The 69,718-nt window shown below is 50.9% G+C and overlaps 1 protein-coding gene and 1 long non-coding RNA gene across 2 annotated transcripts in view; one reads left to right on the top strand and one right to left on the bottom strand.

Annotated features, from left to right (window-relative positions):
* Window positions 1-32,859: 32,859 nt before the first annotated feature.
* SOX9 (SRY-box transcription factor 9) lies at window positions 32,860-38,304 on the bottom strand. The gene is made up of 3 exons (XM_076353618.1): window positions 37,533-38,304; window positions 36,185-36,438; window positions 32,860-35,568 (listed from the first exon to the last, which is right to left on the bottom strand). Exons 1-3 carry the CDS (start codon window positions 37,961-37,963, stop codon window positions 34,781-34,783), a joined length of 1,473 nt encoding a protein of 490 aa, XP_076209733.1. The 5' UTR covers window positions 37,964-38,304; the 3' UTR covers window positions 32,860-34,780.
* A 29,249-nt stretch (window positions 38,305-67,553) lies between these two features.
* Window positions 67,554-69,718, top strand: part of LOC143167768 (uncharacterized) — a 7,211-nt gene continuing 5,046 nt past the window's right edge. Inside the window, exons 1-2 of the long non-coding RNA XR_012996594.1 lie at window positions 67,554-67,699; window positions 69,116-69,162. This is a non-coding gene — a long non-coding RNA (uncharacterized LOC143167768). The remainder of the gene's footprint in view (window positions 67,700-69,115; window positions 69,163-69,718) is intronic.

Below are 69,718 nucleotides of genomic sequence, written 5' to 3'. Positions count from 1 at the left end.
ACCCCTCGTTAGAGGTTTAGAAAGCTCTAATTGGGGTTTTCAGTTCGCCTCTCCCAGTGCTCAGTCCAGGGCTTTGGCTCAGAGCCTCCCGTCAGCTCATGTTTTGAGCATGAAGCCATGTTTTCAGGTGAAACCCTACCCCTGAGGAGGCTCTCCTGCTCCCCTCCCTCCTTGGCCGGCCGAAGGTTTGCGCTTTCGGAGCGGATGTAGGAGTTTCCTCCTCATGGCCTTCAGGTAACTTGCCCACCTGCGGCGTCTGAATCAAACTCAAACCTGTTTTTGCAACAGCAGTTGTGGAGCTAGGCTGGGTTTGCAGGAACACTGCTTTCCAGCAAATCCGCCCTGTTCAAGGAAACCTCCCGGCACCCCCCCTCCCTGTGAAGCCCCAGGGGCTGTGCTGCGATGGGGATGACTGAGCATGGATTAACCCTTCCAGCTTTGCCTGTCCAGCAAGTTTAGGCATCCATCTGGGTCTGCGTCCAAGACGTCTGGTGCAAGGGTGCTGTGACTGTGCCCGTTACCAGCTCTGCACCCCGTGGTCTTTGGGGTGCAAACTGGGAGGGGCATGTGACACCAGGGTTAACGTATTTTTGGAGAGGGAAGTTCTCTGCTTTGTTGTTGGATACAGGCTCTCAGCTCCACTGAAGGGAGCTTTTAGCATGCAAATGCACTTTGCCTCATGCTTTTTAATGTTTTACTTCTCGTAATTGCCGAGACCGGTTGTAATTTTTGGACGTGGCCAGGTTTCCGAAAGCAGCTTCCCCTTGAAAGTGGTTCCCGTTGCTGGTGAGATTTGATTTCTGCCCCCTCCCTTTTTTTGGTCTATCAGGTTGAAGGAAGCAAATGAGTCGCCCTGGCTAATGTTAGTGCCGGAAAGTCCTGAGGCGCAACAGTGAAAAATAACACGTGTTAACCTTTGAGTGTTGTTGTATTATATTTTGTTGTTGTGCTTCTAGTACAACTTTGCTGGGAAACAATAAACATTTTGGGCCAGAACAGATCATCAGCTGCGTAAGCCGCTGGAGCGGGTCCAGTGGAGCTGCACGGCTTTGCTCTCGGCGGAGGCTCCTGCCCCTCCAGCCGCCTGGGCGCCCGTAGGACGTGACTCCTCTCCATGACACTCCTCGTAGAGATGAGCTTTCCAGAACTCCAGCTCTTAACCCTGAGCCTGGATTGCAACACCACAGCTCTCCCCAAAACCAGAAAAATATCGGTGCAAACTGTCAAGATGTTATCGTGGTTGCAAAATACGCTATTCCATAGAGGGCTTTCCTGGGGAGGCAGGGTTTGAAACGTGCTGTCCATCCATCTGTGTGTCTGTCTCACTGTCAAGAACCTTTAAGTCTTTCTGGGCAGTGTCAACAAAATTTGCCAGTATGTCAGAGGTATAAAATACATCCAATTCCAGCAAGTTGTGTGTCGATAGATGAAGGTAGAAGAGACGGTCCTATTTGAACTCTTGCTGAAGGGAAGGGTGCAACCTTATTTCAGCTCAAGCCTACTGGACATCAGAGAATCGAAGTGTGATGTGCCATACTGCAGAAAGCCAATCTTCATGGGTTCCCCTGCTCTCGCTTTCTGCTTTCTCCCTGAAAGCTTTGGCTCCAGAGCATCGAGAATCTCAGCTTTCATAAAAACTCAAGCTCTGACTCTCAAGGTTACAGAGAGAAGCATGAAAATGTGACTCTCCAAGGACTTGAAGCTTGCAAAACTCAGCAACGCTTGCAGGAAATTTGGCTCAAATTCGGTCTCTGGCAGTCAGGCGAGATAGACGTGGTGTTGGAGTTTGTTAGGAAATTTGCACTTGAGTATTATGCAGATGGATAATTTGTCTGTCCTTGGTCTATACGAGCTTGTGACAGGACAGGCGCTGTGCAAAGTGAGTCACATCAGGCAAGTGGCTTCTGACGGCGCTGTACAGGGCGGGTGAAAGTATTCTCTGTTAATTGAAATGTGCCCTTTCTTGGTCGTTCCTCTGAGTGGGGTTTCAAGCTCCTGGCAGAGAGGCTGAGGGTCCTCCAGCCCCTTCCCCAAGATGCATTTTGCACATAGAGAGAAGGCAATGTTGCCTGCCCCAGGAGCACACGGTCCGTGCAGATGGGGAGGGGAAAGAGACACAGGGAGGCGAAGGGACATGCTCGTGGTCACGGTGCTGCTCTGTGGGAGAACCGGGATGAGAAGTCAGATCTTCAGGGCTCCAACCGCTGAGCTCCCCAGGATGCTGTGCTGGCTGGCAAGGGGCCGGGGCTGTAGGTGCCTGTGCTCTCGGCTGTATTACCAATTTCCTCCTCTTTACAGTTATTGGCTGCGCCATCTCGATGCTGACCTTGTTCTTGTTTAACTTGGCTTTCGCTGTGGCTGCTGCGTGTTCCCGAGTGATGGATTTTTACCTTCGTGCCAGTTGGTTTGGGGGAAAGGACATAGCTTCACTGACTTGTATTGGTTGTGGGTCTCTCTTCTAAGGCCCTGAAAAAAAAAATCCCAGAGTGCTCTTACCCTATAAAATATACCCCGGCAGATATTTTCTGTCCATATGGTGTTAGTGAGCCAGCACTAAATAAGCTGGGATTCTGTACAAGGGCAGGATGGGTCCTGACTTCTCTTTCTTAGCGTGGACATTTAGCTGAGGCACCCAAATGAGTGGTTTTCTTCTGTTTTTGGTGGGCACTTCCAAGGCAGCGCAGTCCTGAGTGGTCTGGGATCCATTTGGAGCTGCTGGTCTCTAGGGGTGACACTTCTTCATCTGAGACACCATCGTTAAGGGCCTGAAGCTACGAGGGATGGTAGGGGTTGGTCTTCTAGCATGGCAAAGGTTTGGAAGACTGTGACCCTATGGGTGCTGGCGCTTGCATGGGTCTCCCAAAGGGATGATACCGGTTGCATCGCCTACAGTGCCTGACCTTTGTTGGGAAAGCTACTTGCTCTGGAAACACCCCCAGCATGCGTGTGCACCGGAGCCGAGCATCCTGCCTGCACAAGTGCCCATCTGAGCCCGGTCCTTTGATGCAACCTGTGACAGGAGGGGGACGAAGGGAGAATAATAGCTTTAGCTGCTGGGCAAGCCGCTAGGGATGGTGCTGGAGAGGATGAAAGGGGAGAGCTGCCATCGCGGTGGTGATCACAGGCAGCCCAAGTGGCTGCGTGGGCAGCCGGGTCATGCGGGCAGCGACTCGGACCCGCAGGGCGCTTCCCCCGGCCCCGGTCCCTTTTGAATCTGCAGTTTCCAGCTCAGTGGAAGTGGGGGCAGAGAAAGCCCCGGCGAGGCTGAGCTGGCGGCTGCAAACAAAGCGCTTAAAAAGATAAAGGATGAAAATGGCTTTCTGGTCTCCCGTCACCTTGTCTAAATTCACCACAAGTGCATGGTGGATGGGTGGTGCAGCTCGCCACGGCCCCACAGCGAGGACCTGCCCCGTGCACCCCGAGTCCCAAATGAAGGGGGGGACGGGGCATCCTCCCAGCGCTTGGGCAGCGGGCACCACGCTGGCTGGTTGAGCCACTGGCATTCCAGATCTAATGGCTTACGGCCCCTGAGTTCATTGCGCAGCGAATGACCACCTAAAACCAGCAGCCCCTTGCCCCTGGCATCGCTCTGTGCCGAGTGGTCGTGCTTTGCAGGAGGGTCCCTGCAGAGCCCAGGTGCCTCCCCGCCACCTCTGCCCCTCCCCGGGCTTTTTAACTTGTTTCCTTTTGGCAGAGGAAACATGACTTTTCCCATTGATGGAATTCAGCCCTGACAATGCCGAGTGACACAATTTCCCACTCCGAGCATGCCATCGTGCTGCAGCCGATGCTGCGATGCTGGGTAGCCCTTTTCGGAGCCATCTGCATGACAATGCGGCGGTCTGTGCTACCATTAGCTGCCCTTTTGCTATTAGTACCTAATGAAAATGTAACCATATTTAACCCCCCACAGTCCAAGATTAGCGAGAAAGGGGCCTAAGTGGATTTAATTCTTTTGTATGGTGAGCATCAAACTCTCCATTTTGATTGCTCTGTCCCCTCTTCCCCTCTCCAGCGGAGAGGGAGGCAGGAAAGCTGTGTAAGGCTAACTCTATCCTCTCAGCTGTCCCCGGCACAATGGGCAAAGTATCTTTTGTGGCATTAACGGCTTTGGCTGGGGGCTGGGGGGAGCCGGGGTGGAGAACAATGTGTGAGAAGCTGAGACTGTGGGTTTCCCACACGGCCCAATATGTCTCCCCGCACCCCCCTCTGGGACAAGCAGACCTGCAGCAGCCCAGCCCACAGCTGATCCCAGCTTGATTGGCTTTTTTTTTTTTTTTTTCCTCCTCCTCCTTCCTTCCCCCCTCATTGTGCTCTCGAGAGATGAAAATCCTTTCCTAGCGTGAAAGGAGAGGCGTGCCTTAAATCCCCTCCCTCGGACGGACCGGGCATGTCATATGATGGCCAAATCCACCGGATTAGTGTGTGTGTGTCTGCGTGCGTGTCCTGCCGGGGGCTGGAGGCGGGGGGCGGGATGCCCGATATCTATATTCCTTCCCTTCCCCCTCTCTCCATATTGATTTCTGCCAGGATATTTATTCATTGCACCTGCTGGCTGCTGGCCTCCCGCTGCCCGCCGGCCTTTCGCTGCGATTTTGAAGATCCAACCTTGGGGCAGGGGAGCAAAGTAAATTCTCGACCCTTTTCCCATCTCCCATCCCCCCGTGTTTTCCCAAATCTGAAGCGGGGGGGATAAAGGAGCCGTCACTTTGTCTCTGTGCAATGGAAGGATCTTTGCGTGAAGGAGATGGGACCTCTCCAAGGAAGGGTGGCGTGGCTGGGGTTGGGGGAAATGGGCTTGGGTCTGGGTTGATGGCACAGCCTACGGACAGGCGTAGGCTTTGGGCTGGCCGGCCTGCCCTGCTCTGCCTGGAGGCTCTGCGGGACCAGGAACACATCCTGGCCCCCAACCCCAGCTCAGTGGAGACCCCCGGGTTCCCCAGCCGGTCACAGGTCCGGACAAGCCAGGTGCAGTGGGAGGACAGTCCCATCATGTTTGTTGTTACTTGTGGGAACCCCGATGTTAAGGATTTGTGCTTGTGGGAAGCAACCACTTACAGGGTCACCTCCTCCTTCTGCATGGGAAGAACTGAGGCAGAGAGCTCTTAATCAACAAAGCCAATGTCATGAGCAAAGTCAGATTCAGAGCCAAGAATAGCATTTACTACCACTTAATTCCTGCCTCTGTGGTTTTAATGTCACAAATTCACAACTGTCTTGGTTTCCCTTCAGGTTTTTTGACTCGCGCTGTGTCATTTTGTGCTGGAATTCCTGCTTTTTCCAAGAAAACAGTTTTTACAGACCCCACCAGCCAAACCAACATCTCCCTCCCGCCCGTGGCGTGAGAACTTGCGTGCTCGTGGAGGAAGTCTGCCTCGGTTGAGATGAGTTTAGCAACCGGGTCTGCAGCCTCCAATCTGTTTCTGTGTGCACAAAGTCTTAGTTAGTAGGAAAGAAAAAGCTCTGTGGGGCAAGCACAGGGATGAGGGTGTGGGTGATGCTCCGTGTCAGTGCGGGGGGGTCCGGCAAGTGTCAGCACCCCCGTAAGGAAGGGGCAGTGGTGCAGCAGCCCAGGACTGAATGAGGTGACCCGTCCTTGCAGGTAGTTACGTCTTGCTGCAGGTGAGGTTTGCTATACGTGTGGATAAGTTTGCTATACATGTGGAAAGCACCTTATTTCTAAAGAAAAATCGTTCTGTTTGCAGCAGCCAGCCTGCTGGTCTGTGCTGAACCTGGCTGGCAGCGCTGGGGCACGGTGTGGCCAGCTGTCCCTGGGGACAGCAAGCTGGTGGGGACGGGCTTAGGGCACGGGTGCGGAGGCAGATGGCTGCGGTGGCCACCGCTACCATGGTCAGCGGCCGAGGGGAGGCCGGTGGGGATGGTGCTCCGGCCATCGGCCGGGGTGGCTGCTCCGGAGGGATGCCAGAAAGCAGCACTGTCTGGGATTGCCTCCTCCAGCTGCCTCGCTGCGTTGCCCCAAGGTGGGTGCCTTGGAGCACAGGGCTGATAGCTCCTGGGGCAAGAGGTCGCCACTGAGGAGGTCCTCCATCCTGGCGACTTAAAAGATGTCCCAACTGGAGGGTGAGCAGGGATGGAGAGCCAGGCCCTGGAGCAGCAGGAGATGTGCCCACTACCTCTGGACTGGGGAGGCCATGGTCCTCAGCGGGACGTAGAGGTGAAGTGCTGCAAGCTTGGGCGGGAGGAGAAGCGTGCGAGGGGGTGGGGAGGGCGGCGGGGGACGGAGGGGGCTGCTGCTTGTGTGAATGTGCCCCCGCTCATTGTTCTGCTGCTTTATTCTCCGGGCCTCGATGGGACTGATTTAGAAATCCTAATCAGGGAGCAGTCTCCGCGCCTCCGAGTGTGACACAACTCGAGCTGCTCCGGGGCGCCTTTGTTCCCTAATGACAGCTGACTTCATGCAGCAGTGGGAACAGTTTGAGCATAACTCCGCACCACCGGGGCTGGCAGCTGCAGCCTTAACTCTTTCTTGCCCACCTGCACGGCACAGCAGGACAGGGAGGGGTGGGGGTCCTGGGAGGAAGCGTAGCCAAAATGCACGTAGCTCATGCAAGGATGCTCGGCTTCACCTCTGGCACCTCTCCTGAGAGCGACTGCAGCGAAGGGGGACTGGAGAGAATAAAGCTGCAGACGTACAATTCTGTTGGAGGCAGTGGGGGGAAGGAGCAAAGTCATTTTCCAGGGGCTATCACTGCTGCGTGGCTATTTTGGGTGTCTGCTGCAGGTATTCATCAGGAAACAAATCAAACAAGCCCAACCCAGGGCAATGTTTGCTGCTGCCTTGGAGGAGGGAGGCTGAATTTCAGAAACTACATGTCCAGTTTTGTTGATTCTTCGAGTGTTGGAGAATGTCTGCAGCCCTGGATAAGCGTGAAGTGTTTCCATGCTGATTGCAGGGCATTTACATCACTTGCATTGAAAGTAAAAGACATTGAGTCACTCCAAGATGTTCCCGGAAGAGATTTCTGGCTCTGCCAGCAAAGAACTTGAGAGCAAGCGTCATTCTCCCTCTCTTGGCCTCGGTTTCTTCCCTGGCAGAGCGGGGCTCGTGATACAATGTCCGGCACAGAGCTGTGTTATTTAGCATTGGAAATGTGCTTGGTGATGCTTGTTGGGCCAGTGCTAGCAACAGTTAAACCTTTTTCCCCCTCTCTGTTTGTTGTCAAACCACTACTCTGACCTGGGAAAATACTTCTGGAAAATTACCCTTATTAAAGGGGGACGACCCGGGAGAGGCAGAGCTGGCTTGGCCTGATGGGTTGCAGTCCTCTCTCCTGCGCCAGGGCTTGGTGCTCACACAGGCTGGGTGAGCCCACGGCGGCTCTGCCCCCGTCAGCTCCGGCGGGTTCAATTAGCAGATGGGTCCATACCGGTTTCCCAGCACCTGTGTCCCCTCTGCCATCCCCGAATCGTGGCCGCCCATGCTTGGCCAGGGTCTCCCTGGCAACGGGGCCACGGGATGCTGTGCAGTCCATTTGTCACCAATTGTCACTGTTTTGTTCTGCCTTGTATGCACACTCGATTGTGTCACGGGGGAGGTGAGGAGGAGCAATCAGGCCTTGTCTAATGGGCTGCAGTCTCCCGCTGTGGGGAAAAACCGAGGGTCTGCCTGCAGAGGGAAGGGGAAGGGGAAAGGCAGGCGCTGTGCCTGCTGGGAGCATCCCAGGTACTGCCGAGATGGGGCGGCTCCTGGCACGGCTGCAGGGCAGGCCCTGGGCAGGCAAAGAGCCTTGCATCGATTAGGCGAGAATTTAAGTCAAGGATGTATTTGGCTCTTTGCAGTGTGGCTGTATCCCTGCAAAGCAGGGGGGTGGAGGGGGTGTCAGCCCTCCTTGTAGTGCTGGCAGGGCAGTCCAATGCCCCCCATCATCTTCCATGGTGACATTCACCCCCTGCAAGGTTTGTGGATGGGGTTTGTTCTTGCTGGGTCTCTCCTTATCCAAAGGGAGGTGGGTTTCCTGCAGGACAAGCCCACCCCAGGGTACCCCTAACCAGTAAGGCTTGGGAGCTGCAATGCCCCCAGGGGGGGTCTGGCTTCCCAGGTGAGACTGCGGTAGGCTTCATACTGAAGATGGATTAACACCTCATTCAGACCCCAGCTTCTGAGCAATTCTTAGCTCCCCCAAGTGTGTTGCTGAAAGGGATTTGATGTATTATGAATTTTGGTATGCCTCTGTTAGCATGTGTCAGTTTTTGGCTGAAGATGTGACTTTGTACTAAACTATATACTATTTTTTTTCTCTGCCCCATCATCCTGAACTTAATCAAAGTGGCATGATTCATCCCTCCCTGCTTGGCTCCATCAGCCCCCTTTTTTTCTTCTTAGTCTTCCAACTTCAAGAGCCACCAGGACTAGCTCAAAGTAGAGCCGTGGCCAACTCCAAGCCTCAGCACCCACACTCAGGTTTTTCTGTAAACCCTTAATTCAGACAAGGCTGGCCAAAACATTTACGGGAATTCAGGGAAGCTGTTCAGCATAGCTGCGAGGAGGTTGGGAAAACTTGAGTAGTCAACCCCAAACCAGGCAAGCTGAGGCGGTTCCAGTTTGGCTTCCAGACCTGGAGCTTGGCGTGAAATACCGCAGAGGGAAGGGAAAAGAGGGTGTCCTTGGCAAAATGTCAGTCGAGGCAACTGAAACGGCCGAGCTTTTCCAGCATGTGGTATTTGGCAGGTTTCTTGCCTTACTCCCTGGTGTCCATCGGTCCATGTCTCCAAACCACTGTGTGGTTCAGCTCATTTGGCTGCACGGGTCGGGGGAGACTTGGAGGATGGCTGTACGATGGTATCATGGATCCCTGGGTTGCTTTTCGGTGGTTTTTTTGGGTGTTGTGCCAGTCGCCCACCCAGACTTTGCCATCTCTGAGCCTGGCAGGAAGCTGCTGCTTGAATGGGCCCTTTGTGGTGGTTGGATCCAGCTGAAACATGGCCAGGAGAGCAGGTTCTGGCCTGGAAAATCGATGCTAGTGCTGTTGACGGAGGAGAAGATATGCAGGGAAGAGTGGGAGGCTAAGGTGAGGTCGGCTGAAGGACTGGGGGGAGGCTTGTGAGATTTTCAGTGATTCCTCTAACCTCACCATCCACCAACACCACTCTACCTCCTGGTGAAGACCAGGCAGTGTTTTGAGAGAGCACCACGGGGCAGCCCCTCATCCGCAGAGCTGGTGGGGTCCCCGTGCCACGGAAGGGCGCAAAGGTCCAGGAGCTTCTGCAGAAAATGAGTATTTTCTCTTTCATGTTGTAGCTGCACAATGCAGCAGAGCAAGTAAGAGAAGGACTTCCGAACAGGGAGCATTAAAGACGTTCCCAAGCAACTGTATTTCTTCAGTCTTGAGCTTTTCCCTAAAGGAACGGGGATGAAATTGCTCCCGAGCCATGTTGCAGAGCAGCATCTGCTCAGCATTTATTTCTCGCAGGGGAGGGCACGGGGAGCTGCTCCCTTCAACCTCATAGCTGCTCGCCGTGGTGGACGGAGAAAGAGCACGTAACCGCTCTGCCCTGGGGGGAGTTTTATCTCTCTTTCGGTCTGGGGTGAGCAAGGTGTGGGGCAGGAGAAAACCAGGCTCCATCACTCCTCGGTATCTAAGTCATCACTGAATGGGAGCAGCTCTGAAAGTAGAAAGTTGAGCTGAAAGGTGTGACTTGTCATTAAGTGCATCGGTGTCTCCAGGGTATCCGAAAGGTAACCAGATCACCGAGTTACACCACGTGTGTTGTATTAATCGCATGCTTTAGGGTGTCCTCTGGTTGCTCAGGGTGGAAGGACCCTCTCCTCCCCAATGCTTTGTCCTGTGGCATATTGCAAATGTGACTTGGGGCCTGTTTCCTTAATGTTTTGGACAGTTTGGGGACCCTGTGGATTGGAGACACATCCACTGCGTGTATTTGGCCTTCAGTGGCTCGCTCTGCACCCTGGGGCTGGTTCAGGGGATCTCAGTGCGGAGGGTGGTTGGGGGGGTGTGTGTGCTACAGGAGTGTGGGTGTGCAGTGGGAGAAGGGAAAATGGAGTTTGGCTATGATTAAGTTCAAAAGGGAGGAAATAGGATTTATATGGGTTGGGTGTTTTTTTTTTTTTTTTTTTAAATTTTAATAAAGGAAACAATGCTGATGGTAGCAGTGCCAGCCTGGCAACCCAGGCTGAAATTTATAGCAGGCAGCTCTTCTTTCTCAGCCCTGTTTTCCGCCAGGTGCAGTACTGGGAAACTTGCTTTCTACCCGAGCCAAGCTACTCCCATCCCACTGCTGCCAGCCCTGGTTCGGGCTGCCTGGGCTCATCGCTGCTTTTCAGGATCTTGAAAAGCCCTGGGTGATACCTGCCCCGTTGCCGTGATGGCTCTCCATCCCTTTGGGCTTTCTGTTTCTGCCAAAGACGGCTGTTTCTCAAATTCCCCCTCAATCCATGGGCGGATCCGTTCTCGCAATACCTCGTCTGCGAGAGGAAGTGTCAGAGATGATGCAAATGGTTTTTGTCAAAATATTTTTGGAGGGAATAAAAATAGCTCTTGGACCAAAATCTATTTCTGTTCCTGGGAAGGAGTGCTTGCTAAGACTGTTTTCTACAGGTGCCGTCAGAGCAGGGCTGGAAACTGGGAATGCTTGGTTACGCCTTGCTTTTCAGATGAAAATCAGTTGGTTTCCCACAATGGTGGAAAAAGCGTTTTGAAGAAAGGGCTGGTTTCTCTCTGCAAATGTGGCTCCCTCGGATGCAGCTGACTCTCTGCCTCAGCTTCTGGCCAACCTCCTCCCTCCATCCCAGGGTGGAAAACATAAACTGGTTTGTTTTCAAAATTGCTTTTGCAAAGGTAATGGAAAAACATCCATCTGTAATTGTCCTAATTGTGCAGATAGAGGAGAATTATGCGCAGTAGGATGTCTGTGCAGGCCAAGCAGTGGTTGCCCAGCCCCAGGGCAGAGGATGCCCTTCCTGTGCTGCAGGGGTGGTACTGCCAACCTGGAGACTGAAAGTGCCTCCTTGTGCGAAGCCCTGGAGCTGTTGATAAAAATGCATTTTGGTGGGGTCTTTTTAGCCATTTTTCATTTGTTTTTCCCAATATTTTGTCTTTTTCTTTCGAGGGATGGGTTATTTTTTATTCTGGCTCGGCAGTGTGCTCCCGCAGGCAGGTGCCGGGTGCCTCCCCCAGCTCCCTTGTTGCGGGCAGAGGGGCAGCGGCTCCCAGCCCGGCTTGCTGGGACTGTGTGTACAGGGCGGTTGTGTCCTCCTGGGAGAGGCAGCAGGATATTGTCCCCTGGAGGACCTCCGGAGCCTTTCCAGCAGTCACCTGCATGTCCGTCTGTGACCACCCTTCGAGGGCCGTAACTGGTGTACCTGTACCTGATGTACGGGCAGGCTGAGGGCAAATACTGTAACTTCAAAGAGTTGTCTGCATCTGGGGCTTCCTAATCCCAAATGCACGTGAGCTTTTTTTTTTTGTCCCCCTCTTGCTTTTTATTCTGCCTGGGAATTTTGCTGTGCATCCTTAGCAGGCTCACAGAAAGAGTTCTCAGTATGGGCTGATTCAGGGCAAGTTGAAGCTCTGTGTGACCGTAGTCCCAGCTCTGCAACATCTTGGGATGGGGACTTAGCCTGGTGGAGGCAAACAGGCTGCGATGTCTATTTGGGAGAGCTGGACAAGTGGCTTCCAGTGCACTGGAGAAATGATGGGCAATGACTGGCTTGGCCAGAGGTCTGAGGATTACTGTTATGCCACAAGTGTATTACCATGAAATATATTTATCTTTGGGACAGAGTGCAGATGTTTTCTGCCCATTACAGGGCACCTTTGGATACAAAGTGAAGGAGGAGGTAATATTTGGGTTTGGGGAGCTCACAGCAGATTGACGCTTAAGTTACCCTGCGTTACAAGAGCTAATATTTCCGTCAATGCCACGAGGGTTTGCAGCTGGGGTGGAGGGAGGCTGTGGGGGTTTGATGCTAGAGGAGCTGGATTTGTATTTCCAGCTGTGGGAGCGCAAGCCTGGCTGATGGGTTTATATTCAAGTGAGAGCCTGGCTCCTGAGCACATGGATGCTGCCGGGAGAGCCTTCTGTGCATGTGGCCTACGGGGATGACGGCAAAGAGGAGGTCCCGAAGGACGTGGGCTGCCAGCTTTGTGCAGCTGCTCTCCCGAGAGCCAGCTCCAGGAATCTGTGTTTGCTTTGGCTGCACGTTTCGTGCAGAAATGGTAGTAATACAATGCTCTGGGAGGAAGGAGGGGAGAGAGGAAAGGTCTTGCGTGTTTCCAAACACGATAATGTGCCTGATCCACGTGGAGCCGGAGCTTTTGGGCCTCCCTCCCACAGGGCTGCGTCTCGGGTGCGTTAACTGTGGAATGTGGACCTTGGGGATCATCCCTGAGCAAAAGGCTTGCAGGTTATTTTAATTGACCTGGTTGGAATTTTTCAACCAAAGCTTGATCCTCTCTTTCCCAAAACCTAACTAATTATTTTTTGTGAAGAAAAGTTTGCATTTGAATTTTCTGATTTTCAGCTGTGAAAATGGTTTCTCCTCCATCCTTCCCTGTGGTTTCCCTTTTAATTCTTCATTCCTTTTTTCCTTCTGTTGTCTCAGTAAAGGAAAAAGGGGAAAAATAATCTCAAGAACTGAAAAAGCAAAAATCAAGAAACTGAAAAGGTTTGAAAATTTTCATTTGGTTTCTTATTGAAAATGAGAAGTATTCCTTTATTTGAAGAGCTGGCAGAGTTTGATTCCTGTCCAGAACAACACCACTGACCTGTTGCTGCTTCTGTTTTTGCTCAACAGTCTTGAATACTGAGCAGGGTTAAGTCATCCCTTTTAACAGGGATGGCTGGAGGTAGTCTTGGAAAAAAAAGCTGTTCTTGTAAGTGGCTGCCTTTGCCGTTTCAGCTCCCCTGGAGACCTCTGGGGAGAAGAGCATGTGATGTGGAGAACCCTGCTGGGATCAGGCCCTCCACACCCCTCAGTTGTGCTGACCTCTCTCCACTGATGATTTAGGGAAAGCGGGTGCAGCTAGGCTGAAGCAACACAAGCCTGGGATAAGTCTGGTCCAGGGAGTCTGTGCATTGCAAAAGTCTTAAAACTGGGAATTGAACCCAGTTTGTCGTCTTGATTTCCAATCTCCTGACTCCTCCGTGGTGTCATTCTTCCCTTGGAGACCCCTTGGGCTTAGGCGGTTGCTGACCACTCCAGCCACTTTCCTTGCTCGGTGCCAGTCTCCAGGAGCAGAAATGGTAAATGAAAAAGGGAAACCTTTTATTCCTCATTTTTCAATGGCATTTTTATGTCCGGCGTCCTGTATGAGCAAAGAAAACGGTGGCCCATCTGTTTCTAGCACCATTAAAGGCATTTGACTGCATGTGGCCCTCAAAAATAAAATAAAAATAGGACCCTTTGGTCTGAAAATGTCAAACGCTCTTTCATCTTAGACGACCCCCAACCGGGACCATATCCTCCCAAAGCTGAGAAGCAGGAGTGGGTTCCCACCAGCGTTCATCCCGGCGAAGGCATCTGTCCCCTTCCCTTCCCCACTTTTTTTTGCAAAAGAAGGAAGTTAGGCACTTGAGGTTCACGCTGGCTGGTGACCTCTGAGTGCCGCTCCCCTGGACCTCTTCTTTAGCTTCTTTCTGACTCAGCAGAGTTCTCCAGGACTCAGGAGTGAAGAGGTTAAAGCCTCTTTTAACAAGTGTTCAGAGGAGGGAAGTGTGTTTGACATGCTTTAGGACCAGACTGCAAGAGGGCTGTGCCAGCAGGATACAATTAATGACTGGGAAGAGAAGATTGCTACAATATGGGGTTGCTTTCTCCTCATCCCTGTCTTTCTCGCCACTTGAAGCCTTAGTCTGCATTACGTCCTGCTGGGAGCCCGTATAGACTTACGGAGACTCACCTCCTCTAGGATGTACTGTAAAAAATCAGCATGGTGTTACCTCTGCTAATTTGGCAAGAGTGCACCTACATGAAGAAAGTTTGGGTGTAACTTCAGGCTTTGGAAACTTCCGCTAATTAAAAGAACACTTTAAAGCTTGCTTGAGATACCTACATAAATATATAGCCTTTTTGACATGAAAGCTCTTTTTATTTATCAGACTTGGGGATAGTGTAAGTCCTGCTGTGTTGGAAAAGGGAAGAAAAGTATATTAATTTAGGAAAAAAGGCTCATTATTTCCTTCATAAAATCTTTGAAGTTTTTTTGTACATTTTTTTGCCATTACATATGGGGGTTAATGTAGATACGAGGTACTTTGGCACATGCTGTCTTCAGAACGAGCGCAGGAGTGCGGGGCTGGATTGCTGCGTGGTGTCTGTGCAACCGTGCTGGCTTCTGGGAAAGAAACGGGGCCAGATGTGCAGCCCTGCCCAAGTCTCGAAGGACGAGCAGGGGCTGCATGCAGTGACCTGTGGACGGGCTTCCCCGGCCAGGTGAGACAGCTCCAGCCTTTCTCGGCAGATGACCCAGGGAGGAGCAGAGGAAGGAAGGTGTCAGGCATGACTGTGTTAGTGGAAGTGCTTGTTGAGAGCGTGTTTCAAGTGTCTCTGCGTCTGATCTGCAGAGGATGCGGGTCTCTTCCCCAAACCCAGGGCAGAGCCACTTGGTAGCTCACTGTATTTATTCTGGAGGTATTCAGTCCGTTATTTAGTTTATTGACTAAGGTGACAACCATGACATCACCGTGATGTGATGCTCTTGCAGAAGAGTGGGGATAATTGTTGCCATGCCATCCTCTCTTGCCACAATGGAAAACTGTAAATCCAGAGGCCCGTTTCTGATTCTTTTCCTATCCAAAAAGGTATTGATCTGTTGGGTGAAATGGCTGCTGGGACCAGCATTGGCTTGGTGGGATGTGGGGCATGAAGACCCTTGGAAGGCAGGTATTTAGGCAGCTGTGTTTCTCCAACCTAATTTTTAAGCAGGAAGAACATGTCAACTGCTTCAAGTATAAGAAAAATCATTATAATTAAGATCTTCCCCCCCCCAGTATTTGAAACAGAACGTTTTAAGGGCTCATGAAGTTCAAAGGAGCTTTGCCTGTCCCTTAGTACAACTTGGTGTGTGTGTTTCCCTGCTGCTGGGTCCCTTCCAGGTCTCAGATGAGTCAAACCAGCTCTTGGACTATGGGGCTGGTTTCAGCCAAGGACTCGTGCAGGATGCACATGTGGTGCAAGTGCCTGTGCTGCTATTCCCAGGCTGTTGGGCTCCTTACCTCATTCCTTGGTTTGGCCCCAATGGCTTCCTGCATCGCTGAATGGATGGATCCAGGAAGCGTGACCGCAGCTGGGGAGGTGCAGGCAGCCGCTCCGCCTGGATGCTCGTTTTTATTGGAAACAGCCCTTTGAGCCAGGGAAGTGTGTTCTCCTGCTTTGCGCACTCAGACCTTGGAAATTCAGGTCCAGCTGAGCCATGGCCACCCATTACGGCAGCGGGTGACTTCTTTAGCTACTCTGTGCTGCACCTCCCAGCCTGGGGAGGACAGTCCTTCCTCCTCCTCGCTCCTTGCCTGGCAGCCTGCATTCCTGCGGGGTTGGGTGGCTCCTCTTCCTCCATGTGGGGCTGGTATGCTGAGGGCCTGATCTTGCTAAGAATCCCTTGGTGCTACTGGTGGTGTATAAATAAGTGGAAAAACCACTTGGTCTCCCTGGAGATGTGCTTAGGGTAGGGTATTATTATTATTTTTTTTTTTTTGGCTAACCAGGCCTACACAACAGCTGTTGAGCAATCGTTTGCCCTCTAAAAACAAATAAGGAGCAAGTCTGGTGGCCAAATGTTGCAGGCACGTTGTAATGACTGTTAGCAAATTGCATTTGCAGTGTGGGGCTGCTTAACAAAACAGCTGCTAGGTCTCCCTCTCCTTCTCCGGTGTAGCATCAGTTGATTGCTGGTGTTGCTGAGCGGGGAGAGAGGGACTATTGCAGAGCAGGCTGGAGTCCCCCTAGGATGACGCTTGCGGTACAAAGACATCGTATTCGCCATAGTGTTCTTTAACACTAAAGGTTTGAGGTTTTGTATCCCATGAGCGGAGGCTGCTTTTCTCCCACCTCATCTTCGCACAGCTTGATGGCTCCTGGGGTTTCTGCACCTGGCTGGAAGAGGGACGCGGCGAGTGGCAGCAAAGTGTCTGCATCCCGTCCCAGTCCTCGTGCTGGAGATGGCACAGGGACAGCGTGCCCTGTGTCCTGTTACCTCCTCCTCCTCCTCCTCTCCCGCCTGAGCATGGCTCTGAGCTTCAGCTACTGACCCACCTAAAGTGCTTCCCTGGTGAAAATTAGCCAAAGATTGAGTATTGCTTAGCACTACTATGAAACAACCCTCTATTTGCTGGTTCACTCAAAAAAAAAAAACCCCAAAAGACCTTGAAAATTGAGCCTGGGTCTGGTAAGGATTCTTGGTGTAACACCTGACATCTGGGTTAGATGGAAAATCTTTCCCAAGATAACTCTGCTACATATGGTTATGAAAAAGTCCTTAGCCGTTTTCCCCTGATTATTTTCATTATTGTTATTATTTACTGGCATTTTTTCAGCCTGGATAATGGAAAAAAGCTGAACTGATTTCACTGTTGTTAATTTCTAGCCCACTGGGCTGCTTCGGTCCAGCGTACTAACAAGATGCTTCATGGCTTTGCAGATCTGCAGGAGATATAAAATTGGTAGTGAAAACAGGTTCTGCTGTTTAGATCTGCTGGAAGCATTTTTAGTTGTGAAAACTACTCAGTTACAGTGTTTACAAACATTTTTGCTTTTCAGTAAAAAAAACAAAAGGGGGAAATAAATGCAAGAGCCGCATGGGCAAGGTAGAGCTCCAAAAGTCCGTTCCTTAGGAACGGACTTGTGTGTCCCAGCAGCATTTCTTCCAGGATCTCAACGCCTTCAGCTGCTGTGGTCCCTGTCCCTCCCTGGGGTGAGCAGAGGGTTTGCAGTTGCCCCCATGTAGCGTTTGTAATGATATTTGGTTTGGTGCTTGCAAGGAGATCGATTAAAATTGCGGTTGGGTTTGCCTTTGCATAGGAACGGTTCCTGATGGCCAGGGAAGTGGTGCGTGAAGGGGTTTGGGATCAAACTGAGCTGGGATTCAGAAATCCAGCTTTCAGTCCCCACTCAGCGGCTGGGGTAAATCCCTTAAGCTCTCTAAGTCTGCGTTCTCCGCTTGTCACATTTTCTCACACCCTTTATCCATTTTGGTTATTTAGACCGGAAAATATTTAAGCTAAAAACTGTTTGTTGCTTCCCGTTTGTGCCTCCACTACCCTGCAGAGGAGAGCCCAGATTTCAGCCTGCTCATGCTGAATGTGCTGCTCATTAGCAGCACCCATCAGCAGCGGAGGCTACGTGCAAAATACCCACGGATCCTATTAGTTTAGGTCCATCAAGCCATTCCCTCTGCTGGGGCATTGGAGCTCGTTGCACTGTCCTTCCTTGGCACAGTGGCCAGGCTGCCATATCGAGGACTCGAGGTCTTAGCTCTGCACTGGGCTTGGCTGAAAAATGATCGTATTTTCTTTGTGCTTTCTTGCACCACGCAGTCCCGAAAACACATGCAGGACCCAACCCAAAGCCTGTTGGAAAACCTCACGGTGGCCGAGCAGATTTTTTTTTATTACTTCCCTTCCTTTGTGGTAGTTCTTGACACAAATTCAGGCTAAAACTTCAGAGGAGCTGATCAACAAACTCCTCTCCGGCTCTGGGGATACGTGGAAGCAGCGTATGTCTGTGGGAGGGGATTTTTATTATAGTATTAATAATAATTACTTGCCTCAAAGCCTTGAGCTGAGATGGGACCCAGTATGCAAGACACAGAGATAGCATGGGAAAGGTGCCCGTCTGTCCCTGCACATGGCCAAGAGCACACCACCACGTGTGGTGTGGGGTGATGGGGATAACCCTCTCCTGGCCTGCTCCAGAGACTGTGGGAATCTGTGTAAATGTCTCTAAAATAATTCAAACACTTCATGCCACTAAAAAGAGTCTCCAGCCCTCTATCTGAAAGATGATGTTCAGCGAGTTCCTCTCCCCTCACCTAATGGGCTGGTCTTTCTCCAGCGCTGTGATACTCGGACATCCTCCCTGCCCCTCTGGGAAGAGCAGTGTCCCGAGGTCTCCTGGTAGATATTCCTCTTTGGGATTGCAGCTAATTTCCCTCATAATAGTGCTTTGCATGAGCCTCCCATGTGATGCTAATTAGCGCCAAGCCTGTCTCCGTATAAGCAGCATTATAGGTAATGATGATTGCAGCCGCTCACTCTCCCAGCGTAATTACTCAGCTCCCAGCAGCAATCCATTTCGGAGTGATTTGCAGCCAGGACCTTGTGCAGGAGCAAGCTGTCTTGCTTGTGAGAGGAGAGCAATTGTAAAAGCATGGTCTGACACCGGGCGTTTGACTTGAGTGGTGGCTGGTCACCTCCGGAGATGGGGTGGCAATGACTCCACTTTGCGTCACCCACCAATAAAGGGGGGTAATGGCATTGCTGATGATACCCAGCGCTGAGGGCTTGCTGGAGGAGAGAGTGGTGGCTCTTGAGTCCCAACCTGAGCGCTGGGTACCTGGAACAGGACATCCACCGCTCGGAGGCGTTGGCCTGAGCTTGGGTCCGTCTGCTCAGATGTTTCCCTTCGAGTCTTGCAGCCTGTGTTCAAACAACTGATGCAGTCGTGTGTTTACACTGTCAAATAACACATCTCTGTCTCCAAACACTCCTCTTGTGCAATCTGCGCTCTCCGCGTTTCCGCCCTGGGAGCAGCTCTGCCAAGCCGTGACCTAATTGCACCCGGGTCCTGGCAATGGGGGAAGCTGAAGCCTGTCCATGAAGTGGAGCTGGGGCTGTTTAACGCTTTCAGTGCTGCTTCCACCTGGGCAGGGGTCCTGCGGCATGGGGCCGTGGCGTGGAGCTGCTGGAGACGTGCCGCTTGCTGGCTGCCTTGCTCTGGAGCGGTGGGTTGGAGGTGTGAGGCTTGGTTGCTGCAGCCTGGCAGTTAAGGAGAGTATCACGGTGGCAGTTTATTCAGGGTTGTGCTACTAATCCTAACGTTTAGGGGTTTTTTCTCCTTTAAAAAGTTGCTTTGACTGTTGCTTGGATTCTTGCAAACAAATTAAAAGCCCAGAGTTGTCCTGTTGTTGGTTGTCCAACTCGCGGCAAGCCTTCAGCATGCTGTGATGAGAAGACCCTTAGCCAGGTGCCCATCATTTCTAGGCTGGTACAATTTTTTTTTTAAGCTCAACGTGAGGCTTGCATAAGGCTCTTAAAATTAGTGTTGCCTTTCAAGCCAAAGGGCCGGAATAAGGTTTACAAGCCATAAAAGCCTCTTATCAAAGTTGATTTCCTCCAACGCACCTTTCATCTTTTATAGTATTTACTTTTCAAATCCTTGAACTTAAAAGGATTAAACAGGTTAAAAGAAAAAAAGGAGGGGGAAAGAAAACAAACAAGAAGGAAGATGGATTGAGTATGGATTATGAGAGGCCCGTATAAAATATGAATTAGGAGAAAGTCTAAACAAAGAGTTGTCATTTTCTGAACTGCTGAAAGTTAAAGTGTGCTGGAGGTTTAACTTTAAGGAATATTTAATGTGTCTGGATTATTTTTCTTTCTTTCCAAAATGAATAGAGAAGAGAGCAGCTGACTAGGGGGATATGAGGAATTTGCGTTTTTCTACTCTGTCTTCCAACCTCTTTCTGTCTTGCGGTGGGATGACCATGTGTGATCTACCCCAGTGAGCCCTTGTCCTGCTGCAAAATCATTTCCCAGGCAAGAAACCTCGCAGGAAGAAAAACAAAGATCTCACAGGCAAAGAGCTGCTAAAATAACAAGAGTTGTGAAGGGGATCAGCGATCTCTTCTCCTGTCAGGGAACTAGAAAAGCATCCCGGTGAACTGGAGGTATTTCCAGGACACTTCCCTGGCTACTGCTTCTCCTGCAGCAGTGGTCTGGTGAAGGGGATCTGCAGGAGCAGGTATGGGCAGCAAACCTGGGTTTGCTCTGCGGCTCTGCTGCCGGCTTGCCTGCAGTGTCCATCCCTGGGGAGGTGCAACCCGAGTCCCCAGTGTAGCCTTGTCGCGCTCCATCGTTGCTCTGTGCCTCTTCCCTAGCTGTCAGCAACGCTCTCATCCTCCCTTCCAGGGGCTGGGCTGCCACACTGGCTGAATTCACACCTAGAAAACGCTCTGTGATTTGCACCCAGACACTGTGCCCTGCTGCCCTCCGCTCTGCTGTTCCTCGCCCGGCTTTGCAGGAGGGTCTTGTCAACCAACCCATCCAAACCCGGGGAGGAAGCACTGTTGGCAGCTCCTCTTGGCATGCTCCCCATCCCGGAGGAGTGCATTAAACCTGCTTGCCCCCTCCAGAAGGTTGCAATCAGGGACTCGGCCAGGCTGGTTATGGGTCACCGGCTGGGTCAGCCCCGGCTGCTGGCTCTGCCTGCCTTGCTGTGGCAAGGTCTGGGGGCAGGCAAAGCAAACACGCCAGGGAGCTCCAGCCAGGAGCAATGCGTGACCTCCCCGGCCCCGAGCATCCGTGGAGGTGGGGGTTTCCTGCGGCCTGCCAGCGTGGTGGACATTTCGGTGGCTGCCTGTGTGTGGTGAGCAGAGCACAAAGCTCCTGGAGATGGCTGAGCAAAAACTATGCCACCTTCAAAGCGAATCCATCTTGGTTTTTTGGTGCATTGTGGCCGAAGCAGTCTCCCCACCCCTGCTGTAGTACAGTGTCCAATGCGTGCGCCCACCAGGCAGCTCCATCATCAGCTGCAGCATTCACCAGTCAGTCGGTATTAGGCTGGTCACAGTGTCCCCTTGGCCAAGCTCTCAGCATTTTAGGGTGGGTGGGAGCAGGAGAGGACGTGGGGAGGGACACACGGGTGTCTGTACCACCTCTGGCTCTTTCACCGCAGTTTTTTCTTCTATTCTTTTTCAGGGAAGGGTCACGCAGGGGGAGGTTACACAGGCACACAAAGCCCTGCGGGACTGTTAATGAGTACCAGATCCTTTAACAACCCACTGATGTACAGGGTGGCCCTCATATGTATTTTTGGCTGAAATCACTAGTTTTATGACTGGTGTAGCTCTGCAGGGTCAGCCAGCCGGAGGCGTGGGTTGTTGGCATCTTCCAGGGATGCGGTCGGGAGACATCCCCATCCTCCTCCTGCTGACTCACGCTTGCTCGCTTCTGCAGCCGCATTTTAAATGCTGCTGCTTTGGGCTCTGCTTTGAGGGAGGGCGAATTCCCAGGGTGAAACCAAAGAGCAGAGCTCAGAGGTTAACAGTTAAACCCGGGGCACCTCAGAAATGTCCCAGATACCTCCCTGGAGACCACAACTACTGTGAGTCAACCTGCCACAGCAGGATCCTGAGTCAGGGCGATGCCTGTGGTCTGAAGGCTGGAAAGCTCTGGGATGTTTAGGTAGAGCAAGGTCCTGTCTACTGTGTACTGGGAAGCCTCCTGTGGTGTATACGCATGATGCTTGCAACCCTGGCCTTCGCTGAGCAGGGATTAGTGTGAGGGAGGGCAAAGAATGGCAAGAATAATAACCAGAAGTGGTTCAAAGCAGATGCTGTCCTTCCCCACAGCCCCTGTTTCCCACAGGTTTTCTCTGAAATTTCTGTATCAAAAGTGTTCTTGTTACTGTTACAGAAAATGTTGGCAAAGCACGTCAAGGGATATGAAAAGATATTGAGACCCTGGTGCCAAAATCCACGTCAGCTGGTGGAAGAGCAGAGGAGCTGGCGTTTGGGGAGGAAAGCGCTTGTAGGGTGCTGCTTTGAGGAAGGATTAGACCTGCGAGGCGTGTTAATCTCTGACCTTCCCAGAAGCATCCCAAATTATTTCAACACATTTCAATTGCCCGACTGCGCTGCCCAGAACCACTCTGAACTCAGCTGCTTCTTCAACTTTTGGTGGCTCTTGTTGGGGGCTTCTTATTAGGTCTTAAGGAAGCAGAAGGAAACCCAGTCTGGGATATTTACCTGCTTCTGATCAGCCCCTGCTGCAACACTGTCCCCCCCCAGCCCTGCAGCGAGCTGCAGTGCTCGCTGGAGGTATGGCAGTGCTCCAGGACAAATTACTGATGCTTCAGGAGCGGCTGCGGAGGCAGCGTTTTGGGTTTGCTTTGTTCCGTTCTATGGGTCTGGAGGAGCCCCTCTGGCCTCTGCCGCTTCGGTGGCTGTCGATCTCGCAAGGATGTGTGGTTTTGGACCCCAGGCAGCGAGCTGGCGGGAGACAGGCCACTTGCCTGCCTGTGCTGCTGTTTGAGGAGGGGTAGCTGCATTTTGCAACAGATGTGCACAAGGTACCTGCCAAAACCGTGCTGGGGGAGGCAGGAACGATGCAGGTGCTGCTTGACGCAGGCAGAGCGAGGTTGCCTTTGCCTTTGCTTAACGTGGTGCAGCGGCATGGGGGATAAGGGTAGAGCTCAGCAAAGCAGGGTGCTGTCCCGGGCAGGCAGGGCACGAGGGGTACCTGGCTGGCTGGAGGGAGGCATTGCCCGTCCTGGGCTGCCATCTGCCTTGCTGCCTGCACCTGGGCTGAGCTTGTTGCAGGCAGCGTGGAGCAGGGCTAGGAGAGTTCTTGGCTCCGCTGTCCAAGGGGCTGCCAGTGCCGCTCAGCCACAGGGCAAAGCCCCCTCCAGCTGAAAGCAAACCTGGAGGTGGTGACAGTTAAAAACTCAGCGGCCACAGGCAGCTTGGGTTTGCCTGCAGTGCTGGAAAGCAACCCTTTCCAGCCAGGTGTGGGGCAGGAGGGAGCAGATGTGGCGTGTTTTTGCAGTGAACGTTTTGGGGGGTGATAAAATGCTTCTAAACATTCTCCCTGGGAGCAAAATCGTCCAACTGGAGGCTCTTAAACTCTTTGCAAAAGTGACTGCTGCACATGGCGTGCAAATCCCACCATAAGTGAATGGGACTTTGCCCGCTAGGAAGTTAAATCCCTTTGGAAAATGGGACTTGGGTATTTCTTAGAGCCTACTTATAATTTTACCTTTACTCTCCCTTTATGAGCTGATCTTTTGCTCTGCCATATGGCGAATGTGGCTGTTCTCAGTGGGGTAGGTAGATAGGGATGTTTTCCCCTTGCTCTGCTGAAGGTATTTGAAAATCTGCTCCTTCTAATTTATAGCATTTATGGCCCTTGGGAAAATGTGGCTCCTCTGTCCTTGTGCCTTTTACATGCACCCACCAGCTCACATCTGCTGCCCAAAGAATGGGGGAGGTGGCAGCTGAGAAGGGGAAGGTTCCAGGAGAGGGTCGGTTTGGCTGAGCAGGGCTCAGCATCGAGCCTATCTGTTTTCTCCGTTGAGTTGTCCTGGGCCAGCTCACCCATCTTTCCCCCAACCATCATTACACTGCCTGTAATGTCCCTCTCCCAAGGGACACCACCGGTATCCAGCTAGGGCAAGCCAGACCCATGGAGCCAGAAGATGACCCCTGAAGAGGTTGACATGGGAGCAGAAAAAGCTTTTTGAGCCTTTTTAGCTGCATGCGAGCTGTTAGGGAGAGCAGTGAGGACAGAGCCCGTCAGAGACACGTTGCTGCGACGGAGACACTGATTGAGCCCTGTCGTCCCTTGTGGCTGGTGGGAAACGATTCTGTGGCTGCCTGGGGTGGGGTTTATAATTTATTTTAATGACCTAAAAGTATTGCACAGAAACGTGAAGCCCATGGTTGGGTGGGTGCAGGGGAGCCCATGGGTGGCTGGGGCTCTTTCCTCGTGCGGCGGCGGGGCTGCGAAGGGAGCCCAGCACCCATCAATTAATTAAAATCTCAAACCCGTGCGCAGTCCGGTTTGCCTTGGCTAAAACCAGTGTGAGAAACTTCCTCGCAGCATTTTTGCGTCGTCCAGGCTGAAGTGTTGTCATCCGAGGCTGCTTTGCATGACAATGCGTTGGGCTCTAATTATGCGCAAGGATGCTAATAGGCACAGAGCGGGCTGGATCTCCATGGGAAAACTATCTGTTTGCGAGGGGCAGGGGGGAGAAAGAAAAAGAAAATCCACCCAAACAAAATAAACCATGACAGTTTGGGAAGGGAGGAGGACTGGGGGTGAGGAAAGGGGATGGGAGGCAGCAGAGGAGTTGAGGAAGGCAAGTATGAAGCTAATAAGGCTCAGTTTTGGCTTTTTATTGGGATCTTTTCTCAGTGGTAAGAGACATGCCTATGCTGGGCCTCAGCGGCTCCTGCTGCCCACAGGACTAAGGTGACTGAAATAAGTTCTGCAGTGCTCATATTTACAATGATCTTGTGCAAAATCGGGTGTCTCTGATTTCCAGGTGTCAAATGAGAGTTGTTCTTGCAGTGCTGTGCAGCTGGATCTCAGGTGGGCAAGTGGGGAGAAACTGAGGCACGGAAGAGCTCAGATTTGCCTGGATGCCAGATGCGTGCTTTCTTGCGCTCCCAGTGCCTTATGCTCCAGCACTCACTTGTCCTCCTTGTTGTATTGCTCTAGCATAGCTACAAGGAGCAATTGCTATTTCACAGCTGAAGAAAAGGCAACTGGAAATGAAGGTTTTCACCCACAGCTGCATTCAGAGGCTGATCTTCCCAAGGGCAGTTGGGTTCTTTTCCAGGATGCCCTGTTGGCTTTTCCTTCCTACGTTTGCTAAGAGCATTTTGCAAAGAGTGGGGTATGGGAGCAAGACAGCAACATCCACTTTGTCCTCCCGAGTCTTCTGGGCATTGTTTTCCCTTTTTCTTTCCTACTTTGAGAAGGTTGAGGTGACTCTGGAATGGGGAATGTTTGAAACTGGTCATGGATCGACCTGTCTGAGCTTGGGTTTCCAGGTCCATAAAGTGACAGAGGTGGTGACTGTGAGAATGTCAACCCATCCAAGGAGGGGGAGTGGGACCTAGAACCCCCACATTTTACACCAGGGTCTGTCACAGGCTCGTGGTAGGACAAACTGGGTCTTGAGGCCTTAGGTTTGGCTTCTTCAGAAAAGCAGACAAAATTCCTGTCTCTCTCTGAAGAGCTGCAGAAGGTGCCCGATGACCACACACCTGACACCTGCTCTGGGTTGTGAGAAAATGGATGGAGGCTGCTAAGTGTGTAGTGTTGTTATTAGCCCTCATTGAAATGCTCTCTCACTTAGTGAAAACGAAGAGCATTAAAGAGCCAGGTGCAGGAGCCTAAGGAGCTTAAAGCTTTCACTCTCCGTTGGTGTTGGTGTAGTCATCTGGCTTTAATGATATTGGCATTACCCACTCTGTCGGCATTTAAAATGGGGGATGTATTTTTAATGTCCAGCTTACAAGGATTACTTCTGCATTATTTCTGTCTAAGCTCCTTGTGTACCGTGCAAGTCCTGGGTGAGGACAGTCCCCACCCAGCCACCACCAGCAGCTGCCACCAAAGAAAACACAGCTGAAAACACCTTGGCTGCTTTTTTCCTGATCAGACCCCAGGCTAAGCAACCTTCTGCTGAGAGTGGCAGGGTTGAACCAGGCTTACTCTACCAGGGTAGGACTCCTTGGGCGTTTCTGCACGCAAAAGGGCTCGTCATGCCGATGGCTAAGGCAAGCTGGGGACCACAGCAAGTGCTGGATCCGGAGACTTTCCCCTGCTTTGATGTGAAGGTATCCCACCCTGTTTCAGACACACGGGGTTTGTCTTCTCTGTCCTTCAGTGTGAAGCGTGGTCTGGAGACCACAACACTGATGCTGCTTGTTCCCATGAGACATCTCATTGGGGAAGGGCTGGAGTGATGGGATTGCCCAGGTGCTGGGGCAGGTAGCTCCCATGGGAGGGACATGCATCTGCCCACCCGCATCCAGTTGAGACCAGTAGGATCTGCTGGGCTAGGAGTGACTCTGGGCCCTCGAGTCTTCCTTGGGCCATCATAGGGCTGCTGGGCTGAGAGGAGCCACCTGCTTCCTCGAAATCACCCTCCTGCTATCTCAGTACCACTGCATAATCCTTCCCCGCCTAAATTGAGTGCGTGCCAGCCCAATGCTAATGAGCTTGATTGCTCCCCCTTGTTTTACATTGCATCACCAAGAGGAAAATTTGAGCCTGGTTTGCTCCAAATGATTGGGGTTTGGGGGAGGGAGAGGAGGATGTAAACATCCAGGGTGGAAAAATAATCATCTGCGAATGAAAAACTCTGGGTTTTACCCTGAGAAAAGGGGGATAGACAGACTGACAGACCTGATGACAGACTGAGCTCGAAAGCACCCTGGCCCCACAGTGCGGAGAGATGCCTTATTGTTTGATCTGGCTGTGAGACAGATTAGCAGCCCCAGGTGGAAAGTCATAATCTGCATTTAAATGGGCCGGTTATAAAAGGTAGGGAGCCCAGGAGCCCGCAGCATTATGCTGTGTCTTTAGGACTCCGTAATCTCTCTTTATTTTCTCCGCAGTCTGACCTGGGGGCACAGTTTCTAATTACCAGGTCACCCTGCTAATATTGTCATTTCCAGCCAGTGGGTGTGAAACCATAGCAACGCCACATTTGCTTCCAAGTTTCTAGAGGAATAAAATTTGCCTTTTAATCACAGAAAATGACTGGGTGTCTCCCCACCCCCCCAACTTACTTCTCACTAATGCAATTCACTATGGGGGTTTTTTAAAGATATTTCAGATGGGACCTTTCTGAAGCTTCACCTTGTGGCTGTGGCCAAAGACAAGGGACCAAAGTCTCGGTCTGTGAGGTTGTAGGCTCCAAGTAGGCTGTTTTAGAAGCTAAAGATTCACTAAATGCACGTCGTTCACCAGAGAAACTCCATACTTTCTTTGTAGTATGCTTTTTATCTTTAAAAAGTTGTGAGCTGATAAAAGAGGAAGAAGAGGGTATCACACACAACCTGTCATTGCACTATAGGGTTGTCCACGTGTACCCGGTTAGCTTGGCTCAGTTGGGAGGTGACCACTGGGATGGTGGCTCCAACGCATGGATTTCACCTCCCAGTTTGGACAGCTTGGAAGAAGCCCATGGAGAGTCAGGAGGTACCAGTCAGAGCTGGTGTGGTTGGGCACGTCCTATGCTCCGTGGCAGGATGGCATTGGGTTATCTTCCCCTGTGCATCTCTGGTAGCTTGGGGTTTCAAAATGTACATCTTCCTGTCCCTCACCTGCATTGCAAGTGCTAAATCAAAGGTGTATTTAGCCAGGTTTTCGTCCCTTTGGAGCAGACAATAAAAACTTGACTGGGATGAGTCCAAAGAGCTTCAAAACTTGAGGAGGCTGGTTTCCAGCTCCCAAGGGCTGTGCTGGCAGCCCTGCGGGACGCCTGGCGAAAATCTGCCCCAACGTCGGGAGAAGTTCAGGTCAGGTCTGGGCTGAAACTCTGCTCCTCGGGCCTTCCTCCTGGCTCTGCATGATGCATTTACTGGGTTTCAAAAGCAGTTTCTAACTCAAAGTGAGTCAGACGTGAACTGGAATCACATTGTAAGGTGATTTTCCAGCTGACAGGAGTAGGTTAATTGTAAACTGTCTACTGAAGCTTTAAAACTCCTGTCCAGCCTTATTATTAGCAGTTTAAAATTTATGGAGTGAGACTTTCCTTGGTGATAGTTGGTTTGTGCCCAGACAACATGTGTAATTAATCCCCACGTTGCGGGAAGGAAAATCAAATGTAAAGCTTCCCCCCCCAGCTTTCCCTCTGACACATCTCAGGGCGTGCAGGAGGACCTGGGAGGGCTGCTGGGCAGAGACACTGTCCTACCCGTGCTGAGCTGGAGGACCACATCCGAGTTGTCACCTTGAGCATCACGGGTTAAATCCTTTCCAATAGTGAGAAACTTTGCTTTGTACTGAAGGACACTCCAGTCTGGGGACTAAAACAGTCCCCTGAAACGCTGGGAAATTAGACCGTGGATCTGGACTCTGCAGGGTGGAGATCCCGATGGGATTTTTAAGGAGGATGATGGAGGTGACGCCAGATCCAGGGGTTGGAGCTGACCTGCTGCAGGGCAGGGGATGGGGCCAGGTCGCTGCTGTGCTGGTTGCTCATGCCGGTACCTCTGCAGCTCTGACTCTGCATGGGTGTTTTCTGCACGTGGCTGTCTCAGGACAGCCACACGTTATTCACCCTGTGGGTTTCCTCAAGTCAGAGCTACGACCTTGTTAAAAATTTACTTATTTGCAGGCTGAATAGCTGCATCTGTCTGGCTTGGGCAGCCCTTGGACCCGGTTATGCCTCTCTCTGTCGGGCTGAAGAGCTGTGTTATTGCGTCTCCGCTCCCGGAGCGCTGCGGTTACAGCGCTCGTAAGCTGCACAGACCGAGCTCTCAGACTTTCTCCCTGTAAAATGTTTTAGTCACTGAAAACTGAGAGCAGCTCCCAGGCAGGTAATTAATTAGAAATGTGAATTTGGAGGCTTGTTTCCCTTCCCTTTGTATAGTTGCTGTTATTTCTTATTTCAAACGATTTTTATTGAGCCTCTTATAAACATGACTCTGTTTTAATGGAGAAATAGCTCCCCTCCCCACCCCAGCTCTACAAACAACGCGTCTCAAAGCTCAAGCGACTCACCATTGATGGCCTCAGCCTCTACGTGCACGCATGTACACACACACAGAAGCACGCACACACACACACACACACACACATGCAGAATTAAACTGGAATTTCACAGCTGCAGGGTTGGCTGAGCTGCTCTGATCCAGCTCCCCGCGCGTGGGCCAAGCTCCTGTTGACTTCAATAGAGTCTTGCCCGGTTTATGAGCCTTCGGAGCGCAGCCCTGAGCAGGGGCTGCTTGTATAACGGCTATTGCATGATTAGTATTTGTATTACAATAGCACTTCAGGACCCCAATTGCAGCTCAGCGCCCCATTAGAGTAGTCCTTGTACAAACACATAGTAAAGAGGTGGGCTCTGACCCAAGGAGCTAACAATTGAGGTCTTTATGGCCCCCGAGGCACCTTAGGATCAATTATTTATATTACAGTAGCACTTACGGCATGTCTGTGCCCACGCTGATGTGAGTGGCTATGGTGTCTGTGGCCTGTTCCTGGGAATTTTGGGATCTGCAGGGCGGGTGGGCGACACCGGGCTTTGCTGCTTGAGCCATGAACGGGCCACTCGGTCATGACCCGTTCCTGCTCCAGAGGGGTTAATTCTGCAACGGAGCTGGCTTTGCCTTTCCCTCCAGGAGGCAGATTGCTGGGGGAGCAGGAGGGGTCTGCGGGAGCCTTTTCTTCCCCTCCCTCTCAGGTTGTTAGCGTGGTCCTGGGTGCAATGGTGCTTGCTCTGGCTGCATCCAGCCGTCTGCCCTTGCACTATTGGAGCTGGTACTGCAAACCCAGGGCACGTGGGTGCAGGAGCAATCCTTGCGGGTAGTTGCAGCCCCTGGGTGAGGGTGAGCAGCCTGGCTGGGGGCGGTGGAGGGGACAGCAGTGGCTCGGTGGCCTGCAGCATTGCACAGTGCATCCTCAGCACCTGCTTCCTGAGCGGCGAGCCGCTCCGATCCCGCCTGCGCGGCTGTCTGTACCTCCATCCCCAGCCACCGCCATTCTGATCACGCGAGAGCCTGAAAGGCAGGAGGCTTGTGCTAGAGAGATGTTTAAGGCTTTTTTTTCAGTATCCTCTCTGATTCTTTGGACCCATTTGTGCCTTGTGTCTCTAAAGCTCTCCTCTCTCCCCACCTTTTCCAGATGGGTTTATCTTTACAGCATTGAATCCAAGCATCTTAGTCAAATTTTGCTGGTGTCAGCAGAGAAAGGGGGGGGCTTGCATTTGTCCCCCCTTCCTAAGACACCTCTCCTGGGGTGGCAGCAACTCCCTTCCAGGGGCTGGGGAGTCCCAGCTGCTGAGTGTGGTCTGAGGGGGAGCCTAACGCTGAGATGGGGGGGGGAACCCAGCTTGCTCTTTTCACTTTGACATACAAATCTCCATCTCATTTATCCACCTGACTCCTGGAACTAGGCACTGAAAAAGGAAAAGAGAAACCCTAGCAAATCTCGCTGGACTTGCAGCGAGCCCGGCTCCGCTGTGATATATCGCTGTTACATGTCCCAAACGCTACAGCTGGGCAGGAGCCGCAGCCGATCCCAGGATCCCGGCACACAGCTGGCTGCGATCTTGCCTTCTCTCTTGGAGAAAGCCCCGGCTTTAATACGATGTCAACATGAACAGCTGGCTGAGGAAATGCAAATTGAAGCTACATTTCTGAGCAGCTGACACCGCTGCAGGTGGCCGGCATGCAGAGCTGTGTGTGGCTGTAGCTGGCCGGGCGTGGAGCCCGGCACAACGGGGCATTACAGGGACCCGGGTAGAAGAAGGGGTGTGCCACCGGCTCCCCAGGGCTGCTTGGAAACTTCCTCCCCATTCTTTTTTAAAAAAAAAAAAAAAATAAAAAAATTGCTTGTTTTTTCCTGGGCTGATGAAAAAAGCAAACTCATCGCTAAGCCAAAATACGGCACTGTGAAAGGGAAAGCAGCCAGCCATACGGCTCAGCCTTGCTCTGCCCACCGCCGTCCCAACCCTACTGCTTTCTGTAAGAGCTGGGGGGGGCTCCGCCAGTGCCCCCCCGCCCTGCCCTGCCTGCAGCGCTGCCGGCGCTCCCCGACCCGCCGCGCAGCATTGCAGCGGCCCCGGTGCACAGCTGTCCCTGCGCCCGCTCTTATCTGCTGCGGCTCAAACCTGCCCTGCAGCATTGTAAGAGTTCCCTTGAATTCATTTTTTTTTTCTCCCCACCCCTCCTGTTCTGCTTTCTAGCACAAAGTGCCCTGAAGCTTTGCAGCTTTTCCAGCATTTTTCTCTCTCTCTCGGTGTCCCCCTTGGTCCCCCCATGTGGAGCGCAGCCCCCCGGAGCGGGGCAGAGCCCCGGCCGTGGGTGGGCAGGAAGCTCGGAGCTGCCCGGGGACCTGCTTCCAGCTTGGCTTTCCCGAATGGAGGCCAAGAGCATTAAAGCCCACACCATAAGTAAACAGTGCAGAAATTATAGGTCCAGGGTTGGGTCATGAGCTTTGCTCTTTTGGTTTCTTGCGAGGAAGATATCCCTCGGATGCTTCCGGCTGGAAGCTGGAGCTGGCTTACGGAGGGGGAGAGAGAGGGGAGCTGAGCACGGCTATGTTGGGACAGAAATGCCACCGCAGACCCCGAGAGCAGCTGGGGCTGAGTCGTGGCTCATTGCAGCACTGCCTGCTCGGGATCGTCCCGGCTTTGTCCCGCTCCCACCTTCTGGTTCTCACTGCGCCCAGTGCAAACTGGGGGGGATGCGGAGGGTCCCTCCCGGCCCAGACCCCTGGGGAGGCAGGCAGGCAAGGGCTGTCCTGGTTTTGGGATGTTTTCCAGCGTGTTGCTGGGTAACAGCCCAACCCACCCACACGAGCATCAGAAAGACATTAACTGGTTTATTGAATTGTTTGTCTGCAGCCGGCTGCCGCTCTCGGCAGTGCTGTGCGGGCGATGGGCCTGCCAAGCTCTCGCCGGGGCTCCCAGGCGCTTCCTCGCCATAACGCCGGTAGCTGCGTTTGTTCTTCTTTCCAAAGGAGCAGCAAAGCCAAAACTTGCAGCGGGCAAAGTCTGATCGGGGCAGGGGAAACCCGCCACGTGCTGCGGAAAAATGGCTGGGACCAAAGCATTCCCACCAGCCGTGGTGGCTGATTGCACAGGTAAATAGTGACACTGACCCTAACTAATGCACAAAGTAAATGAATCCCTTTCAGTTAATTGGCTTAAGTGTTACTTGTAGTGAGAGTAAATATTTTACAACGGCGCGGAGGCTTTGCATTGCAGTCATGAGCTCTTTGTGCCCTGCGCTGGGGCTGCAGCGAGCAGTGTCCCTGCGCCGAGGCGCCCGCGGTGAGCCCGGCTGCTCCAGGGAGCAGGTCTCGCTGCTGGTCAGAGGTGGACTTTTTGGCAGGGGAAAGAGTCTGAGGAGAATAAACTGTTGGCAAAGTAATGCTTTATCAGATCAGTCTTTGGGCCGTGCCCTGTGAGGGCACCCTGGGGTGTCCCGCAACGTGCTCGGCTCACAGTGTGGGGCTGCCGCGTGCTAACTGCGTCTTCCACGCAGAGTCTGGGTCAAGTTACTGTGTTTTTGCCTAAGTTTTCATAAGTGAGTAGCTGTGCCTTTGGAGGGAATGGAGGGGACTCATGCCGTCACCAGCGACCTCTGCAATGATGCCAGCAGTGGGTGCACACTTCTCGGTGTCTGAAACCAGCGGGGCCGAGAACTTGCAAAGCTCAGCACAGCTGTGCCCCAGGGCAGGGGTACGGCAAGCAATGCTGCAGGTTGAGGTGGGGCGAGGTGGCAAAGCCATGGGCTGGATCGCCCAGAGTACCTTGAGCTGCTCCCGAGGAGCAGCGGGGTTAGAAACCATGGGAGTTTGGAGCAGTGATTTATCTGGGATGGGTTTGGTAGAAAAAGCAATGTCTGGCAGAGCCGGGGGGAATCCTTCCTCGCTGGGGTGCTTGCACTGCGTCTCTGGGGCTGTAGGAGAGCAGGGCTCAGGGCCGAGCAGTGACATTTCCCTTTGGGGATGATACGTGTCCTACTTGGTTGTTCAGGAGATTTCAGCTCTTGTGGGAGAATTTCAGCAGTTTGGGGAGAATGACGTGAAAGCCCAAACCCCCTTGGCAGCCCCTCGCCCCCGCAGCTCACGCCTAGCATCCTCCCAAACCAGGGCAGCTCAGAGCAGACAACCCGCCTGCGACAGCAAAGCCAGCGTGGCTTGGGGACGGCGGGAGCTCATTTGTCACCTTTGGAGTTCACACCCTGAATTGTTGCCCCGGACAAGTCTGGTTTTGTCCGTCTCTGAATCCCATTGCTTCCCTCGCGTCCTGCCAAGGCTTCCCTCGCTCCGGTTCTTCTTTTATCAGTGCAGGTCCTGAGCCCAGCCATCAAAGAGGGGGGACACCCCAAGCCCCATCAGTGAAGCCAAAACCATCCTGGGGCTTCAGCGTGGCCCTGACTTTGCTTTGAAGGCTGTTAATAAATCAGACACTGGTGGGGTGTTTAACTTTTAATACAATGTATATTTATTGCAAACAATAATATACAAAAAAAGGTAAGTTTCACAAAGAGAAGGATCTTGCCAACAAAACAAAACCAAAAAAAAAAACTTACCTAAAGACAAAATATGATTTAAATGACAGGTCTTTTAAGTTACAGAAATACTTTAAAAAGATCTGCTTTTATACAGAAATAGAAAGATGCCATATTATAAGAGTGCTTTAAGATTTTTTTTCTTCTACTGAATCCCTAAAAAAAAAAGTTAACAAATATATCATTTTTTTAAATAAAAAAAAGTTTGCTGTCTTTTTTAAAAAGCAATCCTTAACTGTTCAGCCACAGCTTCACCAAAGTCAGTGTCCCCACCTCAAGCCAGTTTTGGGGGTGGAAGGCTAAAACGGTGCCGCCCCCGTGGCACGGCCGGGGCGTTGGGTCTCGTCCTCGCACGAGCTCGTGTGTCCCAGAGAGCTGAGGCAGAAAACAAGGCAAATGATTCAGTGATACGCTACATTTGCAATCTTTAGTTTGTACAATTTTTTTTTTTTTCCAGTTTATCCTTAAGAGAAAAGAAAAAAATGGAAGAGCACAAGTTTGTACAAACCCAGGACACAGATTCCAAAAAGAATAATAATAATAATAATAAAAAAGAATTAAAGAGATAAATAAAGGACTGATTACAGTTTAGACCATAATTTAACAGGCACGGTTACCTTCCAAATAATGCTTCAACAAATGCGATCGCTTTTGAAAGGACTTAAAATAGAGGGGAGATTAAAAAAAAAAAGAAAAAAGGAAATTGTGATTAAAAACTGCTCTTCTCACAAAATAAATAATTTAAAGTATCTGTGATGTCCCACAAGCAGAGAGGAGCCCCTGGATGGGTTTTGCATCAGGCCTGGGGTGGCCGGGGGGTTGATCGGGGGTGGCTGGAGGGGGTCGAGCTCAGCCCCCCTCCAGCCCCAGGGACGGACAGAGCTGGGGACAAGTGATTATCACAGGGCTGCTTTTAAGGCTTCGCAACAGCGCTTTTTGCTGTCCTTTTTTTTTTTTTAAATCTTTCTGTTTTTCTTTCTTAAGGCTCAAGGTTATTAAAAAATAAAGTTAAAAATCTCCTCCTGGCTGGTTTTGCTATTAGTTAGAAAAATAAAGCCTCTCCCACGCTCGTCCCCGCACAATCTCAGCTCGCATCTCCCACGCTGCAGAGCTGACCATCGCTAAGCCTGACGCCGGCCACTTAACAGAGCTTTGTGCCGAGTTAAAAGCACGCCGTTTTGCTTTTTTATTTTTAGAGAAAAAAGACACTTATCTATACAAAAATACCTCTGACTGCAAGAAAACCTAGGACTGCTCCACTAAGTGTCATTTTTTTAGCTGTTGGAAAAATAAGAGCATTTAAAAAAATCTCTAAAAAATATGTATAAATCCCCTCAAATTGGTAACGAATCATACACAGTACATACTAAAAAATATTTAAAATAGAGAATATTCCTCACAGAGGACTCTGAGTTTTCTCTTTTTTTCCCCCCATTTTTTTTTCTTTTTTTTTTTTAATTACTGCTAAAAAAAAAATAATTACAAAAGTCCAGAGAACAGACAGCCGAGCTGGTTGGTTAGAAATCTCATCTCCACGCCGCGCCCTGGAAGCAGAGTTAAAGTCCAGTCCTTGGAAAGTCTGTACCGAGTTTTGCTGGTTCTCGGAGCAGTCTGGCCACTTCCTGGAGGATGCTGTAGTGCAGAAGGCTCGAGGCGCTCTCTCCTCCCTGCCAGCTTTAACTTTAGCATCTTTTTTTAATTATTATTTTAATTTCAAAGAAGGAAAAAGTCTGAGGAAGTTCTCCATTGTTGTTCTTGTTGCTTCTTTCGTGCTTTTTTGATTTTTTTTTTTAATTTCTTTTTTTTTTTTTTTTAAAATGGCTTTAGGGTCTGGTGAGCTGTGTGTAGACGGGCTGTTCCCAGTGCTGCGGGCTGTGGGTCTGGGGGATGGAGGGGACCCCAGAAGTGTCTGCAATGGGGGTGTACATAGGGCGCTGCGTGGGGTTCATGTAGGTGAAGGTGGAGTAGAGGCTGCTGCTCTGGCCGGCGGCGTGGCTGTAGTAGGAGCTGGAGTTCTGGTGGTCGGTGTAGTCGTACTGGGAGCGGGTGATGGTGGGGTAGGAGGAGCTGTAGTGCTGGAGGTTGAAGGAACTGTAGTTGATCTGTTGCGGGGAGTGCTGCTGCTGCTCGCTGTAGTGGCTGGGGCTGAGCTGCTCCGTCTTGATGTGTGTCCTCTGCTGTGCCTGGCCCTGCTCGCCGCTCAGCGCCGGCAGCCCGTGCTGCGGCTGCGGCTGCGGCGGGGGCTGCTGTGGCGGCGGCTGCGGTTGCTGCTTGGACATCCAGACGTGGCCGGTCCCAGCTTGCGAGCCCGACGTGCTGCTGATGCCGTAGCTGCCGGTGTAGGTGACCTGGCCGGGCTGCCCGTGGGTGGCCGGGACCCCCGGGTGGCCATTGGGGGGGAGGTACTGGTCAAACTCATTGACGTCGAAGGTCTCGATGTTGGAGATGACGTCGCTGCTGAGCTCGCCGATGTCCACGTCTCGGAAGTCAATATGGGGTGGCTGCCGGCCGCCTTCTTGCAGAGGGCGGCCCTCCCGCTTTAGGTCCTGCTTGCCCGGCTGCACGTCCGTCTTGGGGGTGGTGGGGGGCGTGGGGGGGCCCTGCGATTGCCCTGCGGAAGGAAGGAAAGGGCACGGGCGTGAAGGGGATGTCACTCCCGTGATGGCTGGGCACCCCTGCGCCCACAGCTCCCCGAGGCGGGAGGTGCTGCCGGATGCGATAACACCATTAATAGTTAACCCATGGTCCGTGGGGCGGCCGGATCACAGCGCATTGCTTTTGAAAGCAATTGCGTAGGGTAACACAAACATCTCCAGGTGCGAGGAACACAGACGTGAGCCCTATCGGTGCTGATCTATCACGCTGGCTAAAACTACCGAGCCCTCAGACATGAGCTGCGAGAGCAGGGCCATCTCTTGGTTTATTTATTTTTTTTTTTTAAAAGTATGCATTCATGTTTCTCATGGGCAGAGGGGGTGGAAGCGGCCACAGGGGCTGCACACACGGGTGAGCGTTTGTGTGCCTGTGCTACCAGCAAGGCTTGCGGGCAGCTCTGCCACTGTCCCTCTCCCAGTGCAGCCATCCCCCTCTCACTGCATTTCTGCGTCTCTCTCCTTTTTTCCCCCCCTTACCCAATCCCAATTTCAGCCTGGTTTGGGATGCAACTTTTCTGAGGTAGCTGTGACTTAATCCCCTCCATTACACCTTGTGGGGCTGCAAGTACCTACCCGAGTGCTCCCCGGGGGAGTGCACCTCACTGATGCTGGAGGACGACTGCGGGGAGTCCGCCTGCAGCGCCTTGAAGATGGCGTTGGGGGAGATGTGGGTTTGCTCGGAGCCCTCCTCCTGCTCCGACTGCCCGTTCTTCACCGACTTTCGCCGCCGCGGCTGATACTTGTAGTCGGGATGGTCCTTCTTGTGCTGCACCCGCAGCCGCTCGGCCTCCTCCACAAAGGGACGCTTCTCGCTCTCGTTCAGCAGCCTGGGGGGGACATGGGGGGGGTGAGGGGCTGCAGTTCACGGGGGGCATTAGCGGCTCCCCCCCCGCTTATGGCATTAACACCAGCTCAAACCTCTCCCCTGGATCGCCTCGAAAGGCAATGCAAAGCCCCCCCCCAGTGTTGAAGCCCCTGTCTGGGGCACACGCTGGTTGTCACCCCCCTCTTGCCCCCCACAGATTGCTTCGGTGGCCAAACAAGAGGTGCGAGGGTCGGGACAGGGTCCGGCCCTCGCCCTCTCCGGCCTGTCCCCCCACCCCATCCGTCCCTGCCAAGGGTGCACGTCCCGGCCCCGGGGCGCTTTTGCCCCGTCGCTGCCTGCCAGGGCCAGGTTTGCTCACTGCTTTCTCCTCCTGCCGCAAGAGCAGCCGCAAATTTAGGATTCCCCCCCCCCCCCCGCCTTCTGCAGTCACAGACTAAGAGGCGGCCAGGTGACTCACTTTCCTTCTGTTTTTCTCCCCTCCCTGCCTTATTTTGGAAGTCGGAGGGCACCCAGCCATGCGCCACTCATCGCAGCCACCCACCCACCCACCCGGGGCTTGGCACAGCGTCGCCGGCCCTCGCCCTGCGCCCGGCTTCTGCCGCCCCCCTCCCCTCGCCCCGCATCGCTTCTCCTCCCGGGCCAAGCTGATGCAATCCAGAAAACCATAATTTCCTCTGGACAAGAGCACAAACAAACAAACGCCGAGGCAGGCCCCGCTCGCCCGGCCGCGGGGGCCCGCCGGGTGGGGGCTCTGCCAGCCCCCCGCACGGCCCCCTCCTGCCCGGCGGGGCCAGCTTCCACCCGGGACATTGCTCAAGGGAAAGAAACCACTTGCAAAACCAGAAGGCGGCCACAGGGAAGTACTTTCCCCCTGCTATTCTGGCTTCTCCTACGCCAACCGAGTTTGCCAGCACATGCAGAAGTTTTCAGCGAGTTTTCCAGGCTTGAAACCATCCTGTCCCTCCCCTCCTCTTCCACCTCTTCTGACTGCTGGTACAGGCTAGAGCAGACTCTGCAAGCTGCAGCCTCCCCCCCCCCCCCCCAGGCATCCCCCGTTCCCCCCCTCCGTTGACCCGTCCCGGCCTCCGCGCTCACCTCCAGAGCTTGCCCAGGGTTTTGCTGAGCTCCGCGTTGTGCAGATGCGGGTACTGGTCAGCCAGCTTCCTCCGGGCCGCCTGTGCCCACACCATGAACGCGTTCATGGGTCTCTTCACATGGGGCTTGTTTTTGCTGGATCCGTTCACCCGGACCGGCATGGGCACCAGGGTCCAGTCGTAGCCCTTGAGCACTTGGCTCACCGCCTCTCGGATGCACACGGGGAACTTGTCCTCGTCGCTCTCCTTCTTCAGGTCCGGGTCACCCTTGGGGAAGGTGTTTTCTTGGGGTCTGGTGTTCTCCGTGTCCGAGCCGGATCCAGAGGGGCAGGGAGACCCGGCGGAGTCATCCGACATGGTGGGGCTGGGGGCGTCGGAGATACATTTGTCCTGTTCTTCTGTCATTTTCATGAAGGGGTCTAGGAGATTCATGCGAGAAAGTGGCAGAGGGGGGAACAGGGGATGAAAAAATTGAAAATAATAATAATAAAAAAAAAAATCAGGTGGCTAAGGGGCAGGGAAGGGTTAAAAAAAGTAAAACTAGGAGAGACGAAGTCTCCACCAGCGTGAAGCCCGGCTGGGGAGAGGAGGGAGAAAGCTGGAAAAAGTTTGCAAAAGTTTTTTTTTTTTATTATTATTACTATTTTTCCCTACCCCTCTAAGTCAAAAGCATTAAAAAAAAAAAAGGGGGGGGGGTGGAGGGAGAAACTTTCGCAAATTGCAGGAGAGAAAGGACGGGAGGGAAAAAAAAAAAAACCCCAAAACACCCCGGAGCGGCGGTGGCGGCGGCGGGCCGGGGCCGGCTGGGCGGCGCGGGGCCGGGGTGGCCGTCGGTGGGCAGCGCGGGGCCGGGGTGGGCAGCGTGGGGCCGGGCACGCCCCGCCGGTCTCCAGCGCGGCTCTGCGGCCTGCGCCGCGGCGCGGGAATAAATACTCTCCGCGGCGATTTCGGCTCGGGAGCGCTCCGCCAATGGGCGGCCGGCCCCCGGGGGCTGGCGCGCACGCCATTGGCTGCCCCGCCGCCGCGGGGAGGGGTCGGCGGGCGCGCAGCGCCGCTCAGCGCCGCGCAGGGGGCGGCCCCGGGCGGGGCGCGGAGCGGAGCGGCGAGCCCCTTGCGCGGGTGCGGAGCGCCGGCGGAGGACCCCCGCGCCCCTTGGCGCCGCTCCGCCCGCCGCGGCGCTTTCTCCCTTTCCCGGGAGCTGCGGAACGAGCGCTGCGAGCGCGGGGGGGGGGGGGGACACAGGACCCGCTGAGGGTTTCCCGCAGGCCTCGGGGGGCGGGTGGCTCCCCGCGGGCGCGGAGCGGCGATGGAGGAGCGCGGCGGCGCCCGGGGCCCCGCGGACCGAAGCGCGGCGCGGCGGGACCCGCGGGCGGTGCGCGGCGCCGTCCAGAGGGGGCGCCAAAGGCCCAGGAACGGCGCGGCGGGGGCGGGGAGCGCTGCGCGCCCGCGCGGGGGGGGGTGGGGGGGGTGTCCGCTCCCGCTGCGCCCCCCCGCCCCTCCGCGCCCCTCCGCGGCGCCGCCCCTGCTTCGGCAGTGCGGGGGGGGGGGGGGGGGGCAGGCGCGGGGGGGGGGGGTGGGGGTGCGTGAAACCTAAAATACCCCAAAGCCACTTTTTTCTTTTTTTTTTTTGGGGGGGGGGGAGGTGTGCGCTCCGGCGCGTACCCCCTCCGCGCCCATCCCCGTCGCGCCGTGGCCGCGGTGCCCGCTGTGAGCTGCGTCCCCGCCGCGTTCCCTGACGCCCGTCCCTCGGGAGCCGGGAGCTCTCCGCCCCGCCGCTCTCCGCTTTCACAAGTGACTTTTCCAACGTGCAGTGCTCTGGTCACGCTGTATGCTCTCCCCCGTAACACACCCCCCCCCCCCAACCCCCACCCCCCCCCTTTTTTTCTTTCCCCTCCTCTTTATAACGTTATTCTTCAGCCCGGTGGCCCCGTCCCGTCCTTCCCCGGCGGCCTGGGCTGCGCCCGGGCGGCCTGCCCTGCTGCGGGGCGAGGGAGCGGGCTCTGCGCTGCGGCTGGAGCTCTGCTCTGGAGCGCTGCGAGGGGGAAGGAGGCTGCTGCTTCCCCCACTCTTCATATCCCCCCCCGCCCCAAAAAAAAAAAAAAAAAAAGTTTTGCCGGGTTGACCGACTCTTGTCATCGAAACAAAACAACGAAAAGCAAACAAGCACCGGGAGCTTTCCAGGGTTATCTCTAGATAAACGCAAATATTTCCCTTTATAGGGAATCGTACGGTATCTGCGTCTCTATCAGCAAACTGCTGTTCTGTGCGCGTGAGAATTAAATATCGGGGATGCTGGCAGGAGAGACGTCATTATCTCGACAGAGAATAATGCAGAGCTGGTCTTTTAGGGTTTAAAGGAGAGGGGGTATTTGGTGAGAACTGAATTTCAGCGCAGATGTGTGCGAAGGCAGCTCCAGCGCGCAAGGCAAGCTGCCCGCTTTCCCCCGCGTCCCTCCCCTGCACGCCCGGCTCCACGAGCGTGTTTCGGGGGGGGGGGGGGGGGGGGGGGAGAGACCTTCTACCAGATTTCCCTTTACAAAATACGCACTACACAATTTTTCATTTCAACTCGAGCGTTAAAGTTGGTGTTTTATCGAAGCTGCTTTAATTTGCAGCCTTTGTCCTGTTGGACAGCCCTCGGGGCAGTGGCCGGCTGGGTAGCCGTACCCTGCTGTGGATCCCTGGTCACGATTGTCACCGTTACGTTAATAAGTGCGTTTTAAAGGTACTGGAAATGGCACATGAAAAAAAAAAAAAAAAGTAAAAAAAAGAAAAAGGCAGCGGGGGAAGGAGCTCTGAATAAACGCGTTTGAAAGCAATTTCCCTGGTAGACCCCGCTTGTCTTTCGCTATCTTTCCCTGAGACTTTTTTTTTTCTTTTTTGCTTGCAAACTTTTGGAAAGTAGTTTTCTTTGGGTGAGTTTGAAGGTAAGTGTCTTGTCCTATTTCCAGAGCCTTTGTCCGAAAGAACAGGGGGACTGAGAGCGAAGGGTGATTTTTCTTCATGAGCATTTGGGGTTTCTTATGCCTGCCACACCGAAGCCGGTTTTCACAGCGTTGTGTATCTTTACTTTGTGCTAAATACGCAGCAGTCCAAGAGAAGATATGCTGAATTTTGTATCGTTATTTGCAGGGAAAAAGGTGAACTTACAGCGAATGTTAAAGGAGATAATTCTGAAATATTTTCCCTTGGCAATTTCGGCTCTAGGCTAGTGCATGAGTGGAATTTAGCTCAACAAATCTCTTTTAATATATGGATTTGTTATAGGCACATCAAAGACAACTGAGGCAGTAGACTGTTCTTATCTCAGCTGGAGCTGCTGTAGCAAAAATCTGAACAAATGTACCTGGAGGAGAAAAATATGGTGACAACAGATTGTTCCATGGCTTTACTGCTGATTGGCAGAGATAAACACAAAAACAATTTGGGAGGATAATTGCTTTAATGAAAAGTGTAATAATTAGAACATTTTTCATTCTGAAAGTCCATCTGCTGAAAGGGACTCTGCCTTTTCATTACAAAAGAATCTGTTTTAACAAAAGAAAGTGGTTTGACAAGTTTGAACAATAAACAAAAGAGAAATGGAAAAGAGCTTTCCAGTTATGTTATCGTGTGTAATTTTATAATTTCTGAATTATTATTTTTAATTCCCGTTCTATGGACTATTTAGACAATATGGACAAGTTGATTAATCACAGTCGTTTTGCAAGGTTAGAAGTTTCCTTTAAAGTGACAAGCTGTTGCTGCTTTTACGTCAGGATGGAAGTTTTCTTTTCTTTCTAAAGAATTAACATTGTTTTATCGTAAGTGGCAAGCTCAGATATCAGGAAAGATTTTTAGCAAGAAGCGTGTGGATTATAGCCCTCCTTTGATGTTTTTTTCTGCCTTGTGCTAAATCAAATCACCGGTTTTTAGGAAACAAGCTTTCCAAGCCTCTGAGCAGGGAGTGAAGGAGTCAGGAGCTTCAGTAGCAAAGGGAATAGCACCCGTGTGTGGGTATTTTGGGAGATTTTTCTCTCAAACCTTACAAATACAATATTGATGTGCATCAGATCTGTTGTGCTGAAATAAGTTATGTTTTACTGATGTTTTGTGGGAGCTGGGGGGGGGGGGGGGGGTTGATCCAGCTCGCCCTTTGAGCCTGATTGAGTTTGCTCCTTCCTAAAGCCCGTGTGCCTCTCCTCCCCGCTGCAGGCAGTCCGACCCCCCCAGCCGAGGGATGGGTGTTGGACGGGCGCTTGCTTCACGAGGGAGGCTGTGATGTCACCCCGTCCCCTCTGACCTCACGCCGGGCCAGCGGCGCCTCTGCGCTCCGACACAAATTGATCTCCCCCGGTGGGTGAGAAACCCAAGGAGAAGCTGGCGCTGTCTCCCCATTCCAAGAAACGCGTTCCCTGCTTGCGTTTGCCACGGTGCGCAAGGGGGGCAAAACTGCGAGATTTGGGTTATAGTGGAATTCTCGAAAAACAAAGGAGTTCCTGCACCAGATCTCTTCATTTTGATATCAGAACTGTATCGATCATTGATCGATGGCACAAAACCTGAACGCCAGATACGATCGTGCCTTTGAATTTATCTGGGACTGCCTGCTCCGGTGTTTTTGGATGGCGGCTTTCGGCAGTCAAGTCCTGGGGGTGGTGCAGCACAGTTAATTGCAGTGTAATTATCGCTCGCTCCTATAAAAAACACTCCCTCCTAAACCATGACATTTTATTAAAAATGAGAGTTGTGCTGCATCCCACCAAGCACAAAACAATTCCAGCAGCCGAACGGCCTTTGCGCGCTCCGGGTTTTTCCTCTCTAATGAAGGAGGGCTGCGAGCCGGGAAGGGTCAACCGTCCCCTTGGTCGCCACCGAACGTTTCCACGTGCAGCGCAAGATGTTAGCGTTTTAGTTAATTTTTCTCCATCACCTTTTTTCAGTCGTGGTCGGGTCTCCAGGGCAGGCATCCTTCATCTTTCCAATTTGGGTGTTACTGCGTTAAGCGACACGTATTTATTTCCCATCTCAAAAGCGTTACTGATGCAGGAATGGAGCTTGCGCGTTGGTTTATAGGGTGACCTGCCCGAGAGCCGTGGGACTAGCTGCGGTCCCCAGGACTCGAGGTCGGTGTCGAGCCCCTTCCGAGGTGGCCCTTGATGCTGCGGCGAATTCGAGCCGGTCCGGAGGTGACCTCGCGCCGGGGCTGTTGGACACGTCTGCCACGGCCTCCTGGGCAGGGGTTGCAGCCTCTGCCTTGCGCAGAGCTGTGGTCGTGTCCCCTTTTGTACTATATCTATTTATTTTTCAAAAACCCGAGCGTTTCTCTGGCCCATTCTAACATGTCCTTATCGGAAGGTCGTTGTACAGTTAAAAAAAAAGAAAAGAGTGAGCGGTAGCTGAGTGGTGACGTCCTGGGGGCAGAATTGTCATTAATTTTGTGAATTTAGCTAAGAATTCCTTGATATGGTGTATTTACATCACTGTATTAATTTTTAAATATCTATTTCTCTGGCCTGTCATGATAATATATCGCCCTCAAAAGCTGCTACGGGTTGAGCTGGAGACAACACAGTGTGTTGATTTAAACTTGGCAAATACTGACCTGGGAATGGGTGAGGAAGCTGGAAGACGGGCGTTTTTTTCCCCCCTTTTTCGGCGTGTAAGGTAATGGGGAGCCTGAAGACTCCAAGGCAAGTGCTTGAAAGATATTTGCTTTTACGGTGTTCCCATTCACACCTAAAAATACTGTCTTGATGGACTCGCTCTATAGAATAAAGTGAAAGAAATGAAGAAGAATAATCTCCACGCTGCAGTAAAATTATTCTGATTATTTACAAGGGCTGAGCTGGGTGGCAGTGTTAATTTGACCATGTCTGTCTGTCTGTTTTAGCTATTAAATAACTGCACACTCATTGTGGCTGGTGAAATAGCATCACTTTAAATAGCATCGAGATTTACCACTTAAAAAATAATCCTGGGAACACGAAGCCGGCAGCGGCCAGATCCTGCCGGGGGTGATCAGGATTAGGCTGAGTCTCAGAGATGGTGGTAAAGGCATTGTGGTCTTTTGGATCGGAGAAAGGCTTTTCCCCCCCTGGAAAAGAGTTTTTAAAATGCTAAAAAATGAGAATCTGAGAAAAGGAGGGGGAAAGATGAGGATTTTTAACTTTGCTAATAAGAAATACCAGTGCTGATCAGCAGCTCCCCGGTTTGCTGAGCTGCTCCCCTGCAGGAAAATCTAGTGACGGATTTATTCTCACTCACATTTTGGAGGCCAGATCTCCGAGCTGAGCAGCGCCGGAGGAGTTTTAACGCTCCCTGGCTCCGGCGAAGGCTCCGCCATAGTAAATAGACATAACCTCGCCGTTCTTTTCTGCTCTTTCTCCCACAGTTGGAAACCACTGTGCACAACCTTGTACTTCACAAACGCTGTTTTCTGGAGATTAAAGCGATACGTTTTCAGGTTATTTATTTATTTATTTATTTGCTCACAGCGTTTGGCTCAAAGCGCTGCAAACTTGGGTAAATGGAAAATTTATAAGGCTCAGTTAAAGTGGAATGGAAATACCCTCCCCAAAGTGCCGGGTTTTTCTCCTAGGAGAAAAAGAGAAGAATTATTATTATTAATTTTTTTTTTTCCCCCCCAAGGCGCACCTTTAACTTGTGTGAACGCTTTTGGCCTGATCAGCGATGTCTGTTGCTCTGCTGCTGGCTGTGGATTTGCCTCGTCTGCCAGCCACAGCATCCCCCGGCCGTCCCCTCGGAGCGGATGTCAGCCAGAGCTGGAAGCGGTTCTCCATCAGATGCTAAGATAAATCAACCTGGTTCAAATCACTCAGGGTAAACTGATCAAAGCCAAAAGTAAAGCTCCGGTAATGAGGACAAAAGTCATAGTTTTCATTCATAACAATACTGAGCTCTCTAGAAAAGGAAAAAATGCCCTAGAGTGAATGCTGGTGACAAATGGTCAGCATCATCTTCTACCTATTTTTTTTTTCCCTTTTTTTTCTTATAAATGGATGAGTGCCCCGCCGTCGGTATCGCTGCCTGCGTTCGCTGTGGCATCAGCCACCACCGCTCACGTCCCTGCGCTCGTGCAGGGACATGCGTGGCATCGCAAAGGCTCGCTCTCTTAGCGAGGTTAAAGAGAAGTAGGATTGCTTTGGAAGGTATAAAATCTGCTTATAAACTAAAAAAAAAAAAATCTCTCAACCCAATTATAAGTCCTGGTGGATTCTAGTTAATTTATATATATATTTTTTAGTTTTACTTTGATCCATTTGTTCCGTACAGCACGCTCCTGTAAGTGGCAGTTCGGTTATAGCGTGGAAGCGAACTAACATGCTGTGCAAATCGTATATGATGTTTCATAGTCACATACAGATAAATAAATGGCCGTAATTTTAAACCAGCCCTATTATGTTTTCCAAGCAATAGTTCAAATTATACAACCCTGCAACAGCTTACAAGAAATCCATCAGAATTGGAAGGGGGAATAAAACTGCCATTCTCTCTACCTGTTTGTGCAGCTCCTTGCTAATGCAGGGAGAGCCCGACTGTTTATTTGGACAAGTAAAGTTGTGGAAATATACTTGGAGGGTGTAATGTGGACAGCACGTGTTTCTGGGAGCTACCTGAAGTCTGTGTCCTAATGGCTTGCAGATGTCCCTGGGTCACCGATTTCCTATGGGCCAACGAACGCGGCAGCGCCCACCCCTCCCGCTCTTCAAATTAAAAAAAGAAATTAAAAAAAAAAAAAGGGGGATGGTGGATATGGTGGGGGGGACGTTCGACTTCTGGAACTTGTAAAATTGTTTGTTTGGGTTGTTTCCAGCTCCCATCCCACCGCCGCTCCTGAGTGATTTGGAAATTGTAGCTGCCAGGTCCATGTTCGGGTGGAACGATGATTTATTTGAAAAATAGAGAAATCTGCTATGGGATCACTTTTAGTTTGCTCAGGGTGGGGAGTTTATTTACACTGGGATTATTTATGTAAAAAAACTGCAGTTTTCTCTACTGAGTAATAAACAGGGATTTGTTTTAGTTATATATATATATCTCTAAACACAGATTCACATATGCATGCACTCGTATATACTGAAAATATGTATATCTGTGTCTTGCTGTTCCTCTTTTATGCCAAGTGCATAGCTATGTGCCCGAGCGCTATATAAATATTTTATTTTACATAGAACATAAATCTTAAGACATGTCTAAGAATTCAGATGAAAAGTTTTTTGCATTTTGTGTTGCATTTCTTCCTCGGGGCTACGGGAAGTGGGGAAAGCGAAGGGTGTGCTCAGGGTCACCCTGTTCCCTCGCTTCTCGGTGTCTGGTTTTGTGTGAGTCCCTTCCTACACCCGATGGGCACCCACCGTGGGGGATGCTGAAACCGCCACGGTCCGGGTTCGCTCTGCTTAAATTTGGGCACTTTTTTGCCCTGGTCTCTCTGCCGTTGGATGCGGCCGTGTCTCTCCATCAGTTAGGGGCAGAATGTGGCCGGGAGGGAGCACTGAGCATTTTCCTAGCCCCAAGAATGCTGCTGAGTGTGGGACATAGTTTTCCTCCTCCCCATGGATGCTGAGGGTGCTCTGTCCCGGGAAGCAAGGGACACGGCACCGAGCAGCTCCCAGGCTCCTTTTCCCGTGGGAAAAGCATTTCAAGGCATTTTTAAGGTGCCCGTTTTCGATGGTGGCAGCTGGACGGCATTGCTGGGCACCCGGGGACTCGGGGCTGGCGGGATGCTCCTAGCAGACCAGCACCCCTGAGATGTTCATGGTTGCTTCACCCATTTCTTCCCTTTTTTGCCCCGTGCTGATAATGAAGGGGATTTCCTGGGGCAGATGGCCAAAGGGGCCGGGGTAAGGGCTGTGAGCCTTGTTCAAAAGGCGCTGAAATTAAAGGCTGATTTTAAATACCTGCCCTGGGGCTGGACCGAGGTCCAGGTCTCTGTACGGACCCATCCCGACCCGGAGCCTCCAATGGGCAGGACAGCCCGGCAGCCGCTCCGGCGCTGGGCAGCCAAGGCAGAGGTGCTGTTTTAATTTCTCTCTAAATCGCTATTTACTCCGTAAACAGAATTGCCTTTTTTTTTTTTTTTTTTAATTTGACAATGAAACTTTGCAGGGGTGTATAGTTTATTCCATTTTCCTTCTATTTTCGTTTGCTTTATTTATGTACCAAAAAAGAAGGAACGGCTGTCGCAGGATCAGCGTGCTTACGGTTAAAAGAAAAAATAGCATAACACTCATTGCGTTAAAATTAATATAGCAAAGCAGAGTATGATAGAAAAACAGAAATCAGGAGAGCAGGGAGTACTGGTTTTTCTGCGTCTGTCTGTCTACCTGCCTCTCCTATCTGTGACAGATTAGAAATATGCACTGGCCATTTAGCTTGGCAAAAATCATACTTTTTTTGCATGAACATGAGAAAAAAAATCATCCTGCTGCTAAGTGGGAAAAGCTTATTCTGAGAATAACGCCATCCAGCTCCCAGTTTTTTACCTAGAAATGTTTGCTATGTCTTAATAATAACACAGAAAGTCTCAGACTCCATGACAGAATATCATTATATTTTCTGGTTTTAGGAAAAAACCTATTATAAATATGTCTCCGAATGGTGTATATATACCTTGGCTTGCAGTTTAATTTGCTGTCAGTCTGAAACCACTCTTTATCGTAATCCTGGGTTCCTACTCATAACATACAAAATGATTTTTGACTTTGAAGAAAAGGATGAAAACAGGTGCTGCCTTCAGAAAAGACAGACAAAACGCCACTTTCCCGTAGCCTGGGCGAGGGAGCGATAGCCCGCAGCTCTCTGGGAAACCCCAGGAAAAAAAGGCATCCCCAATTTTATTTTATTTTATTTTTTTTTAACATTTAATTCTGAAACCTGCGCTTGAGAATTTAGGGCTACAAATTCTACTTGCCGCACTTATCCAAAATAAACTCTGGCTGAAGAATAATATTTTAGTGGAGTAAATGAAACGGCCGCAAAAGAAGCATCATGAAAACGTACCTTCGTGTGGAGCATGACTGTCGACTTAGTCCCGACTGGCTAAGCGCTGTCTTTTACAGCCACTTACGCTGGAGACACTTTACTGGGAATTCAGGGGGATCCAGGGAGGGAGATGACTTTTAATGTCGTGTTTTTAAACATAGCCCAGGTGCTCGCAACCGACTATTGTGATCCCCCACCCAGTCTGTCCTCAGGTAGTTAACAGTCACCAAAATATTGATGGCAGTTACCTTTCCTGCCAGCTCTTATCTGAGTGGGCTTGAGTAGGACTTTGGCAGTGCCTGAAAGGAGGTATTGTTACCTTACACACACACAAAAAAAAAAAAGAAAAAAAGGAAAGAAAGGAAAAAAGCAAAAAAAAAAAAAAAAAAGGGGCAAAGAAAACTCAAAGAGCCAAGCTGAGAAACAAAGGAGGATTTTGGATCAGCTCTGCCTGGGACAGCGCTGCTCTGCCAGTCCTGGGATGGGACCATCCTCCTGCCACCGCCCCCAGGGCCTGGCAGTAGGGAATGTTTGCTCTTTATAAAACAGTTGCTTTTTTTCCCCCCCAATCTTCTATTAGTGAGGCTTCTTAGCATCCCTTTGGTGTGCCTGAACTCAAACCAAACGGAGTACGTGTATGTATATGTGTGTCTGCTCCTCCCTCATCAGTGCCCTGCGTCCTCTTTTTGAACTCCTGCTCCAATTTCAGCCCAATTCGACAAAGAGGATGTTGAAGAGATCAGGTTTTTTGGTAATTTGTGAAGGTATAGTAAAACACTGCTGCTCCTATACTAGACCTCAGAGAATCCACAAATGCTGAGGACAATCCCTAGGAAGGCAGGCTCCCATCTTCTGCTGCCCATACAACTCCTCATGGCTTTTTATTTAATTATTTGCTTGTCTATCACCTTATAATTTGTCCTAAGCTGGCTCAAAGACTGATTTTCAGGCCCGGAATCAGATCCTAAATCTTTTGGGGTCTAACAGTCCAGGTTTGGTGTCCAAACAAAATAATTTCCAAGAGGTGTATTTCTCTGAGACAGTCCCTGAGAAGGTGACAAATCTGAGGTCTCCAAAATACCTGAAACTACACAGATAACACCCACATTTTTTCTGTATTATGGGGGTAGGAGGGAGGTATTTTGGGATAGGGGAAAAAAAAAAAAAATCCCCCGAAGAAAATCAAATCCAGTCTTACTGGTCTTGCAGCATTTGTGAAAGAAAAAGCCAACAACTGGGCTGACTATGGAGCACGTCCATGTGTGAGAGGAGACTTATCCAGGAGCCTGGATAAGGCTCTTAAGGCAAATTCAGAAATTATTGGACTATTTCAGGGGAATCTGGTGGATTGGGCTAACAGCGCTAGCGCTCTGATCCGTTAACTCCCTGCCTGGTGCTTGCCACCCTCAATCGGACCCCTCCCAGGGGAATCGGTGCTTCCCTCCCATGCAGGCTGAGTCCTGGCAATCAGCAGGATTAGTCTTGTGCCGCAATCAGCACTTGGAGTTTGACCTTGCAGGATGCTGAGTGCTTTCAGCTGACTCCGTGGTGGGGCTGTGACTGCTTGGTGCTTTATGGGAGCTTTTTTCTGCAGCGGCTCGTGGTGGCCCCAGGAAGGCTTTTTAGCAGAGCATTAGGGGTCCTCGCTTCAGCTGAGAAAATGAGGCTGTTTGCTCCCACCACATGCCATTTCTCCAATCAAGCAGTTCCCTGTCAGCCCCAGATGCTGATTAATTTTCAACATCTTGTGCCTGACTTGCCTGATCTAAGACCGTTGACTCAGAAAACAGGAAAGGTCAGTTTGACTAACATCTAACCCAACGCACCAGGCTTCGCATCCAAAACAAACAGCCGTCGTGCGGGACGCAGGCTCGCTGGAGATGATTCCCATGTGGAGAGAGGGCAGGTCTGTGTGCTTTCTCACCGTGCTGGCATCCCAGGACTGTCCTCCCCTTCAACAGCGGGAGGGGGAAGGTGTGGAAACCCTCATGGGCTGGGAAACCAGGAACGCTTTTGCAGAGGGATTGTTTCAATTAATTAAAAAGGGGAGGGAGAGCAATGATCTGCTGAAATCTAGGAGAAGGAAAGCATCGTTATTTGTAGTGTAAGAACCTGGTTTCTAATCTCCTTTGCACAAGGTGGCACAACACCCTGTGGCTATGGCTTTGGGAGTGTTTTCTGTCCTGGCACACCATGGCTGGTGATGGGCTCACAGGTCTGCAGAAAAGAGGGGATGAAATTCCGCCATATTTTTCTGGCATGCAAACAAAGAGCTTGGCCAAGGAGATTTACAGCGCTTTGCTAAGTGACCGTGCCCTTGCTGTGCCACGGGGTGGCTTGTTTAGTGGAAAGATGTTGTTAGGGATAAGGAAGACCGGAGTGATGGAAGGATGTGGTGGTAGGTTTCAGCTGTGTAGTAAGTCATGCTTGAGAGCTACCTACTCTGCCGAGGTCCCAGCTATGGTGACCTCGGGGGTCTGTGTTTCAATAAGCCATTGATAGTTGCCTGAGGCCAAATCGACCAGATGGTTCCTTGCGGTCTCCAACTCATCAAAAGAGGACCCCAACTATTAATATAGCCCATCTACAGGATCGTGCACTTATAAAATACCCTATACATGAAGCATGGGGTTTGGTTTCTACGGAATTTTAAAGAAACTGTTTTCTTGTGGAATCTTTGGACATAAAGTAATCACAGTAATCCATCGCTCTAATGGCCTTACAAAATCCACAGAGTCAGTAATCTGTGATAAAGACATCTCCAAACCATAGTGCGTCCTCATTCTCTTTACTTGAGCTTAGAGCTGCATCAGTTGAACAGCCTTGGCCTGGCTATGTTCGTGCAGGTAGGATGGGTCTGTGTCATAGCAGTGTAGGAATAGAAAATGGGTATTTGTGTTTTATGGTTTAAGGGAGGCAGAGATACCAAACTGACCCGTTTTTTTTTTTCCCTGATCCCACTGCTAATGCAGTACCCTGGAGAGGATCTCAGCGTTGCAGGGCCACGTTTGACCCCGTGCAGAAAAGGGCTGGAGGTAAAAAATACATCCAAGTTCCTTAGCTTGGGAACTTGGCCTTGGCCTGATGAATAAGGAGGTAACTGAGTTACTGCCATAATTATGCAGTGTTTAGACGTGGAAAGGGATACCGCATTTCCACAATAATTCCAGTTAGTTCTCCCCTGTCCCTCCCACCACCTCCAGATTATATTTCTAAATGATCTAGGACATTAGAGCAAAATCAGTAGCTGATTACCCAGCCTGCTTGGCTGCAATCACACCTTTCAATATTAATTATCCACTCCTTGAATCTGATGACGTTGAGCGGCTGCAGCGAGGGCTGCTCGGTGTTTGGTATCCCTGGCTGAAGACGAGGATTTAAAGGGACAAAGTGCCCGCGCTCGCCTGGCCAGCGGGAAATGAGCGCTCGTTTGCAAATGTGATTGAGGAACATGATCAGCTCTTCCAGTGGTCTTAGCCTGAAGGCCCCCGGTCTGATAACACCGACCTGGCTGTGCATGTCGAAGATCACGGGGGAGGCTTTGCATTGCAAGGAAAGACAGAGGAGAAGCGACACTGTCCACTGAGGGGTTGGGACCAGGTTCTGAGCTGGGAGCTGGTGGAGCAGTTGGCATCAGCAGAATTGCTGCTTGTCTAGGTGTGTTTCTAGGGAACACAGAGGGTTTTGCTGGCTTGGTTTGGCTCGGTGTGAAGATGTTCAGTGGTTTAGGCTGAGCTCTTGGAAATCTGTTGAAAGTCGGGTCGAAAAGAGATGTTCCAGTGTGTCCTCTCCAGGCTCCAGCCCTCCCTCCTTCTTTTGTAGGTTGAAGTAACATCTTTATTTTGCAATTCTGGTTCTTCTGCTATTAAACAAACTCTAAAACCAGGGTGGTACAAGAAGAACTAGACAACCATATTCACAAAGTTTTTCCCCAAAGCCCAACAAAATTACCGTATGCAGACTTGAGCTAGCGTGGGTTGTGCCGAACTGATTTGGTGTCTGACCTTGCTCTGCTTCTGGCTGGTGAAATTTCTTCCCTGGCGGAAGATCAAGAGCCAGCCCTGGGCTTGTGGCCACCGCAGGGGACAAGCCTGGCCAGTGGCGCTCACGGTGAAGGTGCAGGAGGCTGAGCTGTTGCTTTTGTGCAGCCGGGAGCGGGGATTCGAGGTGAATGCCTACAGTCTTGGGCCAGGGGCTGACGTGGAGCTCAGGTGGTGCCGAGACCTGCACGTGGCGTGTTCCCATCACGGAGTTCAGGCAGAGTTCGGCCCCGGTGCTGGGAGCCGCTGGAGACAATGCAAATCCCACCTGCTCCTGCCAGCTGCGTGTTTCGCCCCTGGTCTAACCGCTTGTCTGCATATCACAATGAACCTCAAAGCTCCTGCATAAAATAACACTTTATTATTATTAATAATAATAAGTAGAGGTAATTTGTGATTCTTGAAACTGGCCCAAGCCACCAAATTCAGATCGAGATCTGACTTCAACCTCCTGAATGTGGGGGTTTGGGCTAGTCCCTATGTATGCATGGGACCGGTTGTGAAATTTGGAGTGCAGATCCTAAGTCCCTTCCTCCTGCCCCTGAGCTTTCAGAGCTGCGGTCTGGCTCCAGGCCAATGTTTAACCATTATGAAAACCTCTCTATTTAAGGGTGTGCCACCTGTCTCTCTCTTTTTTTTTTTTCTTTTTTTTTTTTAATTATGATCTTCAGGAGGGTGAATTGCATTAATGAGATCTGCTGGTAACTGCAGGGTGATCAGTAGGGTTTGCTTGCAGTGGTGGGGTTTGCTATGGTGGAGAAAACTGTAGGGGCTGGTGAGTCCGTGTGAATGGCATGGTGTGACCTCATTGGTCTTTATGGCCATTTTTGCATGCTTTGCCTGCTGGAGAGTCTCAGCCTTTGCAGTGGCATCGGCACAGGCTGCAGGAATGTGGTAAACAGCAAGTGTAAGAGGTTGCGGCTGGGCTTTTCAGAAGAGCTGAGTGCTGGGTGCGGCATGAGACCATGCTCCGGTGCTGGTGTGCAGCTATTGCACATCTGGCTCAAGAGGGCTAGAAATAAATTGCTCCCATCCTATAAATCTTATTCCAAAGGTAGGGTGGAGGTGGGAGAAACTCTTATTCTGTTAGCAGAATGGGCAGATGGGCGAAAGCTTTTCCCATTACTGGGGCATTCACAAAAGCTTTCTGGGTAAATTCTCTTATGTCCAGTGCATCTATGTGATGTGTGTCCACAGGGCAGTTCTTTCTCAGTCACCACATCCACAGGCCTCCCTTCCTCTCCCTGACCACCTTCTGCCACACAGCTCTATCCTTTAGGAGCTCCATTCTTTCCCAAACAGGCTTGAAACTGGCCAAAGGGTAGTCGGTTTATCTAAATAACTTTTGAAGCTATCAGACTGACAGCTCCAAGGACACACAGAGGGAAACTGCACAACTGTGCTTTAGAAAAAGAATTAAAAATAAGAGAAGCTGAGGTTGCATTTTTTTTTTTGCGTGGCAGCTTTCAGGTTGGGTATCCAGCACATTTCTTGGCTCATCTTGGTTTTTTTAAGATCCAGCAAACAGAGTGAGGGTGTTACATGTTCAAGAGCTGCTGGAGAGCGGCCGTGTGCGAGCGGGGAACGCGGCGCAGAATCTGCCCTGGCCGGTTTGCTGTGCTTTGGGCTACACGTGTGTACTGGGGTGTCACTGCCAGGAACCCCCAGGAAACAGTTTGGTGGCAACGGTGCAGCCATCGAGCGTGAATCTCCCCTGCCTTCAATGGCAGAAACAAGCTACCGTGGGAGAGAGCTGAAACGAGCTCTTGGGGTCATGCAGCAGTTCTCCGACCTCCATCCTTAACCAAAACCTGGGCAGACCATGGAGGAGTCCTCTGCAGAAAGCAAGCTCTGCCGTTTGCAAAACTGACCCGTGGTAGATGAGTTTTTGCAATACAGGAGGGTTTGTGTCATTCAAAACCAAATTTAAAAAAAAAAAAAAGAAACAAAAAACCTCTGACCAACAGATTGGCAATTTTTATTAATAATTTTTCAAAGCTGCAAATGTACAGCCTCTCCCTTGTTCCAACAAGCGTGGGTGGGAGAGGGTTTGCAGCCCAGCCTGCACGCCTGGGCACGGAGGTGGGCGAGTGATTGCAGGCTGGCTCTGGCCGAGCGTTGGCTGTGGCACAGCTCTGCTTCCAGGGCTAAGGAGAAGCCAAGCCAGTGGGAACCTTCTCCAACATCGTTTTCTGCCATTCACAGTAATTTTTATTTATATGTTTGCTTTTTCACATGCAGATGGCCAGCATCAATGGCTCAGAGCTGTGGTTTGCATCCCAGAGCCAAGCAAGTCGTCTTGTCCTGGCTCAGCCTTCAAGTGAGCTGGCTTGCCCATGTCTACCTGGGCTGTTGCTATCTCTGCGAAGTGGGTAGTTCGTTCCACAAGCTTCCAGCAGTAGGTTGCTGGCTGTTTGCATCATAAACTAGTGTTTAAAATGTGGTTATGGTCAGAAAAGAGCCAGAGAGCAACTGTAAAAATGACATCCTAGGGTTTTTTAAAAATATTTATCCCTTGTCAATGGCTGTCCGTATCGAATTTGCTCCATTTATGAGTCGCAGTGAGATTTCTCACTCCCAAACCCAGCGTGGCAGCTGGAAGCTGCTTTCACTCTTTGCTTTGCATGGCAAAAGGAAAGCATTGGAAAGCAAAGGGGCATGCAGCCGCCGTTTCTTCGAGTCACGCAGGCTTCCAGGGCATGTGCTGGACCCGGCTTAGATCGATGCATGCTCAACCATGCCTAATCTCAGTTTATGCGGACTGAGTGACCGGGAGGACATTGTCTGTGTGTAGACTCCCTCTTCCAACAAGCGTGGGTTTGGGCAGCCCTTGAGAGGGCTACAAGCTAGGTGGTAGGGGCCCCAAAAGAAGACTTAAACCCGCATTGAGCTGGCAGCAGAGGTCTGCTCGTCGTGTTTCCAGAGAGAAGTGGCTTTTCCCCAGGAGGAATCCAGCCGGGAAGCTGGTGACCATCCCACAGCAGAGGTGGCTCAGACCAAGAGGGCTCTGCTGTGGGAGCTCTGGCTCGGAGCAACGGAGACTTGGACTCCGCTCCACCATCAATGGATTTTATTGTCCTGCGGGGTTTTGCTCCAACACTTAATTCTGCAGCTCCATTCATTTTGATCGGTACGTACATATATACCTTGGCACTTGGCTGCCAGGACAGGCCAAACGGTATTACGCAGCCCTGGCCAAAAAGCACAGGGCGAGGTAGGGAGGTTGCAGAAAAATTCCTCCCTTGCTCGGGTGAAGTTCCTAGAATCTGCGGGGAGGTACGGGGCGAGGGTTGGCACTGGCACGGCGGCCCCGCCGGCTTGGACAAGGGCTTGAGAAACTTCTCAGCTTGACTTCGAACTGCTCCGTAAAAAATTCAGGACAAACGTTGGAGGTAAACTGCTAAATCATGTCTTAAATCCTTTCCTCCGGAGTCAGATTCCACTCCCGGCCGCTTACCCGGCACATCTGGAGAGGGGATGCGAAAGTCTGAAATTCACTCTAAACACCCCTCCTTTCCCTTCCCACCTCCTCCCTGCCGACCTGAGACCTCCTTGAGCGCGGGCAGGGATTGGGGGGGGACGACACATGGCGCTAATTACTGTCCGAAACGTGGGTGAGTTACAGCCGCTGAGCGCACAGGGCTGGTTTTGTGTGCTGAGTTGGGTGTGGGCATTGCTCTTTCCTCACAAAGGTGAGACCTCCAGGTTTTGAAGTCGGAAAAAAGCCCAGTCCGGCTCCTGAGATCCTTCCTTAGCTTCTTCCCCTAAGATTTGTATTTTCTTAATTGGAAGGACTCATACGGAGAAAATCCCTATGTGGGCGTTGGGTGGTGATGGGACCGTGTGGCTGAATTTGGTGTCTGCTTGGGAACAGTGCAGTCCAGAAAAGCTACTGTAAAGAACTGAGTTTGGCATTTAATGCTAATCAGCGCAAAAACAGTGGTAGAACCACCATATCTGGGGAAACCTTGTCCATGGTGCAAGGTCGGATAGTTTTGGTGGGTTTTATTTACGTAGCAGTGCTGGATGTTTGGAAGTGAGGGACATCCAAACGTCTTGTTTTCAGTTTGCTTTTAGACTGGTACCTCAACTTGAAACATGCAGCTAACCCACTTGGACAGAAATGGTGGGAGATTCAGATTAAACCTGTGCTCCCCTGCTGTCAGGCAGCATGTCTGACAGATGATGTGCATCTTTGGCAGGGCGAGATCAGCTTCTCTTTGCAAAGATCATTGTGTTTATTATTCTTCCAGTTCGGTTTGGAAGAGGCCTCGGGAAATCACAAGAGAAAAGCAACTCCTTGTGAGACGTGAAGCTGCTTTGATTAAGGGTGTTCAGAAATCCCAGGAATCCTTATTTTCTGTCTCTTTAGAAACTGGAATTTTTTGGCGCCGTTGCCCGAACTGCTTCACGCACATAACGATGTGATGAGATTCCCACGGACCTGCCATCTAGTCTCTAGACAGAAAAAAGAGAGTTACAGATACTGCATTGCTCTGTGGGGAAGGAGCAGATGGGCAAAGCATTTTGTGCAGGTTTCTGTCTTTGACTGTGAAGAGAAAGTGGTTCGTTATTGTAGGTCTGCAAAAAATTAAATCCGTCGTATTTCCTAGTCTGCCTGAGGTTCTAAAGTCACAAATTAATTTTTCTTTGGCATAGGGTGAACTGTTGGCCTCCTGGGGCCCCCTTTGGACAGGCTACTGATGGGGACAGTAACCAAATATGACAGGGCTGCATGTTGCATTTCCATTTTCTTCACAGAGCCCCACTTCCTTAAAATTAGGTAAGATTCATGATTTCTTCTTTGATATGCCAGCCAATACGGAAAAGCATCTTTAGCCCAACTTAAAAAACAATGAAAATATTTTTTTTTAGTAGAGAAGTTCCACTTTATATAGAATGTCTGTCTCAAAGAGTGCACTGAGGGTGGAATGCCCTGACCTCTGGGTCCTGGGGAGTGAAGAAAAGGTTTTTCTTGAAAACCTGTATCCTGCTGATCCTACTCTTTCTCCCTTCGACAGAGCATTTTTATGCCAAAGGTGGATGCCTCATTGTTGAACAAATATCAACAAGATGTGCTCCAAATAGCTGAAGTCCCATTTTCCAAAGGGTGCCCGGTCTGGGTTGCGTTGGTGGCTTGACATTTCAGCTTGTGGTCCCCACTGCAAAGCAATGTCATTTTGGAGCAACCTCAGGCTCCGATAGCTTTTTTTCCCGTGTCTGATCGCAGAGTCCCAGTTTGCAAATGGCTTCTCAAGTCTGGACTTTTATCCAAATCGTGAACAATATTTACTTTTTTTTTTTTTAAATTAAAAAAACAGAGACGATCTGATGTTTCCCATCGGTTTGGCCCTGGGTTGTTCGGCACTGGAAGAGGATGGGCCAAATTGCCAGGAGCAGAACAGTTCTCACAGCACCAGCTTTCCGGCCTGAGCGTCGGGAGGAAGTGATGGAAACCTCCTGGGAAATCCTGTTCTCTTCTCATAGGATTCCTGGCCCAACTTTCCACTTAGTCCAAAGTTCTGTGGGAAAAATTATATATATATATATATATGTAAAAAAATATATACACACACATACTCTTGCACGTTGCCTTTACTGTGTTAATGGAACTGGCCAGTTTTCAAGAGCTATGGGCAAGACTTCATTTCACTACTGGTTGCCTTTTGCTCCAGTAGTGCTTTAAGATGAATATTGCAAATTTTTTTTACACAGTTTCTTACCTTTTTTGTTTTGCCTTTGTTTTCTGCATAACTTAATTTTAGGAGCTGCAATAGGAAAAATCTTTCTTTCCATCCTCCCTATCCTGCCTGTATTCCAGGACTTTAACTGGCAGGGATGAAGAGCAGGCTATTGGAAGTAGGTGCATGAACAATGGTGAATATTGTGCGTGTACGGGTCCGTCTGTGCCCTTTGGTAAACAGTGGGGAGCTGGCAGGGAGGAAGGGCAGCGGTGGGCATGTGGCTCTCCAAGCAAATAACCCCCCGTTCCTCCAAGAAGTGCCCTCCCTTTAAACCTTCACCATCCTCCTGCCACTGCCAGGCGTTCAGTTTTGACTTGCGAAATGGCAAAACATCTTTTCTGTCAAAACCTGCCACAGAAAGCTGGAAATCCCACTAGAAATGAGCAGGGAGAGGGACCACAGCCATGGGAAGAGGTTGCATGTGCAGAGGAGGAGGAGGAGGAGGAGGATGGGGTGCGATGAAGGGCCGGTTGCTGGAGCTGGTGGCTCAGGGACGTGTCTCTGCTGCTCCCAGGATATTGTGTTAGACAAACCGACAGCAGTCCTGGCCTCTCCAAAAGCCTCTCCCTAAAGCAGGTGCCAGTGCAGGTATTTGGGCACTTTGCAGGCGCTCCTCCCTGGGGGCTGTACCTCTGCGTCCCCAGGGTCCCAATGGGGTCCCGAGCCCGTTTTAGTGCCCAACGAATTTTTGCTTGCTGTTTCCCCTCCTATTGCTGCTGCTCACCCTCTCCTTTTTGGGGGACCTTTTTCTCTGTCCCTGGGGCTGTTTTGCAGGAGTTGGTGCCAGTGGGTTGGACGATAAGGGGGCACTGCTGGCTCTGGGGCTCTTTTGGAGTATTTTGCTCGCGAGGACGGCACCGAGGTGTTCCCGTGTGTCGGGTCCCAGAGCTGCCCTGGATCTGGCTGCCATGTTGAGGAGGGACCCCCCCCATAGGAAGGCAAAGCCTTCCCAGTGCCACCCCACGAGGCCAGAGAGGCACCTTTGGCACCGTTAGAAAGCCCTTGACATCTCTTGTCACAACACCGATAAAAAGGGATCATGGAAAGCGTGGGAAAGTCAGCAGTGTTGGCCGAGCCTGCCCGTCCTCCCCCGGGCACCACCGCTGCCTGCCCACACCGCCCGGCAGCTCTGCTCCTGTGTTTGGTTTGAGCGGTGAAAGTCCACATGAAGAATGAGAGGAATCCTGCTGGCTCAGGCCACCGGGATCAGCCGGAGCTGGGAAGCTGGGGGTCCTCCCGCGCTGCCCAGGGCAGGAGTTTGCAGGAGCACCCAGGGCAGGTGGGGCTGATGGCTGTTTTGGGGTCATATCTTCAAAAGATCTGGTTTTCACCACCCCTTTGAAGGGCTATAGGGCTGGTCACTTGAAAATGGAAGCACCCTCTGTCGTGTGCTACTGAAAAATATCTTTATTTATAAGCCTCCGGTGTGTTCCTGGTCCAGAACTGTTTGTCCATCTCATCAGGGTCTTAAAAGTACTAGGCAGGAATCCCAAATGAATGGCAAAAAGCTGTGAAGTCCAGGTGCAAGGCATCTTATTTTGGGGCTGTTGCGTTTTTAAATCAAAGTTCTTTCAATATCCGTATCTGCCTGTGGTTAATGGGTTACAGATGCAAATTGGCACTTCCAGCTCCTGACCCGAGGTGCCCCGGCCAGGTCTCATGACTGAATCGAACAGGGCCAAGAAATATCGACAGGCTGGAAAAGCACCGGGCTCCCCACACTGAGGATATTTTCCTTAAAGCTCCAGCTCCCGGAACCACGTGAATCCTGACTTTTCCTATCTGAAAGCTAAATTTCAGCGGAGCCACTTTCCTGAGCAAACGTGAATGATGTGAAAGCTGGACACCCTTTTCATGTCTTTATTTCTGTATTTCCATTTAATGAGGGATTTAATTATATTTTAAAGTGACTGTTTGATAAAGTTTGGGGACACTTCTTGCTTGTAGCACCTGGTTTGCTTAGCCTCCAGCCCTGCAGCCTGAGCCCAGATCCCCAGGACTGTTTGTGCATCCGCACCCTGCGATGGGGCTCGAGGGGATGCTAAATGTGTTGATTCACCCAGTGCTGTGTCTCGCTGCGGGGTACAAGGCAAAGTTCCTTCCCAAAACACGTGCAGTGAATCTCATGTATTTTGAAGGTATTATCCTCAGCAGACAGACGCTGCCGGGGCAGGGGTCGGGCTTCGTTGACGTAGAACCGGTTCACGAATGCCGAAATGTGCTGGTGGGTGGTGGGAAGCACTTGGCTACACAAGCTAATTCTCATCGTACCCTGCAAGATTCGGCTGTTTTCTCAGGCTCCTCTGGGAGTGGTGGATTAAGGGCCGGGGTGTGTTTGGTTTGGAGGGTGTAACTGTTTATGGACGTGTATTAGAATGGGATATTTGGAGATGCTGAAGTGAGCACAAGTCCTCTAAAAACCAGCTGGGGGCATGTGCTCCTAAGTCGCTTTGTCCCTGGAAGAATTCCGTATTTAATGTGGGTATGGCTGCTTGGGGATCAGGTTGCTCTTGGGAGGTAATTTTTATATATTTATTTTTGTCAGAGGTGTTGCATCCTCCCCTCCCGTTGCGTTCCCCGGTTTTTGTGAATGTGTCTGCAGCACAGCTGGGTGCTGCTAATAAATCTAAAATAAATGAATTACATTATTAAGAAAAAACACTTCATGGTAGACAGCTCCTGATGCGCTTTTGGGCATTTCCCTTTGGCTCAAGCTTTGCTGCCTTTCTTAGGATAAAGCCTGAAGTGGCTGCTGTTTAATGGCAGTTTTACAGCGAGGGAAGCGAGGAGGGGTGGGAGATGCTGTGCAGGGCAGTGGGCACAGGGCACGGTTCAGGTGTCCTATGTCCCCGTTGCGTCGTCTCCTTGTAGCATGGCTTTGCAGAGAATAGGTTATGGAGGAGCTAAAGGTTGTCCGTGGGGGTTAGCAGGAAGCAATGTGAAAACACAAGATTTTTTCCTCCTCATTTTACCAAAGTCATTCCAGGATGGGGTCTGTTAGCTTCACAGCAGACCAAAGTAAGCCTGCATCTATGTGCAAACTCACTCTTGTTTAATTAGGGTGGCCAAATGGGCATAAACTCCTGAGCCGCTTGCTCTTTATGAGCAGCTTATTTCAGTTCAGCTTAAGCCTACTCCTAACCAGTTGATGCCAAGGAGCATCCCTGGAGCCGGTGGCACCACGGCACCTGGCATGGATCAAAGTCACAGGTGAATTTAGAGCGCTTTAACACTTTTGTGTTTAGACGGGCTGTGAACCATCAGGCTTTGGGGCATCGCTTCGGGGATCATGTCTAGCTGGAGCGCTTGGTGCCTTGCTGGCGATGGCAGCGATCCCCCCACCTGCCCCTTCCCTTGGTCTCCCTTTGAGGAGTATTCGGGCTCCCCTTTGCAAGTATTTGCCTGCTCCTTTTGTAACTGCGCTCACAAGGAAATCTTCAAAGGCTCAGTCCTATCAATTTTCCCCACCATATGTTCTCATTAAAAAATTTATTGTGCACTTTATCTTAGGATTATTTGCCATCAATTAATAAAACATGTTGCAAGCTTCAAATGAACATTCTCCCCTCCCCGCTTCCCTTTAACGAGGGAAAGGACAGAGAAATATGAAAAAAAATTACCATGACAGATGGTGTTTTTTAACCTTTCTTTTGCCCAATCTGGGAAAAAAAAAAGTTCTCAGAATATTGACATGGGTTTTTAATTATGAGTTACATCACTTGAAGGCCTAATCTGAAGCTTAGTGAGCTCAGCGGACAGACTGCCAGCCTGAAATACGTTCATGTGTTAAGGTATATGGATGCTGACACACGGGCACACGCCGGAGCGGGGCAGCGAGGACTGGGGGCTGCGGGGTGACGGTGTGGGTGGCTGCGGGAGCAGGTCCCTCCTCTCCTCCCAGCGCCAGGATGGGCAGGGAAAACTGCAAAATCCCCTCCTGGAAGAAGCAAACGGTTGGCGACCGCTGCAGCCAACCGCTCCCAAAGGCATGTGTTGTTGGCAGCCAAAATGTCATGTCGTCCTTGGCAGTAGATGTCTGGTCTTGTAGGTAATGGTGGGCGGTGATGGAGGTTTAAGAAAGTGGCATTTGGGGTTTTTTAAAGACTTCCCGAAAGGAGAGCACCTCCCTGCTGTGCCCCTTCACGTGGGGAATATAATCCCTGATTTAGGGGGAGGAAGGGTGACGTGGAGGGAGCCCGATGACCTCCAAGCCAACATGTGACCCTCCCTCTCCTTTCCCACTTGATGAGATCAGGAGCATGTTTTTTTTCCTCCTGTTATTTGCAATTTTGCGCCGGCCGACAGGAGCCAATTCCCGGGGCCAGCGGGGTTGGTGGTGGGGAGATGGGGCGGGATGAAAAGCAAATACAACATCTACCAGCAGTCCCCGCGGATGCTGCAGAGCTGGTACACCGTGTACCCTGTGGAGCATTTGCTTTGTGTCTGTGCCTACCAGGGGAAAATAAATACAAAAATAATGCATACAGACGGGTTTCTTATATAAATAAATGTCTGGGGAGAGACCTGGCTGCGGGTAACCTACTGGGAAAGTCCTGGTCAGATGGAAATTGTAGAGTTAAACACTCCAGTCTCACTTGGATGTGTCTCGGCTTTGATTTATACTTCTGATTGGATGTTTGCCTGGCCTGATCAGAGAGCTTGGGCAGCGGCTCATGTTGACACTTGGTGTTTAGCTCTGGGTAAAGTTTAAACAGGACTTATCATGGCTCTGACACCTCGTGAAGGCTTCCCTGGTTTAATAGCATGCTTCATGCCATCTCTTGCATAGATTTTTACTGCGTTGCTGTCCTAGATATTAAAAAAGAAAAAGGTAAACTTGCAAAATAAATTCATGGAATAGCTTATTCGAAGCCTCTTCTAATTTTAAAATAACCCCGTTGCCCTCGAATCATGTGGCCATTCCTCTACTTGCTTACGCTGGTAGAATATAAAGCCGGGAGAAGTGAGCTGAGGTCAATGAGGCCGATCCAGCCTTTCAGAAGCTCGTGTTTGCCCCAGAAGCAGTGTTGGGCTCTGCTGGGACTAAAGCAGCCTCGCGTGGGAGGAAAGGCTCGTTTTTGGGGTCTAGCATTGCAACAAGACTTCAGCTGTAGTGGGTCAAAATGGTAACTCTAATTTGTGACTATCTCATATTTTTTCCCCCTAAATTGTAATGGCTTCTTCCTCTTTTGCTTTTACCAGAAATGGCTTAAATTAACACCTGTCAGGTTTGTTCCCCCATTTTTCTCCTGTCCGTAGAAGGGGAGCGTTGAGGTACCCACTCCGGGTGCAGCTTTGGGGGCTCAGATGGCCAAGGGCTGCCCCCAGCTCTGCTTGCACCCTCCCGTGCAGGCTGGCTGACAATATTTAGAAGGGGATGGGTGACAATATTTATCCCACTCACCCCAACTGCTGTCCGCCTAATTTCAAACTCAAGGACCAGCAGAGAGGTGCATTGGAAGTGGTGTATAACACAGCCATTCCCCGCCTGACAAGGGCTCTGGCTTTGGACAAAGCTCATGCGAAATAACATTGAACTAATTTAATTTTATGCTTTGTTTTTTATGAGTAACAATTAAGAAGAAAATCAGTGGAGCGTAATTACAGCACCTTGAAGTGTAGCGTTACTGGGCCCAAGACTGAAACGAGGTTACGATATGACAGCCTTTTATCTCGGATCTGATAGGGGTGTTATTCATTGTATTAAAAGTTTGCCAAGAGAGGCTTCACTGAAAATTAACCCATGTTATCACAGTGAGTAATATCCTGGTTTTATCATGTGGAATAAATAAATAACACAGACTTTATACTTTTGCTTAATGAAGCTACAGTGAGTGCAGAGCGAGGAAACAGTGTTAACTCCGATGCAAGAAAACTGATTAAGGTGAGATGAAACTGGAACAGAAAGTGCCCCCAGTTTTCTTGCATAATGGCAGAGCTTGTATTACTATTAATTATATTATGCAACAGGAATAGGATGGAATTTGGCTATATCTAGCAACAGACTGGGGCGAAAAACTCCTTGCAAACATCTCTGTGATTTCTCAGGAAAATTCCACTTCCGTGATGCTCCCAACACCATTTTCTTGCCTTGACCCGGGTGGTTGTGGTTGTTTGGCTTCGAGCCACCCTGCCAAAACAACCCATTTGGCCCAGCCCGGGGAGCCTTTTCCGCTTGATCTCTCTGGTGCTTTTCCCACCTGATTCCCCAGCTTGCTGCTCTGCACCGTGGGACGAACAAATCCAGACTCAAAGTGATGTGGAATATCGACAGCACTGATGGGGAAAAAACCCAAATTAGAAACATAGAATATCTCAAGCTGGAGGGGACCCATAAGGATCATTGAGTCCAACTCCCAGCTTGTGAGAGCTGAGGTCTGCTTGGTCATGGCACGTGGTCCTGGCTTGCTTGAGCATGTACGACGGGCCAGAAATGCTGGACAGGCACTTTCCCCAAGGAACTGACAGGATTTCTTTAGGTGAATAGTTAAACCCTACAGAACATGCCTGCGATACTGGTGGAATCGGGGCTGGCAAAGCATCTGAAGCTAAGGGAAAGAGAGGGCTGGCATCTGCCTGGCCACCGTGACATGGTGCTTGGGGACATCTCATCCTACGGCATGTGCTGTCGGGGATGGAGGGGATGCTCACTCATGCTGCAAGCCCGGGTTTGGGAACCAATTGGCCTGATTAAGAGAGTGTTGTTATGGGCAGAGAGATGAATAGCCCGCTTCTGGACTTCATTAACCGAGAGCCTGAAATTGTTTCACGTGAACAAAAGGATTGTCCGGGACGTTAATCCCTTGCACCTGTTTAGCTTTGTTCAACCTCGCCCTGCCCCGGCCGGGGTTGCATCGACAGGCACGACACCGCAGGCAAGAAGAAACCGGCCGGAGCAGAGGAATTAACTGTGCTTTTCGCTCAATGTGCTCGCGGGACGGAGAGCCAAGCCGTGCCAGATGGGTTTGAACTCCCGAGCTGGCACAGGGGGAGCCTCGATGCCTCCCGGGCACACCTAGCCCACGGGTTGGAGCGGTCCGGAGGAAGGGGATGGGGTGGCTGTGCCCTCAGGGATGCCCGTCCCATCGCCGCAGCTCTGCACACAGAAAGCACTGCGGAGCCCAGGCTCGGCACTGCTCCCAGCTCCGGCTGCACCCAGGTTTCCCTTCCAAAAAGGAACTTTTTCCTCCCCCTCCAAAATAATTACGCTGAAGAGCTTAAAAAAACCAAACAAACCGCTTGTCCCTTTGTGCCAGTGGATGTTAATAATACCAGGAATACTATTATCCTCTGGCTATCATCATCTATAATATCTCCAGAAATTGCTTGGGTAGTTTTAATTATGTTTGTGCCTTTTCTTTCAGCCCTTGTTATCTCTTGGGTTCCTCAAGCGGGGGGAAGGGTCACGGCACCGAAGTCGCTTCTCTAAAGCGCCATTGTTTTCCCTGCACAGGTATTAAGTTGATGGCACAACAATCCCCGAGTACATTAGATTCGCTTTCCTGCCCTCCCCTGCCTGAATGCAGACCTTGTGCGTCCCCCGTGCACAGAGCGAGCCCGGCGCGGGCAGCCCGAGGAGCGGGCCCGCAGGAATGCGGGTGAACAGAGCCAAATTGTTCCAGCCGCTGAGAAGAAAGGAAGAGAGAGGGAGAAAGAGAGAAAGGGAAAGCGTAGGGGGGGAGAGAAGGAAGAGCTCGAGGGGAAAAAAAAAAATAAAATCCTTGTCTGTGCATGGTGGAGTTTCTCTGGAGATATTTGCAGGATAGTGAGGTTAAAAAAATAATGCTTAGAAAAATAATAGAGTCCTCCCTCCCACGCGTGCCCATAAGGGGAGGTTTTTGTCAGCACAGTGGCCTCCATGGGAAGGTGACATTTGAGAGAACAATTGCTGGGCTGTTGTACTGTGCCTGCCGCTATGAATGAAGCTTAAGAAAAGGTGTCCTTGGACTCTTGCTAAAACCCATCATCTTCATTCCCTGCGTGTGCCCGCTCGCTGTTGCTGCCTCCCGAAACGGGCCGACAGCTTATAAACAAAGCGGTATAAAAGATGAGATTGCCGCTTCATTTTCTTGCTGGCGGCGTCAGCCAGCTCGCCGCTCGTCCCCGCTGCAGCGTGGTGGGATGCTGGGGCCATGGCTCGGTGGCCCCCTGCTCTCCGGGAAGACCTGGCATTGCAGAAAGCAAAGTCGAGGACAGAGGTGGGGGGAAGCTGGTCCTGAACAGGGGCTATGGGGCAACTTGTCCTTCCAGAGCTGGGCCATGTGGTCCCCTGAGTGGCGCGGGTGGTTGCTCTCTGAGGAGCGTGCAAGTATCGGCTGTGCACCTGCCTGGCACGCTTGCCCAGTTTGCTGCAACGTGCTCTGGGCTGCGAATTCACCCGTGAGCGCGAGGGTTTCTGTAGCACCATGAGGACGTGGTCCAGGTGATGGCACCGTGTTGTTCTGTGGAGGTTGGACATCTGTGGTCTGCAGAGGAGCCGTGGGATCCCCACCACAGACAAAGAGGATAAAAATGAAGAGCATGACTTTGGAATGGCTTTGCATAAACCCTCGGATGTGTAGGTATGTATATGCCTATATGTGTGTGTATAGATATGTAAGTACAGCATATGTGCCCTCCCTCTGTTCCTGGAGGGCATGTTCAGCCCATGCAAAGACACACCTTCTTTCCCCAACCTGAAATGGGAAGCAAATCAAGTTTTTTGCTGCTGAGAGTTTAGCTTGTTCAAAGGTAAGGAGACTATATAGCTGTGTAGGGTCTTAGCAGCATTGCTGAAGGATCTGCTCTCTGACCGTGTCTTCTCCTGGAGCTGGGCTGAGGAATAGAGCTGCAGTGGCCCAGGGGGAGGGACGGCAGTGGCTGAATGTCACCCGGCACCTTCCCGTCTTCACTGAGCTTTCCTCTCTGGCATGCTCTGTTTTATTAAAGGGTTTGACTCATTTCTTGAAGTTTAGCAGGCATTCACAAAAGGTATGAGTAAAATAGTAACTGTATCAATAATGTAAAATAGCGATCTGTGTTGTCCATATACAGGTACGCAACAGAGCGTACTATACACTGTGCAAGTACAGAGCTTTTATGTAGTATCAAGCACAAAATTTATGGTGATTGTAGTTTTGGGCTGTGCATATGCTTTCAGCTAAGAAAATTTTAAGTTGCAATGAACATTTAGGACATCAGGAATTTTTAAATAACTCCTTGCAGATTTTGAATATTTTTTCTTTTCTTCTGACATGTGTTACTTGGCGTTTACCCAGTGATGATGCTTCTCAGTGCTGGGCTTTATTGGGTTATCTGTTTCTGCAAAAGGGAGTGAGGCTGAGGTGGTTAGAAACGTGTGTCCTCAGCAGAATGGAGGGATGACTATGGGCACGTATGAAAGCCTGGCCTGGGGGTTAAACACAGGCTCAGGTTCAAAAGAAACATTATCCATTTCTGCTTATGCTTTTTGCCCAGGGCAAATTACTTAACATGTCTCTCTGCCTCAGTTTCCCATCTATTCAACAAGAATGATGCTAATAATGAATACTCCCAGTAATGGTGAGATAGGGAAGGAGGGCAGAGTCTGTGCGGTAAGTGTTGACCTATTCACTTAGGTGGTAGCAATGAAACTGCAGTTACTGAAGTGTCCCAGGGAATCACACTGGATCTGCACTGTGCTAAATACCAAGGATCTGTTCTGAGCACTGAGGTGAACAGAAATGAGTGGTGAATGAATCAGAGGTGGAGGAAAAAAACAATTTCTCTTGAGTTTGTCATTGGTAGATGTTAGGGGAAAGTCTCCTGTTGGTTTTATTGAAAAAAGAGAAAGAAGCAGATGCAAAGGATGCCTCTGACACTGTATCTGATAAAATATCGCATGCAGCACTAAGCTGAGAAATTGTCTGTCATCACGCTTCCATACTGAAAATCTACTCAGGCCATAAGCTCTTCAGGGCAGGAATATGTTATCTGTTTTGTGCTACTTCCCGAGTGCAATGCATCACAACTGCTTAGCATATCACACCTAGGAGAAATAGTAAAGCAATCTCAGACCAGTATCGCTGGATAATGCAGCGTCCACTTGTGCTCAGGGGGAGCGGTTGCAGCGGGGGGGTGGTAACGCCTCCCCACCAGGGAGCAGATGTTGGCAGGAGTTTATTTTTCCCTGTATACAACAGTGGCCATCCCTCACCTGATACTTTGTGAGTGGGTTTCATTCTCACAGCGTTCAGTAAAGTTAAAACAACCTCCTTCTGTTTTACAGGGAAGAAACCGAGTCAGAGGAGCAGCTGTGGGACTTGTGCAAAGCCCTGTGGAAAATGGGAGAGACCACGCAAAAGAGAAAACCCACCAGACTCCACTCCAGTCCCTATTTTTCCCCTTTATAGCCCGAGGGATGAAGAACGGGCACAAATACTGTAGGTAACCAGCCAAGAGCCCTGCTGTCCTTCTGATCAGCCTTGTTGCGCTCCCTGCAGCTCCTCTGGCTGAAGCAGGTTGGACCCACGTCTGGTGTGTGGTGGGTGCAGTGTGGACCTGAGGACTCATGCTGGCTCATTGCCATTTTCTGTTGGCGGATAACTCCAATGTTCTTCTTCTGTAGTGTATTTATTTACGCTTTTTTTCCATTGGAGAACAGGCAACACTGTGAGAGAGTTGGAGTTGCTGTGGAGTGGGTTGGGTGGCGAGGGGAACCTGGCTGGCAGTAGCCTGAGGCTATCGTAAAAGAAACTGAAACAGGAGTGTTAATGCTTTAGCTGAGTTATGGAGAAATGGTTTTACTGTTCGAAAAGAAATTGTGAGAGTAATACATCTGGGAGGGTCTGGGAGCACACTGCGCCTCTTCAGAGGCTTGGGAGCAAGTGCAGGCTGGAAGGACACTTGGGAGCACTGGGGGTGTGGGGGTGTGCAGAGAGATGCAGAACTGCAGATAATTTCAGCTGGAAAGGACCTCCACAGGTCTCCAGTCCAACCTCACTCAAAGCAGGGCCAACCGCATTGGGTTGCTCGATACATGTCCTGTCAAGGTCTGAATATCTCCAAGGATGGACATCCCACAACTTCTCTGGGTCCCTGTTCCAGTGTCTGACCACCCTGATGGTGAAAACAGTTTCTCCTAATGCCCTGTGTCCCTGCTTGTGACCGTTATTTCTTGTCCTGTGCCCCTCCAAGAGCAGCCTGGCTCTATCTTCTCTGTACCCTCAAATTAGGCAATTGAAGACAGCAATAAGATTCATCCTCTTCCTTTCTAAGGCTGATCAAACCCAGTTCTCTCAGCCTGTCCCCAGCTCTCCACCATCTCGGTGTCTTCTGCTGGACTCAAGCCAGTCCATGTCCATGTATGTCCATGTCTGTCTTGTACAAGGGGGGACCAAGACTGGACATGGTACTGCAGATGTGGTCTTGCAGGTGGTGAACCCCCTTGGGCGGGCTGCGCAGGGCTCTGCCCTCCTCTCGGTTTCATAGCTGTGGTTCTTTCAGAGGTTAAATGATGTGCTGGCAATGGCAGCCCTTGTGTGTACTTGCATCTATGATGCTTGACAGCATTGCATCACATCATGTGGAGGAGGAAAGGAGATGTCCTCTAGTTTAGGTTTCTCAATCCACGTGATCATTCAGCTGGTGCCTACATGCGCTATATGGACTTGGGGTGTTTGGTTTTAGTGTTCTGGACTTGTCCCGTTCCTGACGTCTTTAGGAGAACATCTTCAGCCAGCATGGTGCTCTGCTGGCACAAGTCAGATTAGCTCCACTGAAGTCAAAAGCTCCTAGAACAACAATCTGCTGGGAATTATGGATAAATGCAAATAGCGTTTGTTTGATTTACTTTTCAGGTCTGGCCAGGAAACCTTCAAGTAGCAGCACTTTCCCTTTTAAGCAGGTAAGTGCTTTTTTTAAAACATACACCGGAATGTCTGTGCTCCTCTGTTTATCGCTATAAATCCTTCTGTGCCTGAGCTTTTAAATAGCAATTCACATGGTAACTTCATGCTCGTGAAATTCATGAATGTGAGGAGCTGATGGACCGAGTGGCCGTAGCGCATGGTGGGACACCTACTCCAAATTGGAGAGGGAGAGAGAAACCACGGGCACGTGGGGAATGGGGTGATGGGGAGAAGAGGAGAATGTGGTTGGAGAAGAGCTGGACAAGCAGTAGATGATGGTCGAGTCTCTGGCCCAGGCTGGGGGGCTGGTGGGATGATGGTCCTCGGCACTGGCGCATGGGAGGTGGGGATATTGGTTCATGGGAGATTTATTTCATCTGGGGAATCTGATCTGTTGGGGTGAACTGGAACGTAAGGAAATTCTTTAAGAAGAGATGGTGAATGATCGAATCAGCTGAGATTTTTTGGCTTAAATATTTTGTTTTTAAATTCTATAATAAAAAATGTTTTTTTAGTTTTAATATTCATTTTTTCAACATTTTTCCACGAAAG

This window comes from Aptenodytes patagonicus, chromosome 16, assembly GCF_965638725.1.
Source record: "Aptenodytes patagonicus chromosome 16, bAptPat1.pri.cur, whole genome shotgun sequence".
NCBI classification, from domain to species: Eukaryota; Metazoa; Chordata; class Aves; order Sphenisciformes; family Spheniscidae; genus Aptenodytes; species Aptenodytes patagonicus.
The sequence above is the reverse complement of the archived record's forward strand: the minus strand, read 5'-3'. Positions and strand labels throughout refer to the sequence as shown.

What these genes read in the sequence shown, in the direction of transcription:
- SOX9 (XM_076353618.1), bottom strand. Translation starts at nt 37,963, where the DNA reads ATGAATCTCCTAGACCCCTTCATGAAAATGACAGAAGAACAGGACAAA. An exon ending in ACCCTGGGCAAGCTCTGGAG is followed by an intron (nt 36,439 to 37,532) that starts GTGAGCGCGGAG and finishes TGTCCCCCCCAG; the next exon opens with GCTGCTGAACGAGAGCGAGA. An exon ending in CTCCCCCGGGGAGCACTCGG is followed by an intron (nt 35,569 to 36,184) that starts GTAGGTACTTGC and finishes TTCCTTCCGCAG; the next exon opens with GGCAATCGCAGGGCCCCCCC.